Genomic DNA, 72089 nt, shown 5'->3' on the forward strand with positions numbered 1-72089 from the left:
TGTGTCTATGTGCTTTAGTTCTATGTCTGACTGCACAGTTTCTCGTAGGATGCATGTAGCACAGACCTTGCCAACTCGGGTGCTTCGCGAGCACTAGCTGGTGTGGGCAAAACCATTGGTGCTCTGCTGTAGAGCCTGTGGGAGGGAAGATGAGAGAGGCAGACAAAGCACAGTTATGGCAGTGGTAGGCGTGGAACGTGTTTTGGCAGTGCTTAGCGAGCCGTGAGACGTGTTGTTATTTGGTGGATGGGACTGGGCAAATCGATGTGCGTCAGGCGGCGTACTGGTATTAAAATGAACAATCAATAATACGAGGGTTGTACCATAAGTAAGGTTCCCATGTTTTTTACAAATAGAAAACATTGTTTATTGTTATTAATTTATACATAGTTGAAAAGCTTACACTTTTGTCTATTTTTCGACATAGTCACAATTTTTTTTTGACACCCTTTTGAAGACGGTGCTTCAGATTTTGTATACCTAAGTCTCTCTCCAACCCGTTGAGGAAGTGTGTTACCTCTGCTCGGACTTCATTGTCGCTGTTGAAGCATTTGCCACCTAAGTGTTCCTTTAGCTTGGGGAAGAGGTGATTATCGCTGGGGGGCTAAGTCTGGGCTGTACGGGGAATGGGGCATAACAGTCCACCCAAATTTTTTCAGAAGCTCTGTGTTTGAAGAGCAATGTGGGTTCGAACATTGTTGTGAAGGAGCACTACTCCCTCCTTTAGTCATCCTCTCCGACGATTCTGGATTGCTCACTGGAGTTTGGTCAATATTTCAAAATAGCTGTCTGAGTTTATTGTTGTTCGAGGTGCATGAAATCGATGAGTACCACCACCTTCTGATCCCAAAACACAGTCGCCATAACCTACCCTGGTGGCTGCGTTTATTTCAATTTCTTTGGTGGTGGTGAACTGGAGTGACGCCACTGACGAGATTGTTGTTTTGTTTCAGGGGTGTAATGAAACACCCACATTTGATTTCCTGTGACAGTAGAGTCCAAGAACTTCTCCTTGTTGCCTGCCCCTCACATTGTTGAAGAAACTTGCGAGGGCACTCAAGGCGTTGCTCTTTGTGTCCATCAGTCATCATCCAGGGGACCCAGCACGCACATACCTTGCGATAACACGTTTCTGTTAAAGTTGTGTTGTGGGGAGCTTCAGGAATGCGTTCAACAATTTTACGGACAGTGACCCTCTGATCTTTGAGCAGCTTACTGTTGATCTTCTGGACAATCATGTCCTAAACTGACAGTGTTCCACTCCGTTCTTCATTGTGAACTTCCATGCGACCCTCAGCAAAAGCCCTGCACCATTTGCGGACGTGCTGAACGGACATGCACTCTTCACCACAAACCTCAGTCAGTTGCCGATGTGCGGTAACTTCCTTGAGTGGAGAAACCAGATTACTCCTTGAACCTCACACTTGGCGGGAGCGGTGATCAACACTTGCATCTCTGATGGCTGCCAAGCCAACACCGAGTGATGTAGCGAATCACGGGCAGGCGGACTCGAGAGTGGGGGAACAACTGTGCACGGCACTGTTGTTGGATTTAGCCTAGCACCTTCCCTCGAGGCTGTAGCTAATTGGGAGCCTTACTTTTGGTATAACCCTCGTAATATTAATAATAATCCCAATTTTGTGTGCAGACAGAAATAATTGTTTTATTTCACTCCTTATTTTACACCAATTTACATTCTTTATCGTTAGCATCACTTTGAAGCCACCAATTTTCTGATATTTGGAACAATTGTTTTGGCAGTTGGAATTCAAAGTATAGCTTCCAGCAAAGCATCAGGTAAACTTGACCTTGTTTTTGTCATATTAATATTCATAATTGAAAACATTTGTTCACAAACGAACGTTGTTCTGAAAATAGCAACACATTTCAGGGCGAGTGCATGAATCCTCGGGAATTCTTGTTGATAACCACCTTTATGAAATGAAATCCAATCACCATTGTAACGGTAATATAGGTCTATCAAAACTGAATCACACTGTAGTTGTATCAGCTCAATTTGGAGACTTGGTGGGCATCTTCTGGGTGCACCTAAAAAGGCATCACAAAAACTTTGAATACAGGTTGCACTTCTTTTATTTCCTTAAACCTATCTTCAGATTCTTTTTGCAATGAAATTTATTTTTACTTTGCAATGACACATTGAAATCGTGTAAATACCCTGTGATGTCGTTCATGACAGCAGTCAGAAACCCATTGCTTATCATCCAAGTCTGATTGTGGAGAACCTTTCATGTCAGTGAACAGAGCTACTTCTTGTCTTAAATTGAAAGAAATTGAGAGTACTCTTGAGCAATTTAACCATGGTGTGGCACAATAAAAAAAGTAATGTCTTTGTAAATTGATTCTAGATCATCCATAATAACTTTATCCATGATGGGTCAAAACTTGTGGAAAACTTTTGCGCATAGCTATTCTTGATGTAAAAGGTAGTGTACTTTCAGAATTTATGGCAGCCCAGCTTCGCACACTTTTCTCATAGGCCCTACAAAACCTACTCCTTCTGACAACATTGCAGGGGCTCCATTAGTTGCAGTGTCATATAGGTGCTGGCGTAACAGTTTCGTATTGTTCAAAACCACCTCTACAGCCAGGAAAATATCTTCCCAGGTGTCTGGTACTTTTCAAAGAAATAACATTGAATAGTTCTCAGTAACAGTGAAATCTTTTTTTATAACCCCTTTCGAAAATTACAGGTTGAGCTACGCTGTGATTGTCAGTGCTCTCATCGAGGGCAGTCGAGAACTCTATTTATTGCGCAAGTGCTTCTTTAATTTTGTACCAATTTCTTGCACTCTTCGAGAAATTGTATATTCAGATAAGCTTAACACCTCAAATTGGGCCACCACAGATGGACATATTACCTTGGAACACTCTAAAAAACACTCTTTTAGAAATTGTCCGTCTATAAAAGGTCTTACACTTTTCATAATTTTCACTGCAACAATGTAGCTTGCTCGAACTGCACTTTCCGATATGCAATTCAGCTCAAATATTTGTGGGACAACAGCAGCAATAATTAACTTTAAAATCTTACCACACACAACAGTCTCGTAATTTAGTTTAACAATATCTGAAAGAGAAATAGTGCAAGTTTCTATAGATAAGAGTACAATTACAAAGAGGTATTTTTAATTAAAAATGCCTTCTCTTGCTGCTCTGTATTTTATTCTCCCAGAAGCGTTTTCCCTTTTTCTTTAAGGCATCATCAGTGGGATCTATAATGATAGTTATGATACACTTTTGTTTTAATGTGCATTATTCATACATTATAAAATAGTTCACTTCTTGCTTTTTATGTAAATAAGTGATTACTTACGGTTCTTCATCTTCTTAGTTGGCATCGGTGTTTCCTCTCATCTGGTCACATGGATGTTGCACTACCCCTGTATTTACAAAACATAAGCATGTTTCTGTGTTTCAGACATTTTTCTTCCAACTTCTCAGTTTGTTTGCGCTTGTTGTTGTGATGCACTATTTCATCCTGTTTGGTTTGTTTATGTGCACATACATGTTGCCAACATAACAAAGTATTTGCTGAAAACTAACATCTATTCATTTGTCACACACACATACCCACACACCTGAGAGAGAGAGAGAGAGAGAGAGAGAGAGAGAGAGGGAGAGAGAGAGAGAGAGAGAGAGAGAGAACATACATGCACGGATTTTTTTTCTTTTTCTTCCATTTGATTTGAGTTTTGATTTAAATGTTTTGTGGAGAGGTTCTTGTAAAAGTGAGTGGAAAGGGGTTGGGTGGTATTTTACTATTATTATTATTATTATTATTATTATTATTATTATAGTCCTCTGTTGTAGTGTTACTGTTATTTTATCTATCAGTGTAAACAGTGAGTTGTTTGGTTTATATACTTAATCATTCAACAGGATTTTCCTTCATGCTTTGGTTTTCTGTATGTGGTAATTTTCTTACAGGGTTAAAAGGTGTTTTTTATTGTTGATTCTAATTATTTTCAAGTCTTCTTCTTCAGTGGTTGGTTTGTGATTGTTCTCTTAGATGTTCTGCGAATGTGGACGTTTACTTCCAGGTTCTCATGTACACTTTGTATCTTACATCAAATGTTCTGCCTGTTTGTCCTATGTATCTGCCATCGCAAGTGTTGCACTGTAATTGATAAATACCTGCTTTCTGGTATATATCTCTGTTTTTGGTCAGTTTTTGGGTGCATTTTTGGATAGAATAGTCTGTTGTGTATGCTGTGTTTATTCCCTGTCTCTTGAAAATGTTACTGATTTTATGTGACAGTTTGTGTGTGTATGCTATAGTGTCGCATGTTATGTTTTCTCTTCCGTTTTCCTGACTATTGTGTGTAGTTGTTACGGTACTGAGTCATTGTGATTGCATTTGGTTCTGTTGTGATGTTGGCTGTGGTTTTGTGCTTTCTGCTTTTATTTTAATAAAGGTTTCTCAGCCTTCCAGCCGCGTCAAGTGGTTTCAAATCCACAAGCTTTCAGCCAATTACTTCTCGGCCATTGTCAACTGGTGACTGTCTTCTGGTTGCTGCTGCTGTCCTTATATAGGCGCGCTGCCTCCCATGATGTCACTGGTACCCACTCCGGCACCATGTATGGTAATGTTCACATTGTGCGGCTGCCACGCCCGCTTCAACCTTCTGATGGCTAGGTACCACGCTGTGCTTAGCTGCAGGCTGCCGTCTTTATTGAGCATGCTGTCACAAATTTTTATTTTGATCGCTTCTTTTATTATGCTATCCCAAAAACTGTTAGTCCGTGTGATAGTAAAAGTCTTGTTGAATGCAGTACAATGACTGTTTTCTAATGCATGCTCTGCTACTGCTGATATCTCTGGGTACCGTAGGCAAAAACGTCTCTCGTGTTCTACATTGTGCGTACCACTGAACAGCGCTGTCTGTCAAATACAGAACTGTCCACACCCATATGGTATTTTGTATACTCCTGGCATTCTGAGGCCTACTTCGTCTTTCACAGGCCTCAAGAGTTGTCAAATCTTTGCTGGAGCCTGAAGGCCAAATCAGTTTTATGCCTCTTATCTTTCCTGTTATTGAGCCCACAGAACAGCAAGAACTCAAACTTCTTAGAGTCCTCCTTGGAGTCTTTCTGCTTACATATTTTCAGAGAGATAGCTTGCGAAATCTGGTGGTTGTTGTAGCCGTTTTCCTTGAATACTTCCTGTAAGTGGCTCAGTTCCTTCAGCAAGTTTCCAGTCTCTGAGACTGTTTCAGCTTGATGCACTAAGGTCCTCAGAACAGAACTTTTCTGCAGCGGTTGGTGATAGCTGTTAGTGTGCAGATATCGGTCTGTGTGAGTGGGTTTCCGGTAAATGCTGTGGCTGAGACACCCATTTGCTTTGCGGCGGACGAGGACGGCAAGGCACCATCTGTCTTTATCTCCATCGTGAACTTAATGTTGTCATGGATGTTACTGATGTGGTCCAAGAATTCTCCCAGCTTTTCACGTCATGAGACCAGACAACAAATATGTCGTTGCCGTAACGATAAAGCCAACTAGGCTTTTCAGGAGCTATGTCCAGGGTGATGTTTACAAAGTCAGGGTGTATATGACCTTGGACAACCGGGAGATCCGGGAAAAACCCGGAAATTCTTTCATCTGGGAGAAAACCGGGAAAAACCCAGGAATTTTTTAGAATTCCAAGAATTTTTCGTTGTTTTAGTTTTCAGTTAAATTTTTGTAATTTTGACTGGTAAGAACCGATACTCCAACAAAGGATATTACTTTATCCTGCTACTGCAGCATTAAAACACGAATGAGAGAAAAAAACAAAAATAAAACTTAAATTGCAAAGGAAATGCACCATATAAAATTACACAGTACAAGTGTCTGCCAACGACAGCAAAATGTGTCAAAGGCTTTAGGAAGACTATGCAATTCTTCATAACTTTCTTTCTTTTCCAATCTACACATTGAAGTCCCCTAACAAAATTTTAATGTTCTTCAATGGAATAATAATATAATAATAATAATAATAATAATAATAATAATAATGTTTATTTGTCTATGTTAACTTTAAGTCTTGGACATCGCCATTTTTTGTACAATTACATCAATATCATGTGTCATTCCAAGAATGAATATATACATCAAGTAGCACATTGTATATCATTCCATGCAATAATGTTATAAACACATTAGCACAGTGTATATCACTCCATACTATAATGATTATATACATCAATTAGCCAATTATAACAATACCACCACTAATATACTGCAGTATGTAAAAGAATAAACTAACAGTACTGCAGCTCAGAATTCTTTTAATGAGTATAAACATCTTTCTATTAACAAATTTTTCAACTTGCCCTTGAAAAGATTACCTTGGAGATGCTTTATATTTTTTGGCAACTTATTGTAGAATTGTCTCCCAGTTACATATGGACTGTGGTCTGTAGCTTTCTTGTTAGTCCGTATCCTATGATAGTCACTTTTGGCTCGTTTTAGTAAGTAAATATTACTAGAAACCTTTTTACAGGTGGAGCCGATATGCTCTTTCCAAGTGAGATGTTCATCAATCAGTATGCCTAAAAACTTATGTTTGTCAGATGTTTCAACTGTAGAAAGTGATTGAGTATTAGTATTATTAAAATGTAGCGAGAACTTTATTACTACAGTCTTGTCCTTACTCAGTGTAAGCTTATTCACTGTTAGATATGGACCCTTAGATAGTTCATGTTCCAGTGACTCCCAGCAGCTTTCAAATTTATCTGGATTCCTTTTATTGTCCACATTTATTGGAGCATGTCAATGTATTAAGCTGTAATCCTTATTTGCGCATTGCAGAGTAAGAACTGAGAGCCTCTCACTTCGGGTATAAAAATCCATGACCAAATTTACTACTGTTGTGTTTAGATTGAACCCTGTTCCTAGATGTGGAAAGCCTTTTACTCATTGGATTCCAGCCTTTCTTTCCTTTGACAATGCTATGTCCCTCTGATTCTGTGATGATGTCTTCATCAGTGAATCTAGTTTCCTGACGAGCCAAGATTTGTATATGATACTCATCTAATACTTTAATTAGTTCTTTTAGTTTCCCTACTTTACAAAGTGAATTAATGTTTAGGATGTGAAAGAAATATTTTCTTTTGTTCTTAATTTACATGTAGTGCTTTGAGAACATTGACTCCTTCACTTTGCATGCTGTTCTGGGCTCCCCAGAATCAGATGGTTGTGCTGCTTTCTGCGACACAAGATTTCCTTTTAAGGTTACCTCCTGGGGTAGTTGCATTTGGAGAAATTTCCGTCATGCGTAAGCTACTGGATATTCCTGTTGGGGAATTGGTGGGTGCCAATTGACATTTAAAACTGAAATTGAATTCCTCACTTCGGGGTACAGACGCTGACCAAACACTGCCCAACATGAGAACACACACATTTGGATTTTAATCTGTAGCTTTTATATTATCTCTAGAAGCAGGATTGCCTTTTCTGCAAGTTCCGCCATACCGGCGATCTTCATCTCCGTCTTTACTGTAGTTGAGGTCTTTGCCGTTTCCGTGGCAAGTACTATAACCTGGGCCAGGTGAACTAAGGTTTATTTTGATAGGTGTTACTCCTCCCCCTCCCCCTTTCTCAACCAGGCTTGGGACCTGCTGTGGCGGAGTTTCTGTGACTACAATGGTAACTTCTTTTTCTCTTTGGGTTTGGGAACTCCTTGAAGACCTACAAAGTGTTGACAAAATAGATAATGGGAAGATCTTACTCAGGCTTGAATGTGAAAACTAATTCTTGTTTCCCGGTGTGCCATGCTGGGTTAGGATTAGGTCTCCATGTCCGGCGGCATAGCAATATAGACGTGGATCCTCTTCCAGGCTTGCGTGTTCTACAAATGATGTCATAGGAACTTTTTAAAATCTGTTTCTGTTGTATCTGAAAAGAAAGCATTTGTAACGGAAACAATATAGAGAAGGGCTATAGTGAAGGCACGCAACAAGTTTTCCCTTTGATTGCTTTCCTGATGTTCAGGGTCAAAAACCGTGATTGAAAATGTTAAGTGTATTGACAAAATTGTTTTGTTGGCTGAGATAGGCCTTTTTTTCCATCATTATCAAAGTTACCAGTGTTGCAGTTGTTGCATTTTGGTGCTTCTTTTTTCGAATATATTTACAATTAAAAAATTCATTGTTGTCAACTTCGTTTTCCACATTTCGGTCTATTAAGGCAGTTCTTCATGGCATGTTGGAAAGTGTTGCAACTTCAACACTGCAGCTATTGAGGAGGTAGTGTTTTAGATGTTTCAGCCATGTGAGGTACACAGTGCTTTCTAAAATGGTGAGCAACTACCTTGTTAATTGGTTGTTGGTGATTGTAGATAACTTGAATTTTTTCAACAGGTCTTGGGATGATGATGGAAATGATGAGCATGAAACTTTGATTTGATATCTCTGTACCTTTAGATCCTCCTCAGTTTTTTCATTTGTTATATCACTGTCAGCCTTGGTTATCACAATGGTGAGAGTGAGTCTATGTGGTTTCTTTCTTGCTTGCAGTTTGGCATGCAGTGTGATTGCTGTTAAGGTTATTTCAGACCGGTAAGTAACACAGACTGTTTTCTCAGGTTTTGAAATCTGATTGGTGTGTTGTGATGTTGGCAAAGTTTATTGGAACTTTTGGTGAATGACTTGGTGTACCAAGCAATTGTTTTAGCACCGGTTACAGCAATTTGGGGGTTTCTTTGCCACCTTATTAATTTTTTGTATATTGTAAGGTTTGTTAAAGTGCCATAAGGTTTGTTAGGTGTGCTGAAATTGCAATTGTGTGTAACCAGATGTAAACCTAGCTCTTCGTGCGTGAGTTGGAGGTTTCTGTAGTGGAAAGTTGTTTGTTTAAAAGTTCATGTTCGTGGCTGCTTTGCCTGTTTACTCTGGATTTCTTGTCTGGGTTTTTGGCTAGTTTGTATAGTTTAGTGTTGTTGGACATCTGGTGCAGATGGAGTTCCTCACTTCAGTTGTGCGTGTTGCAAGTCATTGTTGCATATCGAGAACAGAACAATCCAAATTCCCATGCCCTCCTTTGGAAACCCTTGCACTCAGCATGGAGTTCTGCGCCTTTAGCCTCAGGAGATGCAGGTTGGTCGTCCCTCACTATCTGTTGCTAAGTGTGACTATGCAGAGACAACTGATGTCAAATCTTCAGTGCTCTGACAATGCACATGATGGTGCTGCATTTGACGCCAGTGGCGCAAGTTAGACACGATGTAGTTGGCAGCAATTTTTGTCTAGTTGTTCTACAGTGCATATGTTACTCAATTACACTTTAACAACTGTTCAAGTAATTTAACGAGAATGCTTCTAAAATAGTTTGTTTCAGTATACAGGGTGAATGTTAACAAAACTAAATGGACAATGTGCATGCAGTGACAACAGATCTTCCCAGAACACACTACAGAGCTGCATCATATCCAAATCACAACAGATGTTCAAAGTTGCCTCCATGGGATGCAATGCACATATTCACACATCGCATCATGGATTGCTGCACTCTTTCGCATGTTCCAGCTTCTTTCTCAATAGCGGACCACTTGTATGAAGCTTGTACAATAGTTCATCTCAATATATTGTAGTACTTGTTCCTACAAATCTGATGTATGCACACTCTGCGGCATCCCTGCATGTTTGTCTGTCTGAAAGGACCCGTGATCACACCTGAAAAGGGCTTGAAATGTTGTTGCTGTCTGTGAGAGTACTTGTTTTGGTGTATATGTCTACCTGTCCATCGTTCCTATCTGTTTGATCATACACAATCATCATCTCTGCTTCTTCCTGACACGAATACCTGACCATATACTGCTTACAGTATGCTGCGTCAAACACACAGCCTGCAACACAGGGGGAGTGGATCGCACATAGTCTGAGGAACTGTCATTCATCATTACCATGACAATGATATCTTTTTGGACACATGTTGATAGGACCTCTCTTCCTCCATTTGCAGTCACGAATCTGTCCCTGCAGTTTGTCAGTTTTATCAATGTTCACCCTGTGTGTGTGTGTGTGTGTGTGTGTGTGTGTGTGTGTGTGTGTGTGTAATATGTATGAGAGTTGAATGAAAAGTAATCCTCCACCTTCATTAATTGTTTGGATGGGACTGTTTTAACCCTCTATGGACAGAATTATGACATAATACAAACAACAAACTCTAAATGCTATATTTGTATTACTTAGGGGTCACTTTAATCATATTTTGATTAAAAATGCAAAAAGTCATGTTTAAACAATATATATTTTTAACGTTACAAATTAGTTATGGTAGGCATTTAAAGATACCGGGTAATTAAATGTTGGAGAGTGAATACAAACATATATACTTTTCATACAATTGAAAGTATTTATGAATTTAAAACGTTTGACTTGCATACTTCTCATTCCCTATGAAATTCCAGAAAACAGTTTCTTTTACTCGCGATACACGAATGAACACCACACTTCTGGCGCACAATTGATGGACTTCCTTTGCAGTTTGGCATTTTGCATCTACCACTCTTGTCAGACACAACTGGCCAATGTCCAACATTGTCCTGATGAACAACCCTTTGGAGAATTGGCTTAGATGCATGTCCTAGGTTGTTCTTCTTTACATATTTGACATAAATACTGAAGAAGGTCTACCCCTCTTTCTCCCACACAAGTCCTTGTTCATTTTGCACAATGCTTCAGCTATTTCAGCCTTGAACGGACAAAGTTGCCTTTGATTCTTTTGGTGTAATCAAAAATAAACACAGTCTCTTCTGTACAGCAACCATGCATTCACTACCACCATATCAAGGAAGTGAAAAAAATAAACGATGGTAGTACTTTATTGATCTGATGTTTATCCGGTATAGTGCAATCAGAGAGTCTAAAAGATCTACTCCTCCCATAAATTGGTTGTAAAGAAGTATTATTGACGGGCAGTCGACTTCAACCTTTGCTTTGCCCTTTTTATCCCATCGTTTCACCGTACTTTATTGGTTCTGCAGCAGAAAAAGTAGAGGCAAATACTACAGATCTGTTGTCAAACTATTTGACAACTCTCACACACATCATCAACTCTCACACACATCATCAACTCTCACACATATCAATATCTGCCTCTCGTTCATCGTATGCACCTCTCCTATGCCCCCCCCCCCCCCCCCCCCACACCAAATCATTATAAGTTGTCAACACACATCCAGGTAATCTATTGGCTCTAACTGTGCCCAGACAAAAAATTTTCATGCGTGCAAGCTCTGTAAGCAGTGGTATTATCGTAAACCAGTTGTCAAAATATAACAAATGGTTTCTTTGTTGTGGAATAACCTTACAAAGATGCAGAACAACATTGGTGTTAGCCCCTAAATCTTCCATTCCTTCCAGTGGATCATGTTTCCCACAATACACTTCGAAATTGTACACAATTCCTTTGTTGTCGCATAAAATATATATTTTATAACCCCACTTGTGAGGCTTTTTTGGCATATACTGTTTCAAACTAGACATTCCTTTGAAGGGTACCATCTGCTCATCGACACATAACATCCTATCAGTAGGTAGTTTGTTGAATTTTTCGAGCAGATGACTTATCGATGGCCTAATCTTGAAAAGTTTGTCTTTTCAAGTACCTTCTAAATCAGTCATTCTGGTGTTGTCATTGAAATGGAGATTGGATTTTATGTCTTCCCACCGGTCTTGACTCATCACATCCGATACGCAAGAGATGCCAAATAAGCTGGACGAATACATTCATGTACGTGGTACAGTGTATAATGGTCGCCCATTCGTTGATATTCCTATATTCGCACTATATCACTCCAATATACGAAGCTTGTTAGCACTTGATGTAGAGAATTGGGTTGGCGCCATTAAATTGTATTGTAGTAGTAGTTGCTGCTGCTGCTCCTGGCTGGTTCACTGCTGTATCTTGATGTTAATGTTGCCTCTATATGTATTCATCTAGGGGTAAAAAGATGAGGTCCCGTGTTGTTGATGTGCTTGTTGATAAATAATGAATGACAGCATAAGTGAACTTTATTGGCATGGTAGCCATCTTAACTCCGCTGACCACCCAAAAACGTAAAAGAAGTGTTACTCTGTACTGTGACAACATCTTTGCATTGTTTTTCCACATAAGACAATAACATACACACTTTACAAAAGTTCTATCGAGACTGAGCTGACGAGGCTTCTTGCTGCTTGTATTTATAAACCACATCTCTTCTTAGTAGTTTTTTGACGAAGTTAGAAGTCAGGCATCCATCTGTTATCGTAATTTGTGCAAAAAAGTTATTAATTTACATTGAGTGACATAATTTAACAGGTCATTAAAATGACAGACAAATTTGTCAACTTGTCAGAACAATTCTTTGTTGCAAAATGGCTGTTTTTCAAAGGTACATCTATTGACATCTCTCATTTGCATACATAAGTAAATAACGTGAATTATTAAAAATTACAGTGGTTCTTGTTTAAAATAGATGTGTTTACGTGAATAGTGAGTGAAAACAGTCCTAGTGAATAGATAGGTTTCACTGGGTAATTTTTATTTAAGGAGATCCAAAATACATAAGTTGACCAATATTATTCGTATTTCATATTAATAATTTCAGTTGAATATAGTCATCTGCTGTATCAGTGTTCAAGTGATGTTAACTTTTGTGTGGGTCAGTTATTAATTATATTTTAATGGGTTGACTGTGTATGTTAGCAATGATTGCATAACATGTCTACATAAACAATTACTTTTCTATTATCATAATTGCCAGCTAAACTGGTTGAATTAGGAGGGTATCGCATACTTCGTTATAATAAAGCCTTTAATAGGTTCCATTACAAGTGACAAGTGACTTATGAAACACCGTTCCAATAAATTGTTCCAGTTCAGTGACAGTTGGAGAGCTTTACTTGGATTCTTCTGAACAGAATAAAAGTTTGATTGTTGCGTTATATGTTCCAGTATTTGACTGTCAAAGAAGTGATTGAAATAATCCACTGGTTCCTTGATTGCAGTAGATTCAGGGATGGAGCCTAGCCACTGTGGTATGTCACTAGCACTATTGTCTTTGCTAATGTTTCTCCAAACTGGTTTTCGTTTATTGGATGCACATGATGAAGAAAGAGCCGAAATGTTGTCTGCGTCAGGAACATTGGTATCAACCTCATCACTGATGCCTGGAAGTTACAAATATAATACATAGTTTAGTGTCCTAAAGCTGTACATATTGCTATAGTGCAACCAAGTGATAAAAGCAAAGACCATACCATTTTCAGAACTGCTGGACACAGATTCCCTACTTGTTGGCACCTAATCCTCGTCATTATCGCTACAGGAGACACTTGGGCAACTGTCCTCACTCTCTCCACCAGCTACACACTGAAATATGCTCACTTTTTTTATATATTTGAATGTAGCATATTTCGTGACAGTACTCACTTTTCCGTGGATGTTTATAAGATGATATTTGACTTTTTTGTGTTGGCTTCAGCCTTCTAATGAAAGTATGATTCCATAATGCTGTTTCGTCGGCTGCGGAAATGTCCTGGTTCAATTCGTTTACCTCATTTTGGTGCTTCAAATACCATTTTTCCGAATGTGCTTCCTTCTTGATGTTTATATAAAAAAAGTAGTAGAATAACTCATTTTTGCTGGTCACTTGCAAGTTATTGTATTGGGAACCTGTACATTGTTCCACCGTCACACACCGAGTGTTCACTACCGACTGACTACGGTCAAAGACGACTCCAGCGTCAAAGACATTTGACACAATACACAAGCTTCCACTTGTAACCAGTCTCTTTGACAGCATATTGATTAATATTAGATGTGACGAATAATATCACTCTCGAACATATAAGCAAATTAGCATAAAATAAGGCAAATTACAATTCACAAAAAATATTCTGACAAAAATATAAGAAAACATTTACAACCTCCCTCATTAGATTTGGTATCGACAAATCCGGTAGAAAATAACACATCTCCCAGATCCATTACAACGTGCCACAACACTCTTCTCCTTCTTCCCATAAAATGCTGCAGGATTCATTGTCTAGAAAGAACAACAGTTTCCGTGCAAGTGCCCAAGTTGACAAATTTGTAACGTTTAAAACATAAGCTCTCAGATTCTGGCAGTAATTGTTATGGTAATTGTTTTTTATCCAGATATGCCTCAAAGTAATCTCTATCACCTAATATTTGCATATAGTTGATAAATTACATTTTTCAACACAAATTGTAATAAACATAGACAGCTGAAATGCACATGACCACGCTTCACTCAACTCCCAAGATGCAGCTGTTGACGTAGCTGAAAAAATTTGCTGAGCGCGGCGCCACTTCCAATACTTGTAGTCTGAAGCATTACGAATCTGCTACGCTTGTCACCTACGAGAAAAAGCTTCGCGCTGTGCAGATACAATAATATATTTTAAGCGTTACAAATTTGTCAAGGTCATCCATAAAGGGTTAATAAATCAAATGCAGAAATAATCCTTAGAAAGTGATCTTCAATTAGCAATATTCTTTTTTCCCACATAAGCACCAGCCAATTGGTGGATACATTCCTGCCAACTATGAACAAGTTCTCTGAAGCCATCACGGAAGAAGTCGACATGCTGTTTCCGCAACCACAGTCTCACAGGTCTCTCAGCGTCTTCATCAGAAGCTTAATGATGTTCCCGCAGACCATCTTTCATTATTGGGAACAGATGGAAGTCAGACGGTGCTAAATCTGGACTACATGGAGGATGATGTATGGTGGTGAGATTCTGTCTCTGAAGTTTTGCTGTAGTAGCACATGAAGTGTGTGGTTCGGCATTGTCATGCTGCAAGAACACATTTCCCTTTTCCTTTCGGATCATTTCAGAGTTTGCAGCATTGTGATGCAACACTCTAAATTTATTGTTGTTCCATGATCAAGGAAATCAACATGGATAACACCATCTGCGTCCCAGAACACAGTGGCCATGATTTTTCCAGCTGAGGACCGCGTCTTGAATTTCTTTTTCTGAGGTGAATCTTTGTGTTGATATTCCATAGACTGACGTTTTGTCTCCGGGTCATCATGGTGTAACCACATTTCGTCTCCTGTCACAATTGAATGAAGAAAGGCGTTGGCTTCATTCTCATATGCAAGAGGAGTTCTTGGCAAATTTCAAGTCTGTGCACTTTCATTTCTGGAGTCAGCATCCAGGGTTCCCATCATGCACAGATCTTCTGATAGCCAAGCAAAGCAATAATGTGACCCACACCTTCTTGTGAAATGCCGATTGTGCTTGCAATGTCTCTCCGAGTGATAGGACGATCGTCCTGAATCACTCTGTCAACATTTTGCTTGTGATACTCGGTGGTTGCTGTCACAGGGCGTCCACCTCTTTGCTTGTCAAGCAGGTCGGATGTTCCCACGCCAACATCTTTAAACTTACTCGTCCAATGACCTACAGTACTCACATCAACACAATCACCATCAACTGCTTTCATTCTCTGATGAATCTCCTTTGAATTCTTGACAGCAGATGGTGTCACCTCAATGACAGCACATTGCTTCAATCACAGTCTGCGCAAGGTTTCATACTTTACACTGTAACAACACAACCCTTCAAAGCTAAGGCTTCCTGGCAACTGGAGCTGTAGAGAAGAGGCTATGGAACAAGCCAGCCAGTACCTGCCACATACCAATGCTACCAACTGTTGAAGAGTTACGAAGGTGGAGGCATTACTTTTCAGTCAACCCGTGTATATAAAGATTGAAAAATTGTCTTACAAACTGAAATTTAATGTCCTGCAAAATCAAAATGTTTGTGTACACAGAGCATTTCCCGCCAATTTTAATAAGTAATCTCAGTGCATTAAAATAGTCTGACAGAGGCTACAATTTACAAATAAACACACACTTATAAATAAAGAAGAAATAAAACACAGGTGTTGGTTGTACAATATCAGTCGCATTTAATTTTGTCATAGCAGGTAGATTCTATATCTACACCTCACTGCTGGGCTTAGTTCAGTCTACAGTGAAGACCGTCATTTGAAAAAAAATTCAAGCGGAGGATTCTGCAGCCAGAGAGAGTTCATTGTTTCTCCTTGCCAGATTCCTCTCAGCTGCTGAACACAGCTCTTGCTCTGGATGCAAGATAGTTGGATTCCACCACTGTAGTAGCCTGTTTTTCAATATAGGGAGTGTTGTTCCATTACAAACGAAACAGACAAACAGCACTGGTCCTTGCACCATCGTGCTATTCCCTGTACCTGGTGGAACCCAAGCCTAGTTACAATACCTATCCCACTTATGATAATAGCCTTAAATGACATAAAGAGTTTGTTTCTTTGTGGCAAATTTACTGTTACCAATTATTCTGAGTTGCCGCATGGAATACCAAGTACATAGGTACATGTAACCAACCAGTCCAAGACAAACTAAATTGAAAGCCACTGACACTGAAATCGCCACAAGGAATATTATACGACTATGGATCAGATAATATTTGCTCGTTGTTTCAAAAGCAATAGTTGCCACACATACTACACTCCATGGTATTAACACACACAGCACCTGACGACGGAATAACTTGCTTGCTTCGTCTGGTAGTAGCTCATTAGGAAGCCTGAGATGACGAACACAAGCATACATTTGGTAGCAGAATGAGTTTAGCCAGATACAGCTGAGAAGTGTGAGGGCGCTATCTATCAGCACTGCTGTAGATAAGTTAGGGACACCTGCCATACGATACAATATCTCGGAGCACAGGATCTGGATTATTCACGTGATCTGAAAGGACGGGAATATCTTTCCAGGCAAATTACATAGGTGGGGAAAGTACATGTATATTCCGGCAGTTGAAAAGCGGAAAATAATATCTACCAGTATAAATGTGATTTCTAAAGACTTTAAGCTGACAATTTTGAAATCCTTGTATTTCAATGTGGCGCTGTTTAAACTGTTTTTATAGTTTAGTGTTTTTTCTGTTGGCTTGTGATACTTAGTGTGGCTGAATAAGTTTGTTGTTTTAAACGTTTGTGAGTATGATCCATCTCGGTAAAGATAGAAGCTACTAGTCTTGGAAGGCTTAAAGGAGGAAAAGTCGCGACACTTCAGCAAAAGAACAGCTCTAGAAATAGAACAGATGGAATCTGTAGCATTGGATTCTAAACACGATTGGTCATCAGGACTATCAAAATAACAGCGAGCGTCATGCACGGACTGTATAATACTAAATGGGGTGTCCTGACAAAGGCTGAACGAGTTGACTGTCATCCAGGTCAGTAGACAGAGATTGACATTTGCCCTCTGCGTGTAGGCCAGGTAGCTGGTCACAGGTACGTGGGGGTGACCTCTGCATCATGTCGTGCCATAGCTGCACACAGCACTGCTCACACTGCTTAACGGCTTTGAATGGTAGGTCTTCCAGTGGACAAGTGGGGTGGTCCAGGGTATTTGCCAGCAGCTGCAGGCAGTCAGAAGCAACACTACACTCTCTGTGGACACTATCCTCCAACTGCCAGTCCTTATCTGAAAAGGAAGAAAGATGGCAAGTAGGTGGTGCCCATACACTACAGGCAGCTGAACCCAGAGTCTCCTCTGGATAATAAGATTGGGCATTGTCTACCTAAATCATCAAAGATCGGTGCTTAAAACTGGTCACAACCAACAAACATCCAGTAGTAATTACCCAGAATTATGTGAGGTGCCATGTCCACAAAAGTTAAGAGCACTGAGATAGATAGACATCGGAGTTTCATTGAGTGAATTAGTCTATGTCATCTACAGGAGGTACAAGAAATACCTACCGTACTTCACTCTTGACTTATGATTAGTATAGTTGACAAAATAAATAGATTTTATTGATATTCCTGCTTTGAAGCTCGCAAAAGAGAGAGAGAGAGAGAGAGAGAGAGAGAGAGAGAGAGAACAATGTTATCAGTATTGTATTGTTTGTTTCAGATCCATACTCTGAGTTGTGAATCAAAGGTACAACAGTTACATTTTAAAGAAGAGATTGGTGGAGTATGTGTGGGTGCATCCACAGATAAGAAAAACTATGAAGAGTGGATGAGACTATTTGCCATGGTCCACCTCATAAAGCAGCTTTGCCTGACAGAGATGTGCTCTCTCTCTCTCTCTCTCTCTCTCTCTCTCTCTCTCTCTCTCTCTCCCCCCCCCCCTCTCTCTCCCTCTCCCCCCCCCCCCCCTTGAGCAGTCCCCAATGAAATCCATTTGCAAAAGAGCAGTTGGACTTCAAGCATCTCGGTCAACTGTGTACAACCACGTGGGGGGGGGGGGGGGGGGGGATACAAAAGGATGTAGGTTGATGTTTGTTATTGAATTATCTGACAATGATGTGGAGCTGTGAGTTGTAGACTACCATACTTTGTCATGCCTATTTCTGCTGTGTCTCTCTCAAGAGTGTTGTTTTCTAATAAATGTGCAATTCATCGCAGTTTGAACAGAAGAAATATTGTTTTCTGGTCAAGGAAAACATCCGTTATCTGAAAGAGTTGGAAATTGGACCCATCTCATGTTATATGGGTTAGGGTGTGCTCACAATACCTGTTTGGACTACTTTTTTTTTTTTCAAGCACACCGAAGGGGAACTTTCATTTGACTGTACAACAGATGTGTTCAAACCTCAGCTTGATGACAATGCAGCCACGGATCGTGTGGTGTTACAGTAGGATGGAGCTTGAGCATGTTTTGCTATTCAGGTACGCAAGTTTCTTAATGAACAATGTGACCTTGGATTGAGTGTGGTTCCGCAACATTTGAAGCCACATTAAAATGGCGATCACGAATTCCCAGCAGTACCGTGCCAACAGCCCTTGGAAATGACAATGATAAATTTTGCATCTTACCACACCAGCAAATCAGTTGAGGAATAATTAAATCCCATGTGGCTCAATGTGACAAGATTAATGGAAAAGTGAACGTAAGTGTCGAGGAAGCCTTTCAAAGCAGTATTTTTAAAAGGATAATCCGTAACATATCAACATTGAGATGCACAAATCTCTGTGTAAGGAGTGATCGTCCATATACCAATGCTGGATATGTAGCTTTTATATCTAAGCACTTTGATATAGACCATATTGTCTTTACCTTAGTGTATGGGGACTTCCAGAGGTGCTGTACAAAGAAAGAGGATGCTGGCTGAATTCTTGTCTTTCTGACATTTCAGTTTTGTCCCTCAATCAAGTGACCCCATCATGCAGAGTTAAGAGCAGTGATGCAACAGATTTGTGACAAGTTTGTTTTGTTAGTGTGAGAATGTTGAGGAAAAGCACAACAAACTACAGTAGCTGATGATGTGGGAAATACCTTTACCACAATGAATGATTTACTCTCAATATTCTGTTAGCATAAATTCAAAAATACACACAGAAATGTAATCTCACATACACCTTGTGTAACATGAGCAATGCAACAATACATGCAATTGGTGTGGCTGCTGAGTGAATTATTGTTGGATTACAATTCCAGAGATTTATGCTTCAGGGATTGCTCCTGGGATTTCTTCTGTCACTTATCACTTCTTTCATCTCAGACACTGATTTGTCAAACTCGAAAATGTCTGAACTGCAGCATGGTTTGGAGAACCAATAAGTAACTGCATCCCACAACAATTAACTGAGTAAGTTAGTCCAAATGTAGAAAAATGGCCAGTGACCACAGCCTGCTGTAGGACCATGGGTAACAAAGCACCGTAGTGACGAAACCAAGCTTCAGCTTCACCTGCTACATTCTAGAAGTCGTGATAGTTGTTTTTCTTGAGCATCATTCTCGTTCGGAATGCAAATCAAAGAAAATGATACTGATACGCTATACATCATCATCTGTGCATAGTTCATTGGTGTGATGAGTGCAAGTGTAGACAAATAGGTTCCAAAAGATTCTTATACACGGGCAGATTCTGTGAAAGGCCAAAAGCACGACTTTGACGTAGAGAGCTAATTTTTTTATTATTCATTTCACTCCCACCACATGAAGTTGCAGACATGTTGCTGCTCTTGACATTAAAATACCTTGTAGTTTTTACAGATTGAAGGAATAAAATTATAGGTTTCAAATAAATTGAAAGGCATAGCGTCTCTAAAAACAACACACAAACGTTGATATTGATTATGGAACTATGATGAAGATAAAGCTAGTGCTTTTTGTAAATCAGTGAGAATCAGGTCCCGATAACTGCTATGAAGGTAATATAACATGATGCAGGTGTAGGCCAGAAACGATGTATGTATTACAAAGTGTGGGAGTGGGCTAGGAAGTATGATTGATAAATTGATGTGGGAAGATGAAGGTGCGAGGGAGGGATTGTGGTGGTCAGAAGGCTGGAAGTGGGAGCATCTATATATTGAAGAGATTTAGATGCCAGTATTATAGCTGGGTGGACAGACAAGTGGCAGCAGCATGCTGTTCTGGGACAGGAATAATCAGCCAGCTGAAGTTTTGCTAAAATAGCATACGAAGGGAAGGCAGGTGGAAGGAAGGTGTGACTTGCTGACATAGGTGCAGCTGGAGCCCAGATATGCAGAGGATTGGGCAGAAAAATTTGGTTTTCATCTCCAAGTTTTGTGGGATGTATAGAATTTGTGAGAAACTTCAAGGAACTTCAGACGAGAGGGTAATCTAATCAGCTGGTGGAGTTTGCTTGTGAGAGGGGTAAGATGATGCAGAGTGCATGGTGTCCTCTAAGACAGTAATGAATGGTAAAATTTTGTGAGTGCAGAGATCTAAGCTACACTAGTAGAAGTGAGGCTTGGACAGTTAGGGCTTTTGGAAAAATGAAAGAAGAAAGATGATTAGAGGTTAACGTCCTGTTGGTGACAGAGTGATTAGACATAGAACATAAGCTAGAATTGTGCAGTATGGGGAAGCAGGACAGCTGTGTCCCTCCAAAGGGACCATCGTATCATTCACCTTAAGCTGTTTAGTGGCATCATGGAGAAACTAAATTTTGATGGAAAATCAGGTTTTGAACCACTGTCTTACGACAGCAACACATTGTTCAGTGGGTTTTTCCAAGTATAGATGATGGTTGAAAGGAAACTGGCAATATGTGGATATTTCACCAGTTTTCTTAATATGAATCTGCTGTAGGCTGGAGGTGCCTGATTAGTCCAAGATATGAGAAAAAGTGAGAGTCCTCATTGGGCACTATCCTTGCGTTGTGTGAGAATTGTGGCTTGAATGTATCTAATTTGAGTGTAGGTGACTGTAATGGATGCGTTAATAGCTTAACTCTTTCATGTGCAACTAATTTGACCAAAAAACAGCTCTAGAAGTACACGACTTACTTTTATTGTCAAAAATTCATACAAGCAACATATTTATAATAGAATGAATATAATTATTACCATTGTACACAAAAATTCAATTTTTATAATCATTGTTGGATACAAGGGAGGTGGTTGATTTTTTTGTACCGCCGTGCGTCAAGATGCATGATAGTCTTGGAAGCATGTCTTCCTTTTCCCTAAGCAGAACTCCAAATAACTGATATGGTGATGGTGTGCCTAACTCCACAATAAAACACTGGGACCACACTGGGAAGTAAATGCAGGGGCATCAGCAGGGCGTTCAGTTTTGCTCCACTTATGTTCAGTCTTCGACTGATGATCAGCAATCTCAGTTGGAGTCTGATGCACTGTGATGGTTTGACTTAGCTCAGTTTCTGCTGACCTAATCACTGAAACGGTAGCTGGGCACTCATCCTCAGAATCACTTGATGTATCAGAATCAAACAGAATAGTTTCGGATGCAGTTGGTTCCAGACAATAAGAATTGTCATTCGTGTCATCACTGTCCCCACTATCAAATGATATGTCAGATGGAATATTCTCTTAAAGGGCTTTCAAAATTTCAGACTCAGTCAGCTTTCTCTGACCCCTCATTATTACTGAAAAGTAAAGAGTAAGATTGACCTATGTTTGAAGTAGACTGACTGTTGTGGTACATATTTTGAACCAATGAATAATTAGCTACATTTTTAATAATTTCTCATAGAAATAGTCTGAACAACACAAAAAACTACAATAAACAAATGTACTTACATATTCCAATAGAAATTTTGTTGGAAACTTCCATTAGCAGGTAATAAATAACAATGTTGCACAAACCATGTCTCCACAGTGTACTTGAGCGCACCTGACGTAGAAATATGAAGTACTGGTTCTGCTACAAGAACCCAGTAACAACTGCCTTCTGGTGCATACATCTAAGAACTACAAAGAACATGCCCTGCTAGTACAAGGTCCGGCAGAAAAACCTCCCCTTTAAGGAAAGCTAATAAAAACAAAACCAAATAAGGTAGAACAATTTTATTTATACTAAATAAAAGTACATATTATGCCATTTTAGAAAATACTCTTATGGTCTTACTTTTTAAATAAAACATCCCTTAAATGGCTTCCTGCACTGTCGACACACTGTTTGAGTCTTTCCCTGAAGTTATTCATTACTCTTTGAGTCATTTCAGGTGGAATAGCTTCAACCTCTTGTGTAATTGCTTCTTTCAGGGCTCGTAAAGATTGTGGACGTTGTTCATAAAATTTTGCTTTTAAATAACCCCAAAGAAAGAAATCACAGGGCGTTAAGTCCGGCGATCGTGGGGGCCAGCCAATGTCTCCACGCAACGAGATCACATGTCCAGGAAACATTTCCTTCACCAATGCCAGTGACTGCCGCGCTGTGTGGGCAGTAGCACCATCTTGCTGGAACCACACGTTCTCTATTTCACCAAAAAGCTCCCTTAGTTGCGGTTGGAGAAAGTCGCGGAGCATGGCACAATAGCGTTCACTGTTGACGGTTAAATTCCTGTCATTTTCTTCGAAAAAGTAAGGACCGATCACTCCGGAATTGTAAACAGCACACCATACTGTTACTTTAGGGCTATGAAGTGGTCGTTGATGAAGTTCTTGGGGATTGTGTTCACACCAGTACCTGCAATTTTGGCTGTTCACTGTTCCGGCAAGGTGAAAGTGTGCTTCATCAGAAAAAATCACAATATCGTTGGGACGAATGTTCCGAAGAAGGTCTTGGCACAAACTTACACGGACACCACAGTCTCGTTCGCTCAGTTCCTGCGTAGTTACAATTTTGTAAGGATGCATTTTAAGATCTCGATGCAAGATTCTTCTCACACTTCGATCAGATATCCGTAATGCTGCCGCATGCTTTTTAGCGGATCGTCGAGGAGATTGTTGAACTGAAGCTCTAACTGCATCAACATTTCCGGGGCCTGTTGCAGTCCGTGGTCGTCCAGGTGGTTTCCTTTTTAATGCGGAACCTGTCTCACGAAAGTTAGCAATCCAAGAATAAATTGTTTTCTTATCGGGAACAGGGTCCCGTCGTCCGAGCGCAAAGCGAACGCGAAAAGCACGTTGAGTATTAATAGGCGATTCGCCATTTTGAATACAATCTTCCACTACGAAGGCACGATGTTCACCAGACCACGCCATGGCGTACACTGAAAACGGCACGTAGGCAGCTACTTAACGACGCGCCCCCCACCACTCTGCTCCTTCTACTGTCCGCTGCACGTTACTTTGTAATTGGGGAGTTTTTTATGCCGGACCCTGTAGTTCAAGTAATCTACCACAAGAATGCGCTGTTCTACGCATCCAAATTGGTAGTACAAATAATGTACCACTGTACAACCTCGGTGAAACATAAGGTGGTACACAAATTGTACCACCAGACTTAAGAGTTAACATCCACATCTGACAGACATGTGTTCTGCTTTGAATACATATTCAAGAAGAAAAATGAAAAAAAATCAATGAACAGAATGCCTTATTGATTGAAAGGCAGTACACTTATCTTTAGTTCCTTGTAGCTGTAACTGTGAGAGCATGTTTTGGTATTAATTGAGGTTCTGATACACAAGAGTGGCTGAAAACAATGAGCTGCATTACAGTACAAGCCTGTACTGAATGTTTACTGCAGCTGTGATAAATATTTATCTTTTGTTCGTCCTCAACACTCCGTACATGCAAGCCCAGACTAGGCTTGAGTGAGTGACGTTACAATGACACTCTGAAGGCAGAAGTGGAACTTCTTTGCTTGTCTGCACTTGACGGAACTGTAGTACCCTTGTAGACAGAACAGAACTCGGACCGGACTCCAAAAGAACTCATACCAGACACCAGCAGAACAGGAAACACTTGTCCCACATGGTGCCTTGTAACTACGCGAGGAATGGCTTACGGCTTCTTTCTCATTGGTGCCCGATGATGATAACGCTTAGACATACAGCATCCCTGTGGCAGTGGATTGCCAATTAGCTGCAGGTGATTACCGATGATACCACTCATGTCACCTGCAACAGTGTCACAAGCCCATATGCCATGAGACACTGAGGAGAGGTAATTTAATCTATGATGCTGATGCAAGGTCTGGTCATTAGAAACATTATACTTCCATCCCCCCTCTCATTGCTGAGGAAATACGAGCCACCACTTAGATTTGAACCAACTTACCTCTGAATCAAGTGCCACCACAGAGGCATGTTTCTGTGATATTGTGGACGCCAGGGGGAGGGAAATGACTGGTTGTATTTATTACAATAATTGCGTGGCTTTTTAACATAGTTGATTTTGAGGTAGCAGAGACTACACTAAGAGGTGAGGTTATTAATGTAGATCCGGAGGGAATGTTAGGAAGGCTGGTTGGGGATAAAGAAGATGGATGTTGTTGGCATCGTGTAGCTAACAGGGCAACTGGCTGGTGCATTTCAGCTTTGCAGAGATGGTAGAGAAGTTAAAAACTAATTCTTGAAGCATTCCTGTAGACAGATGAAGATATGCTGCTGGGTAAGATTTACAGTGACAAAAGGAGGATGGTATGTCAGAAAAGGAGCTATACGGCAGATATAATTGGGAGGGACAGCATAGATTTTTGGTTTAAACATGGGGCTTCTATGCCAAATATCATCAAAGGCTTTTTATTTTCTGGGGGAAGAAAAATAAGCACAAGAGCTTTTGTTCCTTGCAGGAAAAGTGGTGAGATAAGTCTGAGAAGCTGATAACTTATGGGGTACTTGTGACAGTAGCCACACTGGATGTTGTGAAGGCGTAGGTGGTATTCAAAGTGTTTCTTGATACTGTGCATTAGGACGGGTTGAAGCATTTTACTGAAGTCAGGCTAACAGGTCTGTTGGATCAGGATGCATAGCAATGTTCACTGGATTTAAGGAGTAGGACTATTGTGGAGGACTTCTACAATAAGAAATTTTTTGAGCCATTGGTCTTCTGACTGATATGAAGCAGCTGGCTGTGAATTCCTCTCCTGTGCCAACCTTTTTGTCTCAGAGTACCAGTTGCAACTTACATCAATTATTTGCTGGATGTATTCTGCCGTCTGTCTTCCTCTACAAGTTTTGCCCTTTGCAATTCACTCTTGTACCCCAGAGGTTATTCCCTGATGTCTTAACAGATGTCGAATCATACTGCACCTTCTCCTTGTCAGTGTTTTCCATACAATCCTTTCCTCCCCGTTTCTACAGAGTGTCTCTTTGCTTCTTACCGTATCAGTCCACCTAATTTTCAACATTCTTCTGTAACACCACATCTCAAACTCTTCATTTCTCTGCTGTTCTGGTTACATCATGCATTAGCTTAACTAATTTACATTAATTTAATTTTAAAATGAGAACGCATGAGCCTTTACAATCATTTATAAGTTCTCCTAATAGATTTAAGATACGTGAAATGTTTCATTGTTACAGCCAACAACCAATACAAGCTAAATGGATTGTGGCATGGAAACACAATGCCAAATACAATTAGTGTTCTGTCATTTATTCATTTGCAACTTGCTACAGCATCCTTGAGATTAAATGCTGATCATCACAAAGCGTCTTGCAAACTTGAATGCACGCAGGGAACCTTTAAATGGCCACATTTATGGGCAAAATGGAATCTTAGCTTTGAGACTAACAGATACTGGCCCTGCAAAACTGATGGTGGTATTAAAAGATACAATCTTCTCTAAATTTTACAACATTTTTCTAGAAGTCAGCTTGGTCACTAACAAAAATGCATCCATCATCCACAATGGTTGTCTGCTCCAATTAATTTTTAAAGTTCTCTTTCCAGTGATTGCTTTCAGTTTCTACTCAAACCAAATTTTAGTAATCTTGCATGAGCAGCTGCATCATTTTGGCATCCAACAAGTGGCATGGAAAAATCATTATACATGAATTACATGTTTGTTCTCTTTTTCATGTCTCTAATCTGTGGGAGGACGTATTAATCCACAAATCTGGAGATACTGTGTACGGGTGGAAGTTGTATGTTAACCAGCAGATATCGGAGAAACCAGAGAATTATCCCAGTCCTCACACGCTGTGCTGTAAAAAGGTAAGGAACACCAATATTGCTAGCCGGCCTTTGCATTTCGGTAACTTCGCTTATTTTATGGGTGGCTCATTAAATACAAGATCTGAAAAGATTTATTTTCGTGATCGTTTTTGTATAACAATTTTCTTATAAAGCATTGCTGTATCAGAAGTAGCCAAAACAGCGTTTTGGGAAGATGGACAGTTAGCCATCCTGCTCTCTCTGTAATTTGGCATTCATCTTGTCTTTCATAATTGTAAATAATTTTTCTGCATTGTTTATGTATTTCTTTGTTATTTTTAAAAGTGTATAATTATTTGGATTTGTGCAAATAATTTTAACTTCTGTGGTTTATTGTGAGATTATAATAAAAATTGGAAAGCCTGAGAGCATGGATGCAAATCAGCAAAGACAAAACTAAATTCCAGTCGATAGCAACAATGCAGTCGAGCCGACTGAAACAGATGGCAGATTCTGATACAGAAGTATCAGAATCTGGAGCAGAAAATGTAAATGTCTTGTTTGAAGGAGTGGATGTACAATCGCAAATTTGTGAACTGTTATGCCGCTAGCACAGTCAGCTGTGCCATTATATGATTTGACTGCACGAATTACTGAGAATTTCCGCAAGTTGTCAAAGAACAATTGGACATAATCGAAAATAAACTTGATTGAATTTATTTTCAATGCTTTCTGATTCTTCATCATCTGAAAGCTTTGAAAGTAAATTCGAACAACAATCTGAAAATTCAAAACAACAAAATATTGCAATCGTGAATCATCAGTGCATAAGATTGGATACACAAAGTTCGATGCCATAGTGGAAGATTATGTACACAGATCACTAAGACATTGTACGAAGTTAAAACAGGAATCTCAAATTTGACTAAGTCATACTGCGAGATTACCGATATTGTGAATAAATTATCAGATGAAGACGCAAAAATGAAATGCAAGCAATCTGAAATTGAAACTAGACTCGAACCTCACTAATGAGGTAAATAAGTTGCCCCTAAAGAATGTGACATGACCTAACTGCTTAGGGAGAAAAACATGGTAACACATTTCAAGAATGTGTTTTCAAAAAATATACCGAAATAACGAAAAAGCTCAAATAAGGAAAACATGTTGCAGTACAAGCCGTAAGCGCAGAAGTTGTGTCCGAGCCAGGTGACTTGACACTTGACTTGTTTCGCAACCATACAACAGAACAGCCTTTACTTTGCGATTGACAAGCTGGAGTTTGGAGAAATGGGCACATCTCAAAGAAGAACAAACAGGGTACAGTCGTACAAACACACCATTTGCTTTGCTGATCGTCCTCAGTATCTTCTGTAGTAGTGACTATACTTCAGAGATAAAGAAAGAATTGGACCTGTTCTACATCCTCTCCATTAATGGCCAGCCTAGTCGTGATGGTCGAATTTATCCGCATTTCTTTGATTTTGTGAACTTTTATCTTGATGTCTGCAACTTCTGCCTCTCTCTGTAACCTGGTCAATTTCTCTTCGATGTTTTGATATCATTGTGCCATTGAGCGTATGTTGTTTGTGAAATCTAGGTCTTCGAGCCTGTCTCGCATCCCCCATTGCCCAAATCTCTTCCGTCCCCCCATCACTCTCTTCATCACATGGTCCAACACCAAAAGAAATAGTGTTGGCTAAAGAATACACCCTTGTCGTACTCTCGAATTAATTTGGAAAGGGTCTGTTAGTTTTCCATTATTTAGTACTTGGCATTCATAGTCTTCATACATTTCCTTGATGATGATGACGACAATCTTCATTGGAATGCTATATTTTGCAAGTCTATTCCACATGACTCTTAGATTGATAGAGTCGAAAGCCTTTTCAAAGTCAATGAAGGTAAGATGGAGGGTGTGTTGCAACACTGCACTTTGTTTCAGATAATTCTGAGAGTATTGATAAGATCCACACAGCGTTAATGTTTTCTAAAACCCGCCTGCTCTCTCTCTCTCTCTCTCTCTCTCTCTCTCTCTCCCCCCCCCCCCCCCCCCCTCAGTTGTGCTTCCACAGAATCCTTAATGCAGTTTAAAATGATCCCAAAAGTACCTTGCTCGGTACTGCCAATGGGGTAATGTCCCAACAGTTGTTGCAGTTAGTAACATCTCCTTTCTTGGGTATTTTCACCATAATACCTCATTTCCAATCTTTGGAAGTTTCTCCTCTCTCCATATCTTCTCTAAGAGGTTGTACAATAATTCGACAGTGGTGTCCCCATCTCGGATGTTATATTATCTGGTCCTGGTGCTTTCCCATTCTTGATCTGCTTCAACATTTGTGGGTGCATTTACACCAATGTTGGGACTAGGATCATTCTATTCATTTGTTCTTGTTCTTCTATCTCACTACCAAGGTCTCTATTTAGAACTTTGTTAAAGTGTTCCTTCCACTTTCATGACTGTTCTTCATGTGTAGTTAGTATCTCCCCTTTCTTATTCCTTACTGGTCGGTTCCTCTGGAAACTTTTCTTTGAGAGCATCTTAGTGGTATATAGTTCTTTCACATCCCCCCCCTCCCCCCCCCCCCCCCTCCACGTTGCCTGTTCTGCTCTTTCAGCCTGTTCATCTATCCGTCTTCTACGGTCTCTTCTCACACTCCTTTTCACTTCCTTATCTGCTGCTCTATAATCAGCTTGTGCGTCCTTTTGTTGCCTGGTCCTGCTCTGGTTTACTCTTCTCTTGGCCTCCTTTCCACGGGTAATCTTCCTCTAGATATGTTTGGACATCCAATCTATTCGGAAACTGGCAGTAACAAGAGGGTGATCGCTGCTTGCATCTGCTCTCCTACTATTCCGCATGTCTTTCAGGCTGCTCCTGAACTTCCTGGATTCTGCAATGTGTTCAATTTGATTTTCTGTAATATGATCTGGGTATATCCATGTTACCTTATGACATCTCCAATGAGGAAACAAGGTCCCTCCTATTACAAGGTCATGGCTTGCACAGAAGTCACTAAATCTTTCCCCATTATCGTTCATTTCAACCAAGCCATGTACCCCCCATCATTGGTTTCTCCCACTTTGGTATTTATGTCTCCTATAACAATGAGGATATCTTTCTTGATCACTTTCATTACAGTCTCTCACACTAGGTAGTAGAACTCCTCCTCCTTTTCAATCCCTTATGTCTCTTTGGGGGCATAGCAATGGATGAGCGTCATGTTTCGGACCTTCGTTTTAAATCTGGCAGTCGTGATCCTACTGGACACAGGTCTCCATTCTAGAATGCTCTTCTTTGCTGCCTTGGTCAACAATAGCCCAACTCCATCCCAGTGTTCCTCTTCCTCTCCACATCCTGAGTATAAAAACACAATTCCATCTAATGTCTGCATAACACCAAACTCTGGCCACCTCACTTCTCAATTTCAGGATTTCCCTGGCCACTTGTTTCAGCTTGCTACTCTCCCTCAAGGTTCATATATTCCAAAAGCCAATTTTCATTTTCCTTTTCATGCCAAAGGTCATCACACTCGCGAATCGTCAGTGCATAAGACTGGATACACAAAGTTCGATGCTGTAATGGAAGATTATATACACAGATCACTACGATATTGGACAAAGCTAAAACAGAAATTTCAAATTTGACTAAGATGTGGCACGAGATAACCGGTATCGTAAATAAATTATCAGATGGAGTCATAAAAATGAAACACAAACAATCTGAAACTGAAACTAGTCTTGAACCTCACTAATGAGGTAAATAAGTTGTCTTTAGGGCTGCATCAGAATGTGACATGAGCTAACTGTTCAGGGAGAAATTTCATGAATGGGTTTCCAAAAGAGATACCAAAATAACGAAAAAGGTCAAACAAGAAAAACATGCTGGGGTGCAAGCCATAAGTGCAGAAGTTGTGTCCAAGCCAGGTACTGCAGTGCGAAACTATTCGCACTGAACTTTACAAAATGTGTAAAATTTTAACAGATTTTCCCCAATGGCGCACTCAAGTAACCAACCCCAAACAACAGGTCGAAAGAGTTGTTAGTACGCCGCATGACACAATAAAGAGGTCCATGCATATGCTGCAAACATTGGAGTGTGCTGATGAACAGTCCGCACGTACAAAATTAAATAGGACCTTATGGTACAATTGCAGAATGCAGTTAAGATACCGCAGGTGCAGCACCAACATTAGCAGCCGTGCTCTTGGAAGAAAGCCATCTCAAGCATAGGCAATTTCAGGTGTTTATCAAGAAAAAAGGTTTCCACATCCAGTGATATTTATACACAGTTTTAATGGGCATATTGCTAAAGACGTGAAACGAATGTCAGAAAATTCAGATTGCTGCCTCGTACACACAGGGTGAATCCGTGGCATGGGCTGTGGCAATGGCAGAATCCTGTTTGACATTTGAACAAGCATTCTTAGACGTGCATGAATATATGATCACCAATATTTGTTTAAGACATGAAATATTCAACCCATAGGCTTACAATGCCAAGCAAGAAAGTCTTCGGAATTATTTTAAAAAGTACATTGGAAAGACACGGTATTGGGACAATCCCGTATCAGACAGAGACGCTATAGGAATTTTTAAAGACAAATTGCCTATCAATATTCAAGAAAAGATAATACACGCTCCCTGCAACAGTTTGGAAAATTTTTCGTCTGTGGTGGACTCGCTTGATTTAAATCAAGAAGACTTGAAAATAATGAACGGCAATTGTTGTGATGGCCCGCAACATAGCGCGAACTAAAACAGTGGTAGCAATCACGTTGGATACGGCAACAGTGGCATGCATATTGGTGAGCACAGGAATGACAGTGGGCATGCATGGAACCAGAAAGGTTCCGAATTTGTGCGTAGAAATAAAAAACAGTAACCACAGATATCACCCTGGGTATCAGATTAACAGACACTTGCGAAACCAAGGATACTGTGGGCAAAACCAAAATCAAAACGGGAGTCAGTTGCAGCTTAATTTTCGGGGGCCCCTCATCGGTAAATTTTTCACAGCCGCCTGCCGGTTGGCAAGACCAGCAGCATCAAGCAAGATGTAATAACCAACCAATACAAACAGCTTAGGTTACGGATAAGCAACCTCAACAACAAACTCAGACATCAAACTAAAAGCAGTCCTATTGGACACTGAATGGAATGGGGGCAAAATGAATAACGTTACTACGAATGTGATTTGTTATAATGAAGGAACTGGCATAAAGGATGAGTTATATAAAGATCCAATGTCGAGTACAGAATGTAATGAAGAGCATGTTCAGGCAGCAGTAAACACTGTACTAGGTGGAATACCAACCGCCATCATTGTAGATAGGGGGGCAAAATTAAATGTACTCGCTTTAAATTTTTTTTAATGAGACTTGTGAGACCAGAAAGGTTCCGACTTTGCCTGTGCAGAATTGTGATGTCTTGGGAGCCATTGGTGCACGGCTGCAAAGGATTAAAAAGCAGGCATAGATGGAAGTATTATTTGAAAACAGAGCTATAGAATATACGTTTTTCATCGTTAAGCTCTTGTCTACGTCTAGGAAGTAGGATGGAAAGGTTGACCTCCAGAGTGGAACATACCGAATAAATGTTGGAGGTAAGAAAAGTTGGCAAATTTTGCCAGAATCTTTAATTTAAGATTGTAGGCAGCAAGGTGTCATGGGCAGGCAATCATCTTGTTGACAATGAACATAGAAAGCTCATATATAATAAAGACGGTGATAATTTACATGATTCAAACAAGATCGACACTAAGGCATGAAATCAGAATACCTTAACAAATCAGAAAGCTCAGCTTTCTGCTGTCTGCTATTATCTTTTGTAAATGTGGATTCATAAAAGGATATGTTTACAAGATGAATGTTGTTCCATAGGACACATTTTCACATCAAACTTATTCCATTCCTTGGTCAAAAAGGGAGGCAGTTAAATAGGAAACAGAAAAGATGCTTGCATGGAATATTATAGAAACATCAATGTCACTTGTTCATTGTTAGCAATAAATAAAGCAGGTGGAGGCACGCATCTTGTTACTTGACACTCTAAACCTAAACAAAATTGTTGTACTCTTAGTACCTCTGAAGGGTCATATTTGCTGGCATGTCCAAATACAAATAAGATTCAAGGATTGTACCACCACTGCAGTCTGAAAAGATTTATCTGGTGAAGATATATGTCTACACAGTTTGAAAAACTTGCCAATAACCTGTTCTTTTATAATGATTTTGTCATGTATATATAGTGTGTGTGGGTTCTTTTTGTCTTATACCATTTTGTGTTGTTATAAATTGACAAGATACTATTATTTGTAATGTGTAAAAGGTTGTTTGTCTATGCCATGTTGACGAAGTGTGTGTCATCAGCAGAAAAGTGAAAATCTTTAATATGAAGTGTCGTAATGAAGGAATTTATTCATGTCGTGAACATTAACTTAGATGTAAGTTTTTTATTCTTATCAGATGAAAGAATTTTAAACAAACCTGGAGTTAACGGAAAAAAGTACATTTCAAACACTGAAATTCTTTCAATGTACAAAACCTAGGTGCTGTGCACAAAACAAAACCAAAGACATCTGTGAAATGTGGATTAAAAAAAAGTATGTGTGTGTATTTTTGTTTGTATATTTATTGCATTTTTCTCACGTGTGTCATGGTATCTAAGTAGAGATGAGCCACGCCTTATTCACATGAAGGATGAAATTGCGATTAGGATTTGATTCTTTGCCATGCCATGACCATTTGAGTCTTTCACGTTTTGCTGACACTTTGTCACTTAAATTTTCGTCTTGTAAATAGAGGAAATTTCCTTGTAGTAAAGTTAGGAGCCTTGTGTCACATAACAGGGGGTGCTACACAAATCTGGGTCCTCTAAAACTACTTAACCATTTGACTGCTTTTGACGAGTTTACTCGTCATTAGCACCCTGGGAGCGGCATGCAGCATGATGAGTATAGTCGCAGCTGCCGGTTTTCACCTGAGCACTGTTGACGAGTTAAGTCGCACCCGCTTGCCGGCCCCTGAGCGCTGATGACGAGTATAGGCGCGCTGATACCTGAGTGCCGATGACGAGATAACTCGGAGAGTGGACTTCTTGTCCCATGTCTCAGTAGCCTTTCGCAGTTCTGGCCGCTAGCTTGTCTGTTGTGAGCCTAGGCTTCGCACTACAGTTCACAGTTCATCGGAACTTACATCAGTGTTTTTCGTGTCCTGTATTTTACAAGGAAAAGGGCATGATGATGTGGTTGCACTGAGGAAGAAATCATGGAGGTTCTTACGAGGAGCGACAGTGAGGGTGAACTACTTGACTTTGACAAAAGTGATAGCTCTTCCACAGAGTCCGAAAGCTCTATTCATAAACCATCCACGTCAGCAGGGGTGTCAAAGCAGTCTCATGTTTCAACAAGAGATGTTAGTTGTTCTGAATCTGAACAATCAGAAAGTGATAGTGAAACGCCTATGAAGCAAGCACATCTTAGTGATATATTTGACTGGAAAGAAAATGACTTTCAGCCAATTAATCACGCATTTGATGATACGCTGACGGGACACGTGTGTCAAATAGGGAATGAGTCAAGTATTCTGTCAGTTTTCATGTTATTCTTTACACAAGAACTGATGAAATATATAGCTGACGAAACGAATCAGTTTTATTTATTCACCAAGGAGAACACTCCCGAATCAGTGCATTCTCGAATCTCAAAGTGGAAAGATACTGGATATGAAGAAATGTATTGTTTCATAGCTGTTTGTCTTCTGATGCCTGGCGTGAAAAAACTGAAAATTTGCGAATACTGGACCAGAGATGTTCTAAATACACCAATTTTTAGTGAACTCGTGTCAAGAGACCGCTTTTTGTTACTTATGAGAATGTTACATTTCAGTGACAACTTTGCCAGTACTGGAGGAGACAGATTATTCAAAATTAGGAACATTGTCAGTAAAGTTTGTACAGCTTTCCATTGTGCATTTAATCCACAACAGAAGCTCTGCATTGATGGAAGTTTGTTATTATTTAAAGGACGCTTATCTTTCAGACAATTCGTTCCATCGAAACGGAGTAGATTCGGTATAAAAACATTTGTGTTATGTGATTGTAAGACTCTGTGTCTTGGATTTCATTGTTTGTACAGGGGCATCAACAGAAACTGAGTTCCACAATTTGGGGAAAAGTGGTGATATAGTGGCTACACTTATGAAGCCCTATTTAGAACATGGACATATCCTCTATGTCGATAACTGGTACTCAAGACCAGACTTGTTTGCCTGGCTTCACAGTCATGGGACGGACGCATGTGGTACTATCCGTCAGAACAGATACAACATGCCGAAACTTCAGAAGAAACTGGAACGTGGAGATATTCAATTTTTGTGTACTGATACAATGCTTGCTATAAAGTGGTGTGACAAAAGGGAAGTGTGGATGTTGACCACTTGTAACACCACAGAAATGGTTGACACAGGAAAGATTGACAGGAATACTGGAGAAAAAATTAAGAAACCACAAAGCATTGTAGATTATAACTTGAATATGGGAGCAGTTGACCATTCTGATATGCTGCTTAGCTCTGTCGGATGTATTCGGAAGACAATGAAGTGGTATAAAAAGTTCTTTTTTCACGTTCTAGATCTGTGTGTTTTAAATTCTCATGTCCTACATAGATCACTAACAGGTCGTAAAATGACGATAGCAGAGTTTCATCTGTCACTGGTAACAGAACTTACAGAAACGTATGCGTTAGAGCGCAGAAAAGCTGGCAGAGGAAGGTGTTCTGATGATAATCCTCTAAGATTTGTGGGAAGGCATTTTCCAGACATTACAACAAGTGATCAGTCCAAGAAAAATGCGCTAATGCATAGATGCATTGTTTGCTGGAAACAAAAGTGCGTCGAGAAAGCAGGTACGAATGCAAAACTTGCAAGGTTCCATTGTGTGTCATGCCCTCTTTGAAAAATACCACACAAGACAGAATTATTAATTGCAGCATAGAACGAATACAATAATGCTATTTGAAAAAAAAGAAAAAAATTATAAAAAGGGAAAAAACAAAATAAAAATGTTTTTAACTTCGCCAGTGCCGGTCCAAAGCCCGGATCAAAAAGAAGGATGGGAAACATATTCACAAAGTGTAAAAGTAATGCCTAAATTTACAGTTCATGACTGTCTTTTTGTTAGCACATTAAATTCGCTTATACAGAAAAGTAAGAGATTTCACATCTTTTAAATGTTGGAAAATCTGACGAAATTTGTACAATAGTTTTGATTGTTGCATGTAAGTATTCAACAAAGAAACAAAATTACGCATAATCTGGTAATTACAAAGCGCAACAAATATTCGGGCTATTCAGCGATACAAACAGTAGGCCATGTGAAATTTCTTATCACACCAGAATACGAATTTCACGACGTGAAGTGAAATTGTTCTTACCGTTGCTCACAGTAAATTCCGATGTTGTAGTGCGATATGAAAGATGATCTATATGTCGCTTTCTCCTATAAACGACATAATACGATGTTCTGAACAACAAAAATAACGTACAGTAATCTATAATCTATGGCTTATTTTATTCGTTCTTGAGTTAGTACGGTTAGGAACGCATAAATAAATGCAGACATTATAAACGGGTATCCAAGAAAGAACAATAAACTACTGATGTAAAGCTAACAAATCACGTTGCTTTCGGCATAATCTACAAAAATAGTGCAAGGAAACTACAGGCAAGATATCATTCTTGGTGACGGAAAATAGTTTTACCAGACAGTTTGATTCTGTAGTAATTCACCTGCAGGGGAACTACGTAGTGAGACCATTTGCGAGTATTCTGTATCAGCTGTGAGAGGACACAATATTTTGCGTGGAGTCGCAGTCACTGCAGAAATATTCAGCACAGTGCGGCTGGGGCAGCGAGGGGTGCTCCGCCCCAAGCGGCAGCTCGAGGGTCAGGCACATTAGCGCAGGTATACGGATGACAGTGCAGGCCACAGTGCCTCAGCGTGCCAAGCAGATCATGCGCCTCCAGCAGTCAAAGGGTTAAATGTATAAGACAGTGGGCCAAGGAAACGTATCTGACCATAGCATCGTACAGAGGAGAACATGAATATGTTAAAACCAGGGCAAACAAACTGATACAATTTTACAGTTTGCAATACTTGTATTTCATGACACAAAGTAATGCAGGGAAAAGACTAAATTGTATGGACTAAATACTCATGAAAAATGCACCTTTGGAGTTCGGTAGCAAATCGTCACATTTAGTGTCTCTGAGAATCTCTTCTGAAGTGAAACAAGCACGAGGCTAGTCGAAACAGTGGAGCACTCATCTTACCAATATGTGACATGAAGAGAGACATGATCAAATAGTAAACACAGTATCCTGGTATTGACTGGATGCTACACAACAGGGACACAGTTCATAACACACTCATATGTATGTGAATATATTGCTTCCATAACTGTTCACCGGTCAATTCTGCTGCCGACAACACTGTGGAGTGCTTCAGAGACTAATGTTAGCATGTGGTGTTGAGTGCGTGTTTTACATTTAAAACTGTTACCGTGCATCAGTGACTAAATGAATACTTAACAAGACACACTTGTATGCGTTATAAATATTAGATTAGTGCTATGTATGGACTGTAAACAGAAAACTCTGATAGCAGTGAACAGATATACTTTGGTTCCTGCTATGTGGCTTAACTAGCCATGAAACCTTGCCTGACCAACTTTCCAGAACTCAAGTTTGTGTAAACTTCTAAATAGCAATCCATAACCTTACTTCGAGTGCACTTTGCACAGAGAAACCATCAGTCAGTGATTACAGTGTGTGCAGCTTAGTGTTTTGCAGCAACTATCAAACAACTGAAACTGCTATTTTTATCTTTTCAACAAACATTCTAGGACACTGGTGAATGAGTTGGCGACACTTCAGCTGCTCGTTCCTCGCCAATGCTGCCATGTGGGTCAGATGTCACAGTAAGCTGACAGCTAAGCCAGTCATTTGCTAGCAAGATACAGATGTAAACATTCCATCAGAAGTGGATGGGGGCACTTCCCTCATCTTAAGAACATGCCCACATCTGGGGTTGCGGAGTGGCAAAACACAACAGCAAACCTTTATAATTTCGTGTACCAATGGAACAATGAGTCTACATAGCATAATACAAATGCATACCATCGAAATTCTCCAGCTCTACATATACAACCAACAATCTTCAAGACATCTAATGAGGACAAGAAGTGTACATAACGTTGTTGAAAATGAAAACCATTGAAATCTAAACAAACAACAAAAAGCTGTGAAATATACCAGTTCATGTAATACCTTAGTCATTCTACCATAAATCCAATGTAATCTGATTGACTACATTCCGATTTGTATAACTAATTTACTGTTTCATTTACTTATTTATGTGCATATGTAAATGAAATTTTAATTGACATTCATGGGAATGTATTGAAACAACAGTTTGTGTACAAACAATTTTAAATGAACAATTGCACATCGAAAAATATTTCATTTTTAACTGTACTGAAAGGAATATAAACACTGAAGGCAATTTATAAATGAAATAGCTACAAGCCTTTGTGGGGGAATTAAACATTACATGGACAGACTCATTTTTACTTAAATGTAACATAGCAAAAATGCCAGAAAGCACAAAAATGTGCACTAATCTAATTTTTTTGCTATAAATAACTTCATGCCTAAATAACTTACAATTACATTCCACAAAATTAATGTACATAATTTCATAAATAACATTTCAAAGATATAGTGGCAGTTGGCCTGTGGCTGACTGCAATCAATTATAATTGTTTTTTTTTTTGTTTTAAAAAGTAAGCGAAGAGCATTCCTGCTTGGATCTCTTTCTCACTTCTCTGTTAGCCGCTGCACTGATAGGACACACTATAGCTGCGTTCCTTGCTTATTGGTAACTAACCTTTCTTTTGTGTAGACAAATCGTATGCAAGTGCCATGTATTAGCTTTATAACCATTTATTATTAAATTAATGTATATTAGTTAAGTCCCACGAGTTCTCATTTTAACAATCCTCCTAATGGATGCATGAAATGTTTTATTGTTACAGTCAGCGGCCAATATGAGCTTAATGGATTGTGGCATGGAAACGCAATGGCCGAATACAACTAGTATTAAGCCATTTATTCATTTGCAACTTGCTACAGCGTCCCTGAGATTAACTGCTGATCATCATGAAGCATTTTGCGAACTTGAATACAATTGTGGAACCTTAAATGTTCTGGCCACAGTCTCCAAGCTACAATTCCATTTCACTTGTAAATAACAGATACCCGCCCCACAAAACTGATGGTGGTATTAAAAGACGTAATCTTCTCTAAATTTTACAACATTTTTCTGGAAGTCAGTTTGGTCATTAACAAAAATGTATCCACCATCAACAGTGGCTCCAGTTAATTCTAAGTTTTCTTTCCAGTAATTAATTTCAATTTTTACTAAATACCAAAATTTTAGTAATCGTGTGAGCAGACGCATCACTATATGAGGTGTCTAATGGTGTGGAAGGAGGATAGGTGGAGCCAACAGGATTGACGTAAAAGGACTGTAATGCTGGAGGGGAGTGTGGGTAAATGTGGATTGAGACAGTTATCCTGAAGGGTGGATGTAGTGAGGTATTGTGAAAGTTAGTTGGGTAGCATTCAAAGTAGGCTTGGACGAATCTCAGCAGTCCATCCAAGTGGTGTGGGAGATTTATTGCATGAATTGTACGAGGGGTTGGATGGGAAGGGTTGAGTATGTTGGATATGATGCAGGGGATTGTTGGGAGGCTGGCTATCACTTCAAATTGGTTTGAGGATAGGTACAGTGATGCACCCAAGGAGGTTGGGTTAGGCAAGGCAAGTATGATGTGTCGGATAGTGTTGATGTCAATTTGTTAACAGCCTGCAAGATTTCGATGACTTATGTTAACACTCCCAACTTGAAAGCATCACCCAAGTTTGGCAGGGCAGCAGCTGTGGACATTATGATTTATCATAATAATGTAGGTAAAGGTGGTGGAGGCTATGTGGATGAAGATGTCATAGGGCCAGCTGTTGGTAGTTGCACAGATTAGTGTTGGATTCTTCAATTAAATTGTTAGGATGAGGTGCTGGAATCAGGATGTCTCACATGTGGCCAGTGGCAACCCCATGTGATGGTATGTTGTCGGACTTATCTGTGCTTTGTGGAGTGTAGAGTGACAATGGGAATATGTAATGTGATTTTAATGATTTTCATTAAGCCATGAACATAGTATTGAGATAACATGTGGGTAATGAAGATCTTACTGGAGCTGACAGAACAGACGTACGGATTGCATATTACGCTGCTGGTGTGTTTTGATGTCCTATTTGAGGAAATAGGATTAGGTATAGGTTTTAAACTAATGTTTTGGGACAGCTGAAGACAAAGTACATCTACATCAAAACTCCACAAGCTACCATACGGTGTGTGGCAGAGGGTACCTTGTACCACTACTACTCGTTTCCTTTCCTGTTCCACTTGCAAATAGTGCGAGGGAAAAATGACTGCCTCCATATGAGCCTTAATTTCTCTTGTCTTATCTTTGCGATCCTTACATGCAATGTATCTTGGTGGCAGTAGAATTGTTCAGCAGTCAGCTTCAATGCCAGTTCTCTAAATTTTCTCAACAGAGTTTCTCGAAAAGAACCTCACCTTCCCTCCAGGGATTCCCATGTGAGGTCCCAAAGCATCTCCGTAACACTTACATGTTGTTTGAACCTACCAATAACAAATCTAGTAGCCTGCCTCTCAATTGCTTCAGTGTCTTCTTTTAATTCGAGCTGGTACGGATCCCAAACACTCGAGCAGTACTCAAGAATAGGTTACACCAGCATCATGTATGCGGTCTCCTTTAAAGGTGTACCTCTCTTTCCCAAAATTCTCCCAATAAACCAAAGTCGACCGTTCACCTTCCCTACCACAGTTCTAACATGCTCGTTCCATCTCATATCGCTTTGCAGCATTACGCTGAAATATTTAAATGACTTGACTGTGTCAAATGGGATACTAATAATACTGTATCCAAATGTTACAGGTTTGTTCTTCCTACTCATCTGCATTAACTTACATTTTTTCCACATTTAGGGCTAGGTGCCATTCATCACATCAACTGGAAATTTTGTCTAAGCTGTCTTGTATCTTTCCGTAGTCACTCTACTTCAACAGCTTACCTGCTAAGGTATGAAGGTTGTAATTGTTGTATGCTTCACGCATAGGTCTTTCCACAGATGCACGAATCTCTGCTAACCTTATCTTGTAGTCATTTGTGCATTCCCTTTTAAACTGAGACTGCAATGGACTCTGCTTCCTCAGGATCCTCCAAATTTCGTTATTAAACTGTGGTAGGTACTGTCCACCCTGTATCCACATACTAGACACACAACTCTGCAGACTACGATTTACAATCTGCTTAAACTTTGCCCATAATTTCTCTACATCCATCTTACTGGAACTAAGTGATGCCAATTCACTGTGAGCGAGATGCTAGTAACTGCTTATCTACACAGTTTAGCAGAAACACCCTCCTAGATCTCTTGTCTGATTTATTAACTTTTGAAATCATATTTGCTATAACATCATGATAGTTATCCCTGTTTCTATACTGACATTGTAGATTAAATCTGGCCTGTTTGTAGCTACAAGGTCTAAGATATTTCCAGTGCATGTGGGCTGCTGAGCTAGCTGTTAAAGACATGTTTTCAGGAAACATGTTCAAAAGTATTTCGCATGACTGTCTGTCTGTACTCCCCACAATGAATCCATAGACATCCCAGTCTATACTCTGTAGGATAAAGTCGCCTCCAACTAGTAGTGTGTGATCTGGGTATTCATGTGCTATTGACCATACGCTTTCTTTGAATGACTCTAGAACTTCTCAGCAGAATCGGGTGGCCGGTAAAAACGTCCAACAATTAACTTTGTTTCACCTAGACCTGTTATATGTGACTGGATGATTTCACTGTCACACTCAACTTACACCTCAATTGTTGACAATATTTTTGTCAACTTCAATGAACACTCCGCCTCCTACGGCCTCTAATCTGTTTTTCCAACAGAGGCCCCCAACTCGCTAAATATCTTGGAGCTTCACATAAGCACTCTCTGGGGTGTTTGTGCTTGCTACGATGGGGCCCCAGGTTTTGCAGCACCTTTTTCTTTCCGTGCTGCATGTCTGTCCTCTTACTTTCTTTTTCCTCTCCCTTGGGGAACATGTCTGGGATGTTTATGGGAATGTGTTCTGCACTTTCAGGACCCTGACATTAGAGCACCTCCTCCACTGTTTTTTCATTCTTTCATTTATTTCTTCGTTCCTCTTGCTCCTATCCTTTGCTTTGCCATTTAAGGTTCATCGTTTTCTTTTTCCTCCCTGTGCACTTCTGGTCGGCCTACACATCTGAGGCATAACAGGTGACTGGTTAACATGTACTTCCCAGAGGCTAGGTCGACAGGTAGGGTTCGCACATGTCCTCTAGTACAGGCCAGGGGTGATTGGCAAGGTAACAGCTCAGACAAATTGCCAGTTGGTACATCTGTTCACATCTCAGTTCATACCTCCCGAATACCTGAAAATCACCTAAGCCAGGGTGAGGCCCCCGCTTGGGGTGACGGGAGGGGGGGGGGGGGGGGCAGTTGGAAGGTGCGCACCACTGGAGATGGTGGCAGTCATGGGGGATTTTCTCACAGTGAGCCAAACTTCATCTCAGTCTATGTGCACTAAATGTAAACAGGATGAGGCTAATGAATCAAAGACCCTCCTCCCAGCTGCATCTTGGTTCCTTGTTGTTCCACATACTGAAGACAGTCAGTCCTGTGCTACATTTAATCCATTTATTATTCAGAAAGGTGTTGATAGCAGGCCCTGTGAAATCATGCTCTCATTTATGCAGTGGCACTTTGCTTTTGGCGGCCACTAGTGATTATCAGGCACAACAACTGCTTTCAGGTACTCTCCTCCACGGCTGTCCTGTATGTGTTGAGGCTCATTAAAAGCTGAATTCTTCTCATGTTAGTTGCACTAGGCTGCTCCATGGTCTGACTGAGGCAGAAATCCTAGCGTACCTTCCTGATCAGGCTGTCATTGCAGTCCATTGGGTGATGAAAGAGGTAAGGTGCATCCTTAGTGCCCACACACACACTCTCTTTCTCATGTTGGATATAGTAGTGCTTCCATCCAAGATCAAAGCTGGTTATGAAGTTATTATGGTCGGGCCGTGCATTCCGAAACGGATGCGTTGCAACCAGAGCCATCGTTACAACCACACTCGAATGTCCTCTCGACCTCCCGCAAAATGTGTAACCTGTGGTTGGGCTGCTCACAAGGGCAATTGTCTGCCTTCTCTTCCCCACTTTATCAATTGTGATGGCGACGATGCAGCCTACTCCCGAGATTGTCTTGTCTATCTGGATGAGCGGGCCATCCAGGGGATCTGGGTGAAGGAAAAGGTGCCTTATCCTGTTGCTCACAAGTTGTTGGCTAATTGGAAACCTTCATTTTACTATTTGGCACTTACAATACTTTTATCACTAAATCTCGCTTCATGGAGGACATGGACACACAGACATGCACAATGGCTATAAAATCAACCAGTGTCACAGTAGCATCTCCTCTTCCTCCACCTGTGCAACAAGCCTTTAAATTTTTGCCTCACACAGCAAAATCACCTGTTACACAACCAGCAGGCTGGAAAGGACTGAAGAAATACTCCACGGACACTTTTTATGTCCTTCCAGCCAACAAACATCTGAATCGTCATCTACCAACCACAAAGGCTCCAAGAAATCAAACAAAAGCAAATGGTCTTCTTCTTCACTGACTCAGAGATTGTCTTCAACAGTGTTTCCACATGATACCCTCACCCTGCCAACCTCCGTCTCACCGGTGAGCACCGTCAATCGTTTTTCTGCCTTGGATTCTGCAGACCAACCAAGGGACAATGCCAATGCTTCTGTAGATCTCGTGGAGGAGGACCCTCCAGCCTTTGCACCATGTAGCAGAGAGTCTTCGAAGCAGCTGCCGAGGTGACAAATCTTCATTTTTTTTCTCTCCTCTTTCCTCATTATGACTCTCCTCCAATGGAACATTTGCAGTCGTAGATCCACCAAGAAAGGATGATGGCTGCTCTTGGAGTTGAAGTGTCCACTTGTTCTCTGCCTCCAGAAAACAAAATTTCATCCTCATGACCACTTTGACCTCTCGGATTTCTTTCCAGTTCATTTTGACCCTCCTCCGAGGACAGCATTCCTTCTCATGGGGGAGTCATGGTGCTCATCTAGGATGCTATTCATAGTCATACCATCTCCCTGAATACCAGGCTCCAATTTTTTCCAGTCCACATTTTCCTCCCTCACTTCACCTTTTCCCTTTGTACTGTCAACATCCCTCCATTCGGTATCACCAGGGCAGACTTCCTCCAGTTTGTTGGAAACCCCCTCACCTATTTTTGCTGCTTGGCTACTTTAATGTGTACCATGCCCTTTGGGGCTCTCCCACAACCTGTCAGAGAGGTGCCTTCTTGGCTGACATCAATCAACTCAACCTCATCTGCCTTAACACTGGAGCACCCAAGTTCCTTTCAGACTCCATGCACACCTATTCCCATTTGGACCTCTCATTCTGCACTGCTTAGCTTGACCATCATCACAAGTGGTGTATTCTCTGTGACACATACTTGAGTGACTATTTCCATGTGCTGTCCGTTTGCTGATTCGTATCCCACCCACATGCAAACCAAAATGGCAACTTTCTAAGGCTGACTGGAGGCTTCACTCTTCCCTGGCAAACTTTGATGAACATTTCCCCAGTTGTGATGACCAGGTAGAATACCTTATCAACTTTACCCTTACTGCTGCAGGACGTTACATTTCTCGTACTTCATCCTTACTGTGCCATGTTCCAGTCCCTTGGTGGACTGAGGCATGCCCTGACACATCTTGAGCATGCAGACATACTTTCCGCATTTTTGACCATCATCCTGTGATGGCAAACTGCATTCACTATAAAGAGTTGCGTGCACAATATCATCGTGTTCTTCGGGACGGCAAAAAAACTAGCTGGATTTCATTTACTAGTACTTCAAATAGCTCCACTCCGTCTTCCATTGTTTGGGCCAACCTCCGATGGTTCTCTGGGACCAAAGTCCATTCCCCAATTTCTGGTGTGCCCATATCAGGGGATGTCATTGTGGACCCTCTCCAACACCTTGGGCCACTGTTTTATGCAAATTATGAGCTCCACCCACTATAACCCTGCCTTTCACCATCGGAAACAAGTGGAAGGCAGCTTGAGTGATACCCTTCTCTTCTAAGAATCACGAGTGCTGCAATGCTGATTTTACCGTGAGGGAGCTAGATAATGCCCAAGGGCCGAACAGTGCTCACATTCAGATGTTACAGAACCTTTCTCTTGCCAGCAAGCAGTTTCTACTTCATACGTACAGTTGCACGTGGCATGAAGCCACTGTCATAGCCATATCTAAGCCTGGTAAGGACAAACACCTTTCTTCTAGCTACCACCCCATTTCTCTCACCAGCTACATATGCAAGGTGATGGAATGCATGATTCATGCCTCTCTGGTGTGGTGGTTCGAGTCTCACAATTTACTAACCACTGCACAATGTGAATTTCGAGAACGCTGCTCTGTGGTTGACCATCTTTTCACTATGTCAACCCATGTCGTGAATGGTGTTCTGCAGAAATACCAGATTGTGGCCATGTTGTTAGATTTGGAGAAAACCTATGACACCTGCTGGAGGACTGGTATCCTATGTACTCTCTACACTTGGGGCTTCATTGTCCGCCTGCCCCATTTCCTTCAGGAATGTTTTAAAGACAAAGTTTTCAAGGTACGTGTGAGTTCTGTCTTGTCAGACTCCTGTATCCAGGAAAATGGTGTGCCTCAGGGTTCTGTCCTCAGCATTGTCCTTTTAATCCTACTATGGCCTGTCTACCAACTGGCATCTCCGGCCCCGGTTTCATTGAAAATTTTTCCCTCTATTGCTTTTCATTGACAATTTTTCGGTCTATTGCAGTTTCCACAGACTTACAACTTGAGCAGCAGTTTCAGCATTATCTTGATCGCCTTTACTTGTGGAGCATGGACAATGACTTTGGATTTTCCACTGACAAAACCATTTGTATGGATTTCTATACATCTTGGGTCTGTTGCTCTTCTGTTGGTTTGAAACTATGAAATTCCTGGGGCTCATGTTCCCATACAAAAGCTTCTTGGTGCTCCCATGTGTCTTACCTGGCCGCCCACTGTACACTGTCCCTCAGTGTCCCACATGTCCCCAGCAGTACTTCCTGAACAGATCGGATCACCCTCCTCCATTTGTACCAGTCCCTTGTCTGTTTGAAACTAGACTATGGGTGTTTTGCTTAGGTATCTGCATGTCCGTTAATCTTAGACCATCTCAATACAATCCACCTTTGGAGTATCAGATTGGTCACTGGCACCTTTTACACTATCGTGCCTGAGAGTCTGTATGCAGAAGCTGTCATACCGTTGTGATTGTCTCCTCAGCAGATACGCATGCAATTTGTCTGCCAGACCTGGCCACCCATCCTATGCCTCCTCCTTTGATGAATCCTTTGATCGCCAGTAAGGGGCGTGTCCCTTTTCTCTGTTACCTCCTGGAGTTTGTTTTCGGCTATTGCTCTGGCAGCTTAACTTCATGCTATCTGCCACTTTCCCTGTGGGTGTGAACCCTTCACCACCTGGGCTTCATGTGTCAGCTCGTGTTCACCTTGGACTCCATTCGCATCGTAAGGACACTACTCCAGTCTCACTCTATTGCCATTCGTTTGTCGACCTTCACACTTAACTTCACGATAGTACCTTTGTGTACACTGATGGCTCTTCGACGGACTGCGGTATTGGTGTGCCTTCATCATTGGCACCGACCATTTTTGGAATCGCCTTTGGAATACTGCTCAGTATTAAAGCAGATTTCGTAGTACTGTATCAAGCCATGCACTACATCTGACGACACAGTAGAAGCAGATGACAATCGAAAAGCCTATCTCAGTACGCTTCAAAGCCTCAGTGTTTTGTACACTGTCCACCCCTTAGTCCAATGGGCCCAGGAAAGCTTTCACTTGCTTACTCTTGATGGAGCCACTGTAATGTTTATGTGGGTCTCTGGTCACGTCAGTCCGACGGGACACGAGGCTGCTGACACCGCTGCCAAGGCTGCAGTCCTCATATCTCATCAGCCTGCTAGTTCTTCCTCGCCCTCTGATCTCCATGTTGCCGACTCTGATCTGCAGGTTGCCATCTATTGGCAGGTGATGTCACTCTGGCATCATCACTGGTCTTTCCTTCATGGGAAAGCTCCAGGGAATTAAACCTCTCCCAGTGGCTTGGCCGAATTCCTCTTGGCCCTTTCGCTGTGTGGAGATCTTTTTAGCTAGGATGCATACTGGGCACTGTCTTTTTAGCCCTCGCCATTTGTTAAGTGGTGATCCCCCACCAATTATTGCTCATTGCCCCCGACCTTTGACGGTTTGCAATTTCTTGACAGAATGCTTTTTTTTTACCACTTACATTCTAATTTATGTTTGCTGCTTGAATTATTGGTCGTTTTAGTGAAATACATGCGGGCTGTTGACCGCCTTTCACTTTATATCCATCGTAGCGAAAGGGTGATGGACATTTAATCTTTAGTTCAGGACTTCCATTGCTTTTACGGTGTGTTTTATGGCCTTTTCTCCAAGAAAAGGTCCATTTTTAGCTGTCTTTCCTTCCATCGATTGGGCTTAACATGTAGTGGCTTTTAACTCCTTTTTTGTCTTTGTGTTCTACTGTTGCGACAGGGAAGCGTATGACCTTAGTTGTTTTTGCGTCCTAAAACAAACAAATACAGTAAGTGTTTCCCTTTATATGCCAGTGTTATGTTTATGGTTGGATACGGTAAATCATTGGCAACAGACTGTTCTTTGCAGTTTTAGCATTCCTAGTTGTAATATATGCATATTCTAATGATAACTTACTTCTTTTTCTATTGTAACCCCTGTCGACCATCTCGATTTCATAGTCAGTCAGTTTACAGCCCCATTACAACCCTGAAAGTAGGAACAAATTAGATTGCCTGAAGTGATCAATAGCGATACCAGCAGGTATAATTAATTTTCCCACAGACAGAGCACACACTGGGTGCCTGCCCTATTCTCATTTAAATGGAGTCACTCTCTACCAAGCAAGAAGCTTTCGAATAGTCACAAGGAGAGAAATGAACAATTAGAACTACTTTCAAATCTAGTGCACTTGAAGTCTTGCTACAAGAATAAAATAATAAATTAAAAAAATATATAGTGATTCAAACAAATAGAATTGTTTAGCACGTATTGTGGCAGGCGCCATTGCTGAAAATAGTACTTGAAGTGCTAATGGAAAGAATATATCGTAGAGGCAATTCTCTAAAGTCCATTGACAAAATTTGGGACATTGTTCAGGATATTTTCTGAATATTTTAGTGGATGGATCCGGTCTCCTGCGACTTCTGCTGCTCAGTGATCATCTCGGTAAAATAGAAGGTTGCCTACAAATGCTTACATGCTTTGTCTCCGCACAATATAAATAAATTCCAGCCTCTTGAGTTTTGCAGTTATGAAGTTTCTTATTTCCTGTCACCAGTGACTTAGGAAAAAACCATGGGGAATGATATGAGTGGATAGGTCACACAGCGCATCACCACCACCTCCTTGCAAAATTGTAGAAGGAACAGTACAGGGAAGGAAAGGGTGAAGACGACTTGAAATGGAACAGCAATTAGAAGATATAATGCAGGTAACGCCAACTACACCAGTAATGAACAATGATAGCAATTACTGTTCACATTGAAATATCTGCTCAGTGCAGTGTTGTGTAAATGATTGATTGGGACAGATTAATTAGTGACTGGTTAGTAACTGTACTCCCAGAGAAGAATTAGTTTCATATGTATGTATTAGCTTATATATATGTTAGTCTTTGTAAAGAAAATGGGTGACCAAGTTTACGATCGGATTTGATCATTGTAATGGAACCAATTGGGAGACTGCACGTCAACGTATGTCGCACTGATGAAGTCTACGCATCTGCGTGAGTATGTGTGAACCTCTGCCCATTCACACACCTGCCTCCCCCGTGCTCCCCCTCCCCAGACTGGCAAGCAGTCAATCGGCCACATGCACTGTGCAGCTGCCGCTGCGAGTGTCACCGTGTCTCGGCCCCTGGCTATCTCACTTGCTTGCAGCATGTTAACAGAGACTTTTCAAAACGATTCTTCGCCATGATTACACATTCATACTGAACTTTATCAGCTTTATTACGGTTCTTAGTATTAACATTTGTAAGAATAATACTAGCAGTTTATCTTGTGCAATTAACTAATCTGGCACAAATCAAAATATTTTTCATATTTACCAACTTTCTTTGACGAATAATATCATAACAGGATCATGTATGAGAAATTTAGAACACTACACCAGTTACACTACTGACAAAAGATTAGTTTGTCTGTAGCTGTTACGTTACAGAATCCAATCATTTTTAAACCAAGCATTATACTGAGTGTAAAAAATACCACATGTACAGAATTTTAGTGTTTAGAGAAGGTGATATTCAAATTGCCATGTGCTGAATATCATTTTGGGATGCTGCTGACTTCCCATGGAAGGGAGCCGAGGTGTTCGGTGCATGAGATACTGGCAGATACTCCGGGTGAGCTAGTTGCCAATTGGGCTGAGGTTGCAGCCATTATTTATGAAACATCATTGTTTTGAGAGTGTTATGCCCTGATTAGCACCTAATTGCCAGTTGAGTACCATTTCCAAAACATCATTCATCACACTGCAGTTTGAACACAGTCTCTGATCTCTAGCATCGAAACTTTCATGGACCTTTAGCATGTAGAGGGTGCACCTGTGACATTTGTTGACTCATAAAGTGTGTTCCTTTTTATCTTCTCTAAACACTCCAAAATTTTGTATATGTAGTCTTTCTTACTCCCTTTTAATGAAGAAGTCAATAACACATCAAAAATAAGTAATTACCTTGTAATAGATTCGTATGGAGCGTTACCAACTAATCGAAAAACTGAAATTGGAAAGAACACTAACGATTATCTTGTGTGACAGTCACGTAACCTGGATATCCAGAAAGATATTTCAACTTCATTCTTTGAATAACTGAACAGTCGTCAGTGCAACCATAAAGTGGACAAGTCCCATTATTAAACTTACCCGCAGTATTATAATATCCGTAGCGTTGATTGAAGTCCGATGCTTTACTATACCAGCTGCTATGATAGAAGGTGTACAGTGTGTCTGCGAGACTGAACATTTGTGATGCCTCTGGCTGCCACTTCTTACATAGCACACTAAAGTCATCACAAAAGGAAAGGAACCACAGCTGGTATAGCAGTAGGCCATCATTCAACAGCGGCCTCCTGCAACACACAAGTTGTGAGGTTAAAAGTTAAAAACCAACTATGCATCCTTGCATTCACTATACTAAGTATACAGAATAGTTTCCACTCGGCAGTGGATTAGAAACTTCCTAGCAGATTAGAACTGTGTGCCAGACAGGGACTCAAACCTGGGACCTTTGCATTCTTCAGAGGGGGTGAATGAACAAAGTAAATAATTGCAATATCAATGGTTTTTTAGTATTCTTGCACATCAAGATTTCAGGTACAAATAGCGACCTTCAGAGTATCTGCACCTTCAAAGTATTTGAGTGAGATGCTGATTATAACTGTTACTTGCAGAACATTAATTTACATCTAAAATCAGTTCAAACGATAGCAGCCCAGATTAGGGTTAGACACATTAAACAGCAGGACTGCAATGCTTGCTACAGAATACACCTTGTTTTTAAATAAGAATTTCACATCCATTGCAAGACAGTGAACATCTGATATTAGTTTAACAAATTTGAACAATTTATTCATATCCTTATGGATGAAGGTAAGTTGTCCAGACTTAAGTGTCTTATCTGTATACATAATAAAATTAAGAACTGAAATACAATACATATTGATTAACTTCTTGTGGTTTGTGTTCAGTCATGTAGAATTTTTTCAAAGGATCATTTCATGATGCACAGAGCTTCACATTTGTTTGATGTCACTATTTTTCTACTGTGAAAACGCTTATTTTAGATGATGACATGTATACATATCATAAGATATTGAAATCAGACATGAGCTGAAGCAAAATCTACAGTGTGACTTGAATGAAAGTGGCCCAAATGCCTAAGCTACAATTGTAAGATAAATAATTTCTACAGCCAATGGGGAATATGATGTCCTTGAAAAAAATGCACATGGAGCTAGAGGAGCATGAATAAAGACCTGCCCTGACAGCTTTACTTCCTACACTACTTCATCTTGTGACTTCCAGCTCTCACAGAAGCACTCATGCATACCTGGCGGGTCTAGCACTTCTGGAAGAAAGGATTCAGCAGTGACCAGTGGCCTAGAGAATTGATTCCTGGATGAATTTTCACTCTGTAATGGACAGTGCACTCGTTTGAAATGTTGGGATCGAGTTCTCATCTGACACACAATTCTAATCTGCCAGGGAGTTTCGTATTTGAGTTAACTGATGTGACAATGCCAATAATTCTGCATATTGAGACTGGTAGGTCAACTGAAAGCAGAACTCTGGATAAGTGGAGCTGTTTGATGATACATTCAAGTTTGACAGAATGATGACTATTGACAATTTCTTGCAGCTAATCCAGCAGTTGAAGACAGCATGCTGTGATGACTTAAAATATTTCACATCAACCTTTGCATCTACTAAAGTGTGTGCTTATTTCACAATAAGTGTTTCGTTTCACTCATTTAAAACATTACCAGTTGTTGTATTTTCATAATGTTTCTGTGTGGATCCTGAAGTGCGTATTCCGGTGTTTCACACTGGTATTTTCAGCTTGATGTGCAGCAGTACATGCTATTGATGTAAGACATGACGAAATAGGGCACCACTGTTGCACTGTCAATGGAGAGACACACACCAGCCAATGGTTCAAAACCAGTTACATTTGTGTGCAAGTTTCATTGGACCCCATCTTACAGCCAACAATTGTCGTAAGATCAGCGTTCTGTTTGTTGATTCGATGCATGTGTGTCAGGTACGTATTATGATCGGAATGGAACCCCCAAAATCGATCTTGGTATATTAAAATGAAGAGCATTCAGTAGAAGTGAGACATCTTTTTTCATAAGTAATCTATGACTGTCTTCCCTACAGCACTATCAACACTGGAAAGTTTACATACTGCCACATACAGTGCAGAACAACCTGTACTACTTGTAGCATAGTCCTTGGTTATCACTGTTACTTGAGAGAAAAATTGTCATTTAAAGGATGAAGCTGTATGATAATGAATTCCGTTTGATTTCTGGGTCCCAGTTTTCATTGGAAAGGAATTCTTCTCAAGACAGGTGATGTCATAGTGCTAAGACTCGCAAATCACTTCCATGTAATGTATCCCAGCAGGCTGTTGTGTTTGGATGTACAGTACATATACCTGCTCCACTAAGAAGGTTCGGCTCAGAATCTGTGCCTTGATGAAATTCATTACCTAAATAGCACAGGTGGAGGAAGTAGGTGTATACTAACAACAGTCTGAATAATCATTATATGGAGATTTGTTTGGTGACGAATTTCGGGAATGGGATGCTTTTAACATAAATGAACAGGTTAATTTCCTATCACAACCAAACAACGAGTTTTAGTGCAAGAAGCAGGTGAACATATAATAGTCACTAAAGCAAAAAGTAAAGAAAAGCCTCAAAACTTCTGGATGTACTACACATCGGTAATGATACAATATTGACTACTATATTCAATTTGGGAGCATGTGCATTGACACACAGAGTGGCAAATCAACAAAAGATGCAATGAATACTTGCCACAAGGAATTTGAGTGTCCAGACGCTCTGTACAAATGCATGGCAGACTACTGTCATGGAAGACAATTGACCCCTGGGAACAACCTTTGTACACAAACTGACAATGTGCAATCCACGATTTTAGCTTGTAGTGCTGGAGCCATTTCTAAAGATAGCATGCGACTCCAACAATTAAGTGGACTCGTGGAATTTAGAGTTTACCTATTGATATGTAAGCTATAGAAGACACACGAAATGATGCACTGACTGAACTGGAAAGATAGTATCAAAGCTCCACCACTACCATTGGAGCTCTGGGCCCCCACATGCATCCTTGGTCTTTGTATTGTCGGTTCAATGTTTGTACAAAGTCACACATTTGGTCATAAGAATGTTCTCTGAGAAAGCTCGAATGATTAAAAAAGTCAAAGCATATTCTGGTGCAAGTGTGTTCTGGAAGTGTTGCACTATGTTTCAATTTTAAATTTACATGGAGCAACAAATTATTAAAAGGTTTATGGACTGTTTACGAAAATGCATGTTCTTGCAATGTTACTGAATTTTCAACGCAGGAAACTTTTTTAAAATTAAGATAGATGAACACATTATGTGAATGAAATCTTAACATTACATGACTTTTTATCTACTTCAAACCAGAACTCTGTCAAGAGTTTTCTATCATGAGATAATTTTGGATAAATAAGACATTCAGTGCTCTGGTCACTGCCAAGTGAGTAAGTGGTCACCCGTGCAGTTTGTTATGAGAAAAGAATTGCTAGATTTGTAATACACCATTTATATTTTGTTATGTTCGCAATAAGCAGACATCCGAAAAATTAATAAGATTTTTGCTGTGAGAAGACATGATGATGAACATCTGAAAATGTCAGTGACAGTTGTTTGGTGTGGGTCTATACCTAAGTCTTTTCATACAGCCTTTTTTCCTTCCAAGCAACATAAATTCTCCTGTTACTACCAATAAGACAGTAAAACTTAACCCCCAACAGAAATTACTCAGCTCAAAGCGTGCTACAGAGCTCACTCCAAAAAATGGAGAATGTCCTCTGCTTGTGAAAAGCTCCTATAGTTTTATTCATACAAAATTGGAGAATATTCTAAGTTTCAAGCAACACTCCCCACCCTTTCACTATCACTGAGAACATTGTTGGATGAAGTATATTCTCCGATTCGATTTATTCATGTGAACCTGAAAATGTTCTCCAAAGTTTCGAGTATACATTATATTCTCCATTTTATTCATATGACCCACTATATCACACCACCGCCACAGCTCTTTCACCTGCACTCTCCTTATGGTCCTTCTCAAGTAATCTCCCATCCTTAATCATTTTCTATATTGTTTTACCACACACAATGAGCTGTAATTATGAAGCTTCTTCACCACTGCCACCATCAAATGCTCCAGAACCATCACTCCCACCTACACCAATGTTGTCACTGTCATCAACATTTATAGCTCTGTCACCAACATGATCATCAGCCCCAAACCACGATCCGCCCCCATTGCCTGCCCAGCTGTCGGTGCCAGGAGTTCCAGCCACATCCACCACCATTGTACTGTCATCACCACTGTCATAAACTCCTGTTAATGGCCTTGTCTACACCGAACTAGGGCCACCTATTACCCAATAAACCTCATGCATATGTTATGAGACTAAGCACATGAAACAGAGCAGATAAATCCTCACCAAACCAAAAACCATTTCACTAAATTCATGGGCATGAAACCAATAATTCCTCAGAACTATTGTCTTCTACATATGTACTCCGCAAGCCACCATCCAGTGAGTGGTGGAGGGTGCCCTGTACCACACTAGTCGTTTCCTTTCCTGTTTCACTCACAGATAGTGAGGGAAAAACGACTGTCCATATATAAGTCCTAACTTCTTGTATCTTATCTTTGTGGTCCCTACGTGAAATGAATGTAGGCAGCAGTCGGATCAACCTGCAATCAGCTTCAAAAGCCTGTTCTCTAAATTTTCTCAAGAGTGTTCTTTGAAATGAACGCCGTCTTTCCTCCAGGGATTCCTACTTGAACTCACAAAGTATATCCATAACATTTGCATGCTGCTCGAACCTACCAGTAACGAATCTAGCAGCTAGTCTCTGAACTGCTTTCAACCCGACCTCATATGGGTCCCAAACACTCGAGCAGTACTCAAGAATAGGTCACACTAGCATCCTATATGTGGTTTCCTTTATAGATCAACTACTTTTTCCCAAAATTCTCTGAATAGACCGAAGTCAGCCATTCGTATTCCCTACCACAATCCTCACAGGCTTGTTCCATTTGATACTGATTTGCAATGTTACGCCCAGATGTTTAAATGACGCAACTGTGTCAAGCAGGACTCTGCTAATGCTGTATCCAAACAATACAGATTTGTTGTTCCTGCTCATCTGAATTAACTTACATTTTTCTAGATTAAGAGCCAGCTGCCATTCATCACACCAACTAGAAATTTTTGCTAGGTCATCTTATATCAGCCTACGTCACTTATCTTCGACACCTTTCTGTACACCACAGCATCATCAGTGAACAACTGCAGATTGCTGCCCACCCTGTCTGCCAGATCATTTACTTATATAGAAAATAGCAACGGTCCTATCTCACATCCCTGGGGCATTCCTGATGTCACCTGTCTCTGATGAACACTCATCATCGAAAACAACATACTGGCTTCTATTACTTAAGAAGCCTTTGAGCCAGTCACACATCTGGGAGCCTATCCCATATGCATGTACCTTCATTAACCCTGCTGTGGAGTACTGTGTCAAATGCTTTTGTCTTTCATCCATAGTTCACAGTATGCCATGTGAGAAAAGAGCAAGCTAGATTTCACACAAGTTATGCTTTCTAAAGCCACACTGAATATAATAAATTTTGTAGAGACCGAAAAGATAATGTCCACAAATCAAACTCAGGATATGCTCTAGAATTCTGCAGCAAACGTATGTTTACTATATTGGTCTGTAATTTTGTGGGTCCTGTATTTTACCCTTCTTACACATAGGAATCGCCTGCACTTTTTCCAACTTGGCACCTTGTTGTGGTCGAGAGATTCGCGATAAACGCAAACCAAATAAGGGGCCAACGACGTACAGGACTCTTTGTAAAACCGAGTTGGGTTTCCATCTGGATCTGGCATCTTACTTGTTTCCAACTCTTTCAGTTGTTTCTCTATGCCAGTGTTGCTTATTACTATGTCATCCAATTGGGACTCTGCGCAATGGTCAAACGACGCTACGTTTGTACGTTTCTCCTGCGTGAACAATTTCTTAAAGTGGAATTTAAAACTTTGGCATTCCTTTTGCTATTTTCTACCACCAAACCAGACTGGTTAACGTGTGGCTGAATGGAAGCCTTAGACCCACTTAGCGGTTTTACATAGCATCAGAATTTTTTAGTGTTCTCCGCCGTATCTTTAGCCAAGGTATGATAGTGGTAGCTGTTGTATGCTTCGCGCATTGATCTTTTCACAGATCAACAAATCTTTGCTGTCGCCATTTGCGCATCATCTTTTGAACCGAGTGTGGAATAGCCTTTGCTTCATCACCGTCTTCCGAATTTCATAATTAAACCACAGTGGGTCTTTTCCCACCTTAATCCACTTACTAGGCTCATACTTGTCCAGAGCACAATTTACAATTTCTTTCAACTTTGCCCATAATTCCTCTATGGCCATCAGTCTGGAACTAAGTGATTGCAGTTCATTGCCTAAGTGATGTGCTAACAACTGCTTATCTGCTATTTCTAGCGGAAACACTCTCCTAGCCTTCTTGACTGATTTATTAACTTTCGTAACCTTAGTCGCTATGGTGACATCATAATTACTAGTCCCCGTCTCTATACTGACGCCATCAATAAGGTCTGGCCTGTTTGTAGCTACAAGGGCCACGATACCTCCATTGCGTGTTGGCTGCCTAACTAGCTGCTCAAGACAGTTTTCGGAAAACGTGTTCAAAAGTACTTCACAAGACTGTCTGTCTGTCTGTACCCCCTGCAATGAATCTCTACACGTCCCAGTCTATACTCAGTAGGTTACAGTCAGTCACCACCAACTATTGCATCTCATAATCTGGGTAGTTATGCACAACTGACTATGGACTTCCTTTGAATGACTCCAGAACTGCAGTAGCGCAGTCAGGTGGTCGGTAAAAACATCCGACAATTAGATTAGATTAATTATTCATTTCACAGACCCATAAAAGAGGGGATCCTCCTGGGTGTGGAATATGTCATAGAAACACATTACAAAAATGTAATTAGAAAAATTTGAGTTTCATTAATTTTAATGATCCTCAGTCAATAAACAGCAAAATTATGTACATTAATTAAAATTAAACTACTAATATTTACAGGTTTAATACTTACATCTGCTTTCACTAAATCCATCATTCACACAGTAGCTAGTTATTTGGCTGTTACAACCAAGTATTGTCAAAAATTAAAGTATAATAAATTTTCATTAAAATGGTCTACTGCCCTTCTTGAGATTTTCATAGATGGAAAAGAAGGAGTTGGCCAGCAAAAATTCTTTTAAATTATGTTTAAATTGTGCCTTGTCTGAAACAACTCTTAATGGTTGCTGGTAACTTATTGAAAATATGTGTTGCTGAATACTGGGCTCCTTTCTGGGCAAGAGTAAGTGATTTTAAATCTTTATGTATATTGTTCTTATTCCTAGTATTGATACTGTGTACTAAGCAGTTAGTTGGAAAAAGAGATGTATTATTTACAACAAACTTCATTAAGGAATAAATATACTGAGAAGCTGTGGCTAGTATGCCCAATTCTTTGAATATGTTCCGACATGATGTTCTTGGATTTACACTACACATTACTCTTATTATATGCCTCTGTACTCTAAAATTTTTTTCTCTGTGGAGTTACCCCAAAATATACCACCATATGACATAATTGAGTGAAAATAAGCAAACTATGCCAGTTTTTTTATAGGCCTATTTGTATCTCCTATGTTTGACATCATTCACATTGCAAACACAGACTTGTTTAGGCACTTTAGCAGTTCGTTAGTACCGTATGTTGCTCCCAACTGAATTTATTATCAGGTTGTAATCCCAAGAATTTTACACACTGGACTTCTCCTATTTCCATGTCATCATATTTTATACACACACACACACACACACACACACACACACACACACACACACACACACACTTAAAGGAAATCTCTTGGAAGTTCTGAAATGCATATAGTGGGTCTTTCCAAAGTTTAATGACAGTGAATTGGCTATGAACCACTTATAAATTTAGAAAGGGAAGCTAATCAAATTTTTACTGAGATTGATATTTGATTTACTAGGTTTCACTTAGTGAAGTTATCCGGTCTCACATAACATGTCTATCACATTTCATTGCAGTTCTCTACTGAGATTGAAATTTACACTCCCCCCTCCTACGGCGTCTAATCTGTTCTTCTGATAAACATTTCAAGACTCGCTAAATATCTTTCAGCTTTTTACTTTGGGTTTTAGCCAGCTCTCAGTGCCAAGAATAATTTGAGGTTGAAAATTTTCCTGGAGGGCAGCAAATTCGGGAACTTTGTTATGAATACTTTGACAATTTACTGATAAAATTTTTGCAGTCGAACTGTATTTACTCTGGATGTGGTCTGATTTCCCTGTATGGTTATCGACTGGCGAGTGTACATGAGAGTACCTCAAACAACCATCTAGCCTAAAACCCTCATGCGCACTCCACAAGTACTCTGCTACCCATGTAGCTGCTTGCTTTGTGGAGTACACCTCTGTCTTCCAAACTACCCACCTCCAATTTTCAATTTACCTCCCCAGTCACTTTTACCTTCATGCCCGCTGCCTGCCAGAATGTCCATGCTTTTATTCCATCATCCTATCTTCATGTTTGCCTATAATCTACAGTGAATCAGTAACCCACTCACAGTACCTGTGACAGGTGTGGAGTAGCGAACCAAAAATCCCCTCCAAATAAGCAATGTGGAGTAGCAATGGGGTTCCTCAAAAACAGTCCCAGTTAGCTGCAAATAATGTTCAATCATCCTGCTGAACACTTTATCCTAAGCACATATTTTAGCACCCTACCAATTACCTGTGCTACTGCCTGTACCTCTTCGAGTCATCCTATACAATGTAATTTCCTTGCTCACACTGACCAATCTCTCTTCACACCTGTATATCCACATCAGTTCCCATGATGAACTTAACTGTGGTTGTCAGTTGATCACCTGCATTTCAGACAATCAAGTCTACTTGCTAGGCATACCCATCCCCAAAGTGACCCCTCTGCCAACCTCTTCAGATACAACTGCAGAACTCTTTAATCCAACTACAAGCAATGACAACTCAGTCTAATTGCCCATCCTAAACCGTATCTTCCACTTCCATAGCTACCCCTTAATAACCCACCTAAAATAATCGAAGAATACCTCCAGACGTCTGCTGGGAGCTTACCCTTTCCCACATGGCAGCCATTTTGTCACCCTCCACACTGCCAATATATCTCCTACACTACTTCCGTCCATGGCTCCATATGTCTACCACTCGAGAGACAATTCTGTTTCCCTCTTTCTCGCAACTTCCAGTGTTTACGCTCTGTGCTATGGACAGATTTAGACACACCAGTCACAGCACAAAATATAAGAACCATGTGTATCTGCTTGCTCCCTTCTGGTGACATCTTTCCATTTTTTCTTTAATCCTCATCACTGCTTGGATTTTTTCGTTGTCTATTGAGATCAGCATGACATGTGACCTCTTTTCCTCACCGATCTGTTGCAAGTATCTGGACTAGAAGCGCTACTATGTGGTATTAGCATAATTTCCCCTGCAGGTGACTTTTTTTTGTCCTGCATAAGGTGAGGAGATGCTCAGCTTTTGCTTGAGGTGCCACAGGTTTTCCCACATCATTGTTTCCACAAAATATGAAAACTTCAGAAGTATCTATGTGCATCAGTACTTACTCTAGTCAAAGCAGTAACACCATTCATTGTGTTAGTTTTCTCCACCCGTCTGCTACGTAATATGTGCCACACTTTAGGACAAAATACGAACCAAAAAATTGAAGGCTATATGGAATCAAAAGACTTTGTAAATCACTAGTTTCATAACTATCTCCTTCACTACTGTCTGTCAGTCCTAGTTCTTTACTCCATCCTGAATTAAATGATCTAAGTAGTTCCTATAACAGTAATGAATACTTCCATGGAAGAAGTGAAATAAACACTAATAAATCATAGTGAGTTCGACAAAGATTTGAGTGTACACTGGTTTATACCTTAATATAAAGTACCTGGACCTGTCATTGTCCTCCTCTATCTTGTAGTGCGCTATCTGTTTGCTGACGGATTGCACGTCGTGTACCCATCCAATTAATTTCGTGTGCAGCATGTCTTTCACATGTTCCACGTCCTTAATCCAAGTGTGGAGTCGCTGATCACTCGTGTGGTTACCCTGGGACACAGAAAATAGTTCGAATAAGTTGCATAACGTTCACAAGCAGCTGTGAGTCTTAATTTACAGTTTCATATACCACTATTACATAACACTGAAATTACTGAAGGTGCCTGAGTGTACCACATGCAGTTTTGTACAGGCATTAAAACAGTAATGCATAGCAGGCACCTAGTGGTGTCTTATTAAATACACACCATTGACAGATAAGAGAGCTGCAGATATTTCTTGGCAGTTAACAATACAAACGTTTGAATGAATGAATACACACTGGCCTGGCAGTATGTGTGACTGAAATGCTCTGGGGGCCCCAGCAGCGTCAAGCTTAGTGGTTGTCAGACATTTTTGTTCAAGAGTCAATACCAACATTAGGGCCGCAACTGCACCGATCTTATTATTAATTGGCAACCAACATAAACGAGCACGCTACGAGCCTCCAATAGTTTATCTGCAGTGTGGGCCCTATCAATTTGGTAGTGAGCCCCTAAGCACTGATCATTGACAGTAGGCACAATTTGGAAAGCTTCGTGTCAATTGCGACCTTTTCATATTGCTGCTACCTCGGTGCCCCAAAAGTTGTGACACTAACTGCCTGACGAATTGTTGCATGTTCTGTGTGAGCGGATGATTAGTTGATTAATAACATGTCAGTAATGGCTCTCGACATACCGAAAAATAGTATCGATATATAGACGGAAAGAATCTCGACGAACCCGCCTATAAAAACCTGGGTTACATATTGTAAATATACTGCTGGTTTTAGAGCTGCATATTTAAGTACTGACTTACACTATGTGATCAAAAGTATCCGGACACCCCCAAAAACATACGTTATTCTTATTAGGTGTGCATTGTGCTCCCACCTATTGCCAGGTACTCCATATCAGAGACCTCAGTAGTCGTTAGACATCGTGAGAGGGCAGAATGGGGCGCTCCATGGAACTCATGGACTTCGAACGTGGTCAGGTGATTGGGTGTCAATTGTGTCATACGTCTGTACGCGAGAATTCCATACTCCTAAACATCCCTAGGTCCACTGTTTACGATGTGATAGTGAAGTCGATACGTGAAGGGACACGTACGACACAAAAGCGTACAGGCCGACTTTGTCTGTTGATTGTCAGAGACTGCCGACAGTTGAAGAGGGTCGTAATGTGTAATAAGCAGACATCTAATCAGACCATCACACAAGAATTCCAAACTGCGTCAGGATCCAGTGCAAGTACTATCACAGTTAGGCGGGAGGTGAGAAAACTTGGATTTAATGGTTCGAGCGGCTGCTCATAAGCCACACATCAAGCCAGTAAATGCCAAACGACGCCTCGCTTTGTGTAAGGAGCGGCAACAATGGACGATTGAACAGTGGAAAAAAGTTGTGTGGAGTGACAAATCACGGTACACAATGTGGCGATCCGATGGCAGGGTGTGGGTATGGGGAATGCCTAGTGAACGCCATCTGGCAGCGTGTGTAGTGCCAACAGTAAAATTCGGAGGCAGTGGTGTTATGGTGTGGTCATGTTTTTCATGGACGGGGCTTTCACCCCTTGATGTTTTGCGTGACACTGACATCACAGGCTTACATTGATGTTTTAAGCATCTTCTTGCTTCCCACTGTTGAAAAGAAATTCGGGGATGGCGATTGCGTCTTTCTGCATGATTGAGCACCAGTTGATAATGCATGGCCTATGGCGGAGTGGTTACACGACATCCCTCTCATGGACTGGATGGAATAGAGTCCTCACCTAAACCCTATAGAACACCTTTGGGATGTTTTAGGACTCTCGACTTCGTGCCAGGCCTCACCGATCGACATCGATACCTCTCCTCAGTGCCGCACTCTGTGAAGAATGGGCTGCCATTTCCCAAGAAACGTTCCAGCACCTGATTGAACGGAGGCCTGCGAGAGTGGAAGCTGTCATCAACGCTAAGGGTGGGCCAACACCATATTGAATTCCAGCATTGCCGATGAGGGCGCCACGAACTTGTTAGTCATTTCCAGCCAGGTGTCCGGATACTTTTGATCACATTGTGTATTATTCGATATTCTGTACATCAACACGCTAGCAGCCTACCTATCCCCCTTAGAGCAGCAATTGAAAGGAAAACAATACACGTTCACTCTTGGCGACAACCACTTTGCTAACAATGATAGCTGCCTGTAATTGGCACAATAAAAGGTGTCCGATTGCTTTGTCGTTCGGTTTCGTTACATATTGCATTTGCCCGTGACTTCATGTTGACCTATCTGTTTTTTAGTTCTTCCAATGCCAGCGACCTAGCAGTTGTAGTGTCAACATTGCGTGGTGAAGCTAAACGTTGCAGTTTCTGTTGGTAGCGCCGAGCGCCGATAGCATTAACATTTCCCCTCACACGTCTCCTGCTACGTGAAGACCAGTCTTGGCATTTCGATTTTCGTTCATCATTTTCAGTAACTGTTTTTGAAGATTGCCGGTGTTAAGGTATAACACAGTAGTTGCGTTAAAAATTGTTGTTAACGTATCTGGTGTGCTATTTCTTCTCTTCGGAAATCTTGTTATTCTATTCACACGCCACCCCAAAGTGCAATCGGACTTTTTCTTTTGTGCTACATATACTTGCTGTACACAGTCAAAGAGAAAGCCTGGACGTGATGAAAGCTCGAAAATTAGTAAAACTCCTCCACACCGTGGAATTAAAATTGTGTTCTGCTACAGTTTCAGAAGAACAACTTCAAATAGAGTATTTACCAAAAATGGTGAAAGAGATATAATATAAAATTAAAAATCGGCACTCGATATTGCCATTTTGATATCGGTATATCGATGTATTAGGGAAAGTGCGTCAATATATATCCGTACATTTTGGAATACGTATCGATATATATACAGGGTGTTTCAAAAAGGTACGGCCAAACTTCCAGAAAACATTCCTCACACACAAATAAAGAAAAGATGTTACGTGGACATGTGTCGGGAAATGCTTAATTTCCATGTTAGAGCTCATTTTTGTTTCGTCAGTATGTACTGTACTTGGAGCACGTTATCATGATTTCATACGGGATACTCCACCTGTGCTGCTAGAACATGTGCCTTTACAAGTACGACACATGTGGTTCATGCACGATGGAGCTCCTGCACATTTCAGTCGAAGTGTTCGTACGCTTCTCAACAACAGATTCCGTGACCGATGGATTGGTAGAGGCGGGCCAATTCCATGGCCTCCGCGCTCTCCTGACCTCAACTCTCTTGACTTTCATTTATGGGGGCATTTGAAAGCTCTTGTCTACGCAACCCCGGTACCAAATGTAGAGACTCTTCGTGCTCGTGCCGGCCGCGCTGGTCTCGCGGTTCTAGGCGCGCAGTCCGGGACCGCGCGACTGCTACGGTCGCAGGTTCGAATCCTGCCTCGGGCATGGATGTGTGTGATGTCCTTAGGTTAGTTAGGTTTAAGTAGTTCTAAGTTCTAGGGGACTGATGACCACAGCTGTTAAGTCCCATAGTGCTCAGAGCCATTTGAACCATTTTCTTCGTGCTCGTGTTGTGGACGGCTGTGATACAATACGCCATTCTCCAGGACTGCATCAGCGCATCAGGGATTCCATGCGACGGAGGGTTGATGCATGCGACACCCCCGGGATAATAAGGCCGTCCAGAAGTGTTAGTGACGTCACACTAAGCGGCCCATAGCCGACGCAGCAGTCCACGGACACCTCCGTACAGCCGCGCCTGATGCTAACGATCTTCTGTCCATCATACAGAAAGGAGCGAACTATAATTCGAACCAAAGACCAAATTATATACATTCTTGTAAACAGCATAAAGGTTCATAACGAAATACCGATTACATAGACGGGCAGGAATAAGTTTAATCGATTGAGGAACTTTGCCACTATTTTATAATTGTCAGAACACTATTTAGCTTTAAAACTCGCATACAGGTGGTGACAAATGCCAACTGACAGCAGGACTTAACATTTTCAAGCTATTACACTGAAAGTAAATTATCTTAAACACTGTCATACATAGCAAAACCCTCACAACTTTCATTTACAATAAGGTAACAAGAGTTCGCTTTATCTCATAAAACACATGACTATAGTGAATTTACTCATATGTTCATGGTGACAGCTCTTTTCAAGAATTTTTACAAGTGTATCCCCAGTAATAAAGAACGGAAACAAAAGATAGATATCAAATATTCTCCTTTTAACATAGACATCATTGAACACAAGATTTTGTCTTGCACTGTGATACTAAGGGACTGCTCTTTCCTTTAAGAAAAGCCTGACAATTTGTTCACTCTGCTATTGAAGATACACTTCTTGAAACAATATTAAAAATGTTATGAAAGGTAAGGAAATGAAAAACAACCAAGTGCATTACATGTAAGAATGTGAGCAAAAGGCTGAGGCTCTCTTTACTTACATTTTCAATCTCTTTACAGCTTATTTCCTTTTCCACGTAGAAATCACCAACTGCAAGTCTCATTATTGCAGTCTGTTACTAACAAAGTGCTTTTCTATTTAGAAAACCTGACAATTTGATGTTCATTCTGGTACTGAAGATAAACACTTTTCAGAGGAGTTCTAGAACCTATTCCTGCCCGTATATGTAATCGGTATTTCGTTATGAACCTTTATGCTGTTTACAAGAATATATATAATTTGGTCTTTGGTTCAAATTACAGTTCGCTCGTTTCTATATGACGGACAGAAGATCGTTAGCATCAGGCGCGTCTGTACGGAGGTGTCCGTGGACTGCTGCGTCGGCTATGGGCCGCTTAGTGTGACGTCACTAACACTGCTGGACGGCCTTGTTATCCCGGGGGTGTCGATGCATGTATCCTCGCTAACGGGGGACATTTTGAACGTTTCCTGTGACAAAGTGTTTGAAGTCACGCTGGTACGTTCTGTTGCTGTGTGTTTCCATCCCATGATTAATGTGATTTGAAGAGAAGTAATAAAATGAGCTCTAACATGGAAAGTGTTTCCGGACACATGTCCACATAAGATATTTTCTTTCTTTGTGTGTGAGGAATGTTCCCTGAAAGTTTGGCGATACCTTTTTGTAACACCCTGTATATAGTTTATCAGCTGCACTAGCACAACATATTCCACTCTCACATCCTCTAACACCGCAGTGGCTCCGCTGTCTACCCTGTACCCCTAAGGTAAGTGGCCGAATTCATCAATGTCAATTAAAACCAAGCACATTTTAAAATATTCCTTTCTCTCCAAGCATTTTTGTTTGTTACTGAGCGGAAATATTACGCTCTTAAGGAGCGCTTAACGTTAGTTGACGTTTTTGGATTCGGCTGGTTAATTGCTTCACGCGTATATTTGTAAAATACGGGTGAGAACCGGAGGGCCGATCGGATATTCGACTGGGGCCGTACGCGGCCTGCGGGCCGTGGTTTGACGACTACTGGGCAAGCTCCTACATGTAGAGCCACATAGCTTGGCTGGGACTCGGTGAGAGTCTATTCGAACTTTTGAACGATTTTCGAAAAGAGAATCGTCAAATTGTTGACAATTCCATCAAAATCTCACTCGTTACCAATGTTATGAGGAACACATGTTGCGGTCGTTTACAAACGTAATGACAGACATCAACCGCTCCAAATCAGAAGAATTATTTGAATTAGTTGTGGACACACGAAATATCAATTTGACTCAAAATTATGTAGTGTCTGTATGTTGCCTAGCTGCTCGCTTTTGCCGAAAGTTTCCGTTCTTTGCTCGTCATCTAACATGATGTCATCTGTATCTGAACACGTATCGAATATTGCAGATTTGAAGGAATTTACTGGGTGACATAGAAAAACGGGAACATTTCCACAGTCAAAAACTGGAAGTGATGAAGGAAAGAAATTGCATTCATAGTAATTGAAACCTTACAATTTTGACATTTACGAAACAATGATAGCATTTATGTCCTTTAGACGGCGTCCTCCTGTACGAATACGTTCGTGAAATCTGCTGTTGAGTTTACTCATTGACCGCTGCAACATCTTGCTGGGATACCGTGAATTACATCCCAAATTCTCTGTTTCAACTCATCCAGGGTTCTTGGTCGAATCGTGTGGACTTTCTCTTGAGGTAGCCCCACAAGAAAAATATCACTAACGGATAAATCTGGCTCTCCAGGGGCCCATGGAATGTTACCGAATCGTGAGATCACACGGTTGTCAAACAATACTCGCACATTTCCCATTGATTGCCGTGCAGTGCGTGATGTGGCTCTGTCCTGTTGTAACCAGGCTTCTTGAACGTTTGGAAAGTGTTCAATGCAGGTGTAAAGAAAGTTTGTAACATCTTCAAGTATCGATCGGTATTGACAGTTATTGTGTTTCCCTGTTCATTTGCGAAAAAATACGGTCCGATAATCCCATGTGATGAAGCGCCACACCTTAGTGTCACTTTACTGGCGTGTGAAGGGCGCTCATGAACGTCATTCGGATTTGTGTTTGCCCAGTAACGGTAGTTCTGGTTATTCACATAAACTGTGAGATGAAAATGTGCCTCAGCTGACATCCACGACTTGTTCAGCAATTCATTGTCATTGTTTATTTTTGTCATCATTTGTTGACAAAACCCTAATCGTAACGGGTAATCATCGTCCTTCAATTGTTGCACCATCTGTAGTTTGTACGGATGAAATTTTAAATCAAGATGAAGAATTCTGCCAACATTCCCAGGATATTCCAACCACTGCTTCTTGCTTACAAATGGAACGCCGTGGGCTCCATAAGACAAACTCACGTACAACATCAATGTTCGCTGGAGAACACACACTTCTTGGTTACCTGTTGGTCTCTTAAAAGTTATTTTATCGCATGTTTCGATGGAATGGCGTCATGACGTCCTAAATTATAAAAAAAACGTCGAAACTCCCTCTGCACCGCTACTAAACTATCGTTGTTTTTATAAAACATTTTTATGGCTAACGCATGCTGTTGTCCATTACACTGATCCATGATTACTGAAATGGCGGACAGTTTACTCGCTAACTGTCACGAACGCACAGTGCTGCCACCTGCCCATGGCTGCCACTACTCATTTCAAACATTCCCGTTATTGTGTTACCCTGTAGTACAGTTTATTGTCATTAAGGGTTTTATTGGGAAAAAATGAGCCTGTCTCAGTCGTTCAAGCTGATATTAATAAAAAAACCAAATCAGAGAAGATATCTTCTCGAATTATCTCCGTTAGGTGAAAAGCGAAAACTGTGAAATTATTAGGGTTCCATGTCTCAATCTGTAAAAGTGGATTCGATAAGGGTTTGTTGTTGTCTGTAGCTCCAACTGTTAAGAATCATTTTTGTTAGGAACGGGTAGAGTATCACATTCAAATTCGTGACACATACACTCCTGGAAATTGAAATAAGAACACCGTGAATTCATTGTCCCAGGAAGGGGAAACTTTATTGACACATTCCTGGGGTCAGATACATCACATGATCACACTGACAAAACCACAGGCACAAAGACACAGGCAACAGAGCATGCACAATGTCGGCACCAGTACAGTGTATATCCACCTTTCGCAGCAATGCAGGCTGCTATTCTCCCATGGAGACGATCGTAGAGATGCTGGATGTAGTCCTGTGGAACGGCTTGCCATGCCATTTCCACCTGGCGCCTCAGTTGGACCAGCGTTCGTGCTGGACGTGCAGACCGCGTAAGACGACGCTTCATCCAGTCCCAAACATGCTCAATGGGGGACAGATCCGGAGATCTTGCTGGCCAGGGTAGTTGACTTACACCTTCTAGAGCACGTTGGGTGGCACGGGGTACGTGCGGACGTGCATTGTCCTGTTGGAACAGCAAGTTACCTTGCCGGTCTAGGAATGGTAGAACGATGGGTTCGATGACGGTTTGGATGTACCGTGCACTATTCAATGTCCCCTCGACGATCACCAGTGGTGTACGGCCAGTGTAGGAGATCGCTCCCCACACCATGATGCCGGGTGTTGGCGCTGTGTGCCTCGGTCGTATGCAGTCCTGATTGTGGCGCTCACCTGCATGGCGCCAAACACGCATACGACCATCATTGGCACCAAGGCAGAAGCGACTCTCATCGCTGAAGACGACACGTCTCCATTCGTCCCTCCATTCACGCCTGTCGCGACACCACTGGAGGCGGGCTGCACGATGTTGGGGCGTGAGCGGAAGACGGCCTAACGGTGTGCGGGACCGTAGCCCAGCTTCATGGAGACGGTTGCGAATGGTCCTCGCCGATACCCCAGGAGCAACAGTGTCCCTAATTTGCTGGGAAGTGGCGGTGCGGTCCCCTACGGCACTGCGTAGGATCCTACGGTCTTGGCGTGCATCCGTGCGTCGCTGCGGTCCGGTCCCAGGTCGACGGGCACGTGCACCTTCCGCCGACCACTGGCGACAACATCGATGTACTGTGGAGACCTCACGCCCCACGTGTTGAGCAATTCGGCGGTACGTCCACCCGGCCTCCCGCATGCCCACTATACGCCCTCGCTCAAAGTCCGTCAACTGCACATACGGTTCACGTCCACGCTGTCGCGGCATGCTACCAGTGTTAAAGACTGCGATGGAGCTCCGTATGCCACGGCAAACTGGCTGACACTGACGGCGGCGGTGCACAAATGCTGGGCAGCTAGCGCCATTCGACGGCCAACACCGCGGTTCCTGGTGTGTCCGCTGTGCCGTGCGTGTGATCATTGCTTGTACAGCCCTCTCGCAGTGTCCGGAGCAAGTATGGTGGGACTGACACACCTGTGTCAATGTGTTCTTTTTTCCATTTCCAGGAGTGTATTAATGTCTATGATCCCTTTGAGGCATCAAAATTTTAAGGTTGGAAATCAATCCAATCAAAAGATACAGCCATTTACGTCACATATTTTGATATTCGAGAACTCACTCATGAATACCGTGAAGGTTGCTTCCCATTGATCTACAATAGTGAAATTTGGTAATAAGCAAGGTTTCACAGTACAAGTAAAGAAAAAGAACCCGTAAATTACTAATTTGCAATGGTGTAACACGAAAAAAATATTTCTTTGTTATTTTTATCAGTCTATCTATTTGCCTGTCCGTTCGTTAAGACCCTTTTTTCTGAAACAGTTTGGCGTATGAAGTTCAAATTTACGTCATATATTTAAGGTCAATGGTCCCTCAGCGTTGTGCAAATTGTAAGCTTCTCTGTCAATGCTATAAAAATATGTTTTGTCACATAATTTGGTACTCGAAAACTCATTCATCAAACCCTATAGGGCGCTCCCCATTGACTTAAAGTCATGGAGTTTGCCAACATCTAAGTTTTCCAATTCAAGTAAAGGAAAAAATCTGAGACTTCTGAAATAGTTATTGTGTTATTGTCGTTTGGACATACATTGCATTCATCATCTGTGAAAAGCATAACACACGAACACTACTGCATGCAAACATAAAATGCAAGTTGTAGTCATGTCGTAGTAGGTAAATAGAAATGTGTTATTAAATCTTCTCTCCCTAGATATATAAACTGAAATCCCCTGCTCACTTGTATCTGTATGTTTGGGCTAAGCTGAAGAACTACAATAGTCTTGGTGTTCCCGGGAACAATATCTTGTTAGTATCGATACTGATAACAGGCAAAAATCGTTGGGATTCTCGATTCCCTGGATGGATCAACTGTATACACACATAATTAAGTTTGTATGGAACCCTTAGTGTGCGAGTCTGTCTCGCAATACCCCAGTTTTTTTAGGAGCACTCAGTATGTTGTGTTCATTAGAGAGACAAGAGTGTCGTCATGAATGTCCAAGGGGAGTGTGACAGAACTGCTCTTGTTCTCTGTACAGGGTATCCCAGTCCTTTTTGGTCATATTGAAACAGGTGACAGTGGTCCCACAACAGATTATATTGAGATAGGGAACAAATGATCGAAAATGCATACTTATTGAATTATGGATACATCACCTAACAATAATGTAGCTCATAGTAAGTGTTCAAAGCAACTACTGTCAGTCTCAATGCATGTATTATAGTGACACCTGCAGTTCCCGTACTCATGCAAAGATCCTGGGTGTCTGTTGTAAACTAGAATAGGTAACAGGTGATAAACAGTTTACACCCCTGGCCACCGAACAGACATACTGTACACAACTTGGCTCAAAGTGTGTGTGTGTCATGTGACGACTGCATGCATTGCTCTGGAGCATTAACGTGTGCCACAATCATATGACTGCCCCCTCATGTCAGCTGTCCATTGCGTCAGACAGCTTGTGATATGTCCATGGTGAGGTTTGTTACTGTTTACATTGTACAACTTGTAATCAAAGATGGAACATTACTTGTCATGGGAGTTGGCAGATATGGTTCAGATGGCTCTGAGCACTAGGGGACTTAACTGCTGAGGTCTTCAGTCCCCTAGAACTTAGAACTACTTAAACCCGACTAACCTAAGGACATCACACACATCCGTGCCTGAGGCAGGGTTCAAACATGTGACCATAGCAGTCTCGCGGTTCCAGACTGTAGCGCCTAGAACCACCTGGCCACTCCGGCCGGCTGGCAGATATGCATTTAATGTACTGTGCAGCAGGATGTAGTGTCTGTAAAGCAGCATGAATGTATAGAGAATGCTTTCTCAATAGGCGTCATCCTGACTGGCAGAAATTTACCTCCGTGATTATCAACATAAGAGAGTCGGATTCGTTCATGCCACAGAGAGCCAGCCAAGGTTCCCACCAAAGACATATCTGTGCACCAGACATTGGAAAAATGGTGGTGGATCATGTGGCCAACCACTCGACATTAAGCACCTGTCAATTTGCCCATGAAACACATGGTTATAAGGATAGTGTCTGGGGAGTACTGGTGGAACAGGTATTACATCCCTATCATATAGAACATATGCAAGCACTGGGACGAACGGATTATGAATCCACGTGTTCACTTCTGTCAATGGATTGTCCTCCATAGTGCTGTAGAACCAAACTTCATACAGTTTGTATTTTTCGCAGATGAGGTTTCATTCATGAGTGATGGTGTTTTTATGAGCTACAGCAGCCTGGTCTTGAGTGAGGACAACGGCCACACCACCCATATTGGTGGGCACCAGCAACGATTCTCTGCAGTGGATTTCTGGGCGTTGTCCAAGATCACACAGTAGGACCTTATTTGATGCCTCATCTTTTGACTTGCCCACGTGACTTGGTGTTTCTGCGAGATATGCTACCACATTTCTTGGAGAATGTACCCCAATGCTGTCTGGGAAATTGTGTGGTTTCAAAACGACGATGCACCATCCCACTTTGATGTTAATGTCTGCAAAAACCTGAACAATCCTACCCTTATTTTGGATTGGAAAGGGGAGGTCCTGTCCCATGACCAGCGCGATCGCTGAATCTCACACCCCTGGAGTTATGTCAAGATGTTGGTGTATGAAACATCTGTAGATATAGCTGAAGACCTGCTTGCCAGAGTCCAAGCTGCCTGTCTCCTGGTGCAACAGTATTGCTCATGTGCAAGGCTTCCACGACGAGTGTCGCCGCTTCATTTTTAAAGATGTAGCTTTTGTAATATCCACAGACTAAGTTTGTGTTTTATAAAGTTTCTAAATAGTTTTCATTTCGCCCCATTTGTCCAGAACAATGAAATGTAACAAGACTCGGAAGGCGTTAGCATGGTTGACTCGATTCGATCGTGGCAAAAGCTGGGACGGTACAGGAATGACCTATAGGGGCATGCTGACATCACTGCGAAACTTTGAACGCGGAAAATTTTCGATAATACTGCCATCCTGAATATGGAATCAAATGGTTCAATGGCTCTGAGCACTATGGGACTTAACTTCTAAGGTCATCAGTCCCCTGGAACTTAGAACTACTTAAACCTAACTAACCTAAGGACATCACACACATCCATGCCCGAGGCAGGATTCGAACCTGCGACCGTAGCGGTCACGCGGTTCCAGACTGTAGCGCCTAGAACCGCACGGCCACCCAGGCCGGCGAATATGGAATCATGGGATGTTTATAGCATTTATAGTGACTATGTCCTCATGACCAACTGTAAGAAGTATGATGCATTAATCAAGCAGGCAGTTGCTTGTTACATTTGAATACTGCTATTGGATAGAGATGTGGAAGCTCCCTGTAGACATCACTTTTTCTATAAAAGGAAGTTCCACAGTGCAGCTCACAATACGTGCAACTTAAAGTACCAACAGCCAGAGCACATACTCGTATTTTTCCACAGTTTAAGTGGATATTAAGTGAATATGATCCCCAGTTTCTAGTTCAGCACTTGGGTGATTTTGGGTTGAAGGATGATAAGTTTATTGTCATTCCTGAAATCTCATTTCAAAGAGAATCACACCAAGAATAATGCTCCGCTTCCTGGATTCACAACGCTTCATGCACTTGTCTCTTTAGAAATTTGCTGTGCCATTGCGTCCTGAAGATATG

At 41.0% G+C, this 72089-nt stretch overlaps 1 long non-coding RNA gene across 1 annotated transcript; it reads left to right on the top strand.

Moving 5' to 3' along the window:
• The first annotated feature begins 23433 nt into the window (after positions 1-23433).
• On the top strand, positions 23434-38308 carry LOC124616144. Its single transcript, XR_006979849.1, has 3 exons — positions 23434-24647; positions 25415-26340; positions 37181-38308. It is a non-coding gene; the product is annotated as an uncharacterized LOC124616144 (long non-coding RNA).
• Positions 38309-72089: the final 33781 nt, after the last annotated feature.

Source organism: Schistocerca americana, chromosome 5 (assembly GCF_021461395.2).
Source record: "Schistocerca americana isolate TAMUIC-IGC-003095 chromosome 5, iqSchAmer2.1, whole genome shotgun sequence".
NCBI classification, from domain to species: domain Eukaryota; kingdom Metazoa; phylum Arthropoda; class Insecta; order Orthoptera; family Acrididae; genus Schistocerca; species Schistocerca americana.